Raw genomic sequence first — 50898 nt, 5'->3', positions numbered from 1 at the left:
ACAAAAAATTTGAATGAACCTAATTTCATATAATAAAATACAACAGAACAAGTGGGAATATGACATCATCAGCCTACCTAATGAATATTTATTAAGACATGCCTAGAACTATTTTACCTAAATAACGAAAATCTTTAAAATTCAACAACTTTGTTATTATTATTGGATTTTGATCAAATTTTCAGCTTTTTACTTTGTGAATTTTACTCTTTTTATTGAGATACAAATATCTTCAGCCTGGAGCACCCCTTTAACTCAACAAATCATCCACACAACAATCATGCCATTAATCTCGAGAGCAAGCACCAAATAAAGAAACTACAAACCAGAGTTCTTTACACAAATGTGTTCACACAAAAGTGAAATATATATTCATAATTCTTGACAACTTTCTTTCCTTCACATTCATCATCTGTACACTATGATTGCAGTTGAATAAGCAAGCAATAGCAGAGAGAATACAATACAGTAACTTGACTCATTCAAATTTTCTTTCAAAGATGAAATCTAGGGGAAGTTTTGGAGCTTCTTGTGGTTGTTGGCTAGAAGAGTGAGTGGAATATTAAATTGACAATGTACAAATGACCCCCATAAGTGCCAAAATCAATGTTGATACATTCTGGCCGCAAACAAACTCAGCGTCATATCACATTACAATGCATAATCAGAAACTAGAACATTAAAACAATGAAAAGGGGTATAAATACTATATTTCTATTGCTTGATAGGGCCTTAGATATTTCATTCCATCTTGGGAACAGACATCATTTCCATCACCAACTTTGCTTTATGAATTGAAATTGAAGACATTATAGTACACTGTGATTTATAATAATAATTATAGCTGGATTTTTGCCCGAGGATACAAAGTCATAGGCGGCGGAAGCGGGGGGGACGTGTCCCCCCCTAAATTTGAGGAGGGGGGGACGGTCCCCCCCTAAATTTGTAGTTGATGACCTTTTTTTTTTTGCTTGTCAATTTAGTTTCCTACGCGTCCCCCCTAAATTTTTAGGTTGAGAACCTTTTTTTTTTGCTTTTCAAATTTTTTTTTGGGTTGTCCCCTCCTTAAATTTTTGGCTTCCGCCGCCAATGTACAAAGTGCTGCTATCATTACCCCAGCTTTAGCTCAAGCTACCATCACCGGCGCTCAGTGCATTTCAAGGAAATAATCCTGCTGGGTACCCATTCATCTCACCTGGGTCGAGTGCAGCACATTGTGGATAAATTTCTTGCTAAAGGAAAACATGCCATGGCTAGGATTTGAACACACGACCCTCTGTTTGAAAGGTGAGAGTCAGAACCACTAGACCACCGTACACCCACAATTGTCTCATCAACAACAGATGTACTGAATTCCTACTTGTTTATATGACCAATTTCACTTTCAAAGCACTGTTTGCGGAAGATTTCAATGACTTTGATGAGTAAGTTTTAGGGAAAGAAGAGATTCCAAATGAACTGAAAAAATTGAATACAGTACTTCTTAGCAGTTGAAAACTCCAGAGAATTTTCACACTGGCTATTATTACACTTGAATATTCTAAAGAATACTCTCCAAAGCTATGCTGTCTTATTGAAGATTCTAATAACCAACAAAAATAAAAGGATCTGATGGTTCTACCTTGTGATGAATTTCACTATTAACAACAGAGAATTGTCTGTAAAATACATGTTTGATTCAGATTAACTACCAATACCAGATCGACCTCAACTGTGCACGTTAAAAGGCACTGTGATCAATCTGAAAGATAAATTTGATCTGAATAGATTGCAATACTTTACAAGGTGCGCTGTCTTATCTCAAAATTCTCAAAAAAGTGCATCTATATGTAGTATCAGTAAGTAGTTTTGTATCCCTGACAAAGACAAGAGGTTTTCATCAAAAATTTGGATAGTAATTGGAAATAAACTTTGTTGGAACTGCAATGCAGTTTACCTCTTTCTCTTTTTGTCTCATCTGTATCCAACACGTGGAATGTAACATCGTCAGTATCAATACAGATAGTCATGACACATGTATTTTTTTTAAATCATGGGGCATTTCAAAAATTTGGAAGCAGCAGTGATGTGCAAACAGCATTGATTAGATATAATCTCACTGCAGACTACCCATGTAGCACACATTCCAGAGCATGATCAATACTGCGCTCCTTTATACACAATTTACAAATATAAATTAAAGCTCAACTTCAAATCTGGCATACTCTTTGTGAAACACAACCTGAATGCTGTATTTGATATTATTTTTTGTAAATTAATAGGAGGGATCGCAGATATAAAACAGACTCTAAAGCAGCAACCAAAACATTTTTGAAATAATGGTTAGTTGAGCAATTCATACTATATGTACATGTACATAGATGTACATATAGATGACTTCTGCGCATAATGTTAAATTAACCATTATACAATTCTTATTGTGACAACATACTAAATAAAAAAAAATCAGATATATCCGTCCAAAATTATACTGCTACTTTTACACTGAATAAGGTTGAAATTTTATGATGTTTGAAGAGAAACAGAACACGGATGGTAAATCTAACAGGGTTAAACTTTGACTTGGTACTGGCATCATTGTAATATCAAAACCTTCGGTAATGGAACTCTAAAATCTCATTTAGATATGGTACAAAAGAACTCAGAAATGTATGTATGTATGTGTTCAGAAATGAAGAGACAAATTACTCTGAACTTGAAATACATGCTTCAACTCAAATATTGCCATCAGTTGCACATACCAACTCAAGATACTGAAATGATTTCATTAAAGATGACATGAGTCATTTTACAATAACATGAATATTCTCTCCTAAATACTGGTGCAAGCATTGTAAAGAATTTGGCCAGAGTTTCTTTAGCTAAATAACAGACAAATAAAATCTTCAGTCATTGTGACCTCTTTGCTACCTCATACTCCACTGACATTGTACAATACAAATTACTGAAGTTTGTTGCATCTTGTTTGAATAATATTTAAAGAGAAACACCCCCTTAATGTAGCATTATCCCCATTGCATCATGATACAAAGTAATTTGATAATAATAATAATAGGCATTTATATAGCGCCATCTATCTAGAAATATTCTATTCCGAGGCGCGTTGTTATTATTATTATCACCCCAGCTTTAGCTCGAGCTGCCTCTCAACGCTCATGCATTCAAGGAATTAATCCTGCCGGGTACCCATTCACCTCACCTGGGTCGAGTGCAGCACAATGTGGATAAATTTCTTGCTGAAGGAAATTCCACCATGGCTGGGATTTGAACCCACGAACCTCTGTTTCAAAGTCAGAAGACTTATCCACTGGGCCACAACGCTCCACAAAATTTCACAAACATGGACGCCATCTCGCATGACTGGCAAGTCACCCAGATCAGTATATCAAGCAAATACATGAACAAATGTGCAGAGGTCTTTAAAATGTCTTATGAATGCATATTTGTACTCTGCACAATGAAATCTTGAATCACTTGATAAGTTCAAATGTATACATGTCTTTAGACAAAATAAAACAGTACAAAATGAAACAATAGCATGCAGGCTTGCAATACGACATGTTTGAAGAGAAATGGGTTTTTATACACAGTATACATAAATATAATTTGCCGTTCCCTCTCCCCTGTTTGCTACAGTTAACCAATCAACAATGAGTATGTACATTCAGCTATACAGTCAGTCCTATTTTGCTCCAAAGACTCCGCCCACTTCATCATCTTCCCGTACTCCCATGCTCTGTGAAGATTGTAAAATAAAGATTGATAAATGGATGAATACATACAATGATTTTCAGAGGTAGAGAATGTACAATACGTGGATCCCAATGAAACGATCAATTAATAATACAGCATATTATGGATGTGACTAGGCATTTAGTTTGCTTAAAGGTAAAGTCCACCCTAGAAAATTGTTAATATGAGTCGATAGAGAAAATAAGATATGCATGAAACTGAAAATTTCATCCAAATCAGATGTTAAATAAGTTTCGCTTATTTTTCACAAAACAGTTATATGCACAATTCAGTGATAGGCAAATGAGAGAGTCGATGTCTTTCACTCACTATTTCTTTTGTTTTTTTAGTGTTTGAATTATACAATATTTCAATTTTTACAGATTTGACAATAAGGACCAACTTGACTTGACAATAAAACTGTTGAAATGATAATTCCACATGTTCATGAAGGAATCAAATTTGTTTCACATGACAATAAGGAGTATTTTTTTTTTCTCATTTCATATAATAAAATACAAAAGAAATAGTGAGTGACGTAATTAGTCTGCTCATTTGCATACTGACAAGGATATGCATATAACTTTTGTGAAATTAAGCGAAGCTATGTCATAAAAATACTTTAAATCCAATTTTGATGAAATTTTCAGTGTTATGCTTCTTGTATTTTTCTCCTTTCATTCAAATCAACTTTCTGTTGTGGTAGACTTGTCCTTTAATTTAATTTTTGACCAGTAACAAGCATCCATGGGTAAAGTTTTATGACTACACATCATTTAGAGATCAGGGTGATCATACAATAAAAGCAAGTATCTACATCATTATCTTATGAAACAAAGATTACACATCGGTAACTTCAAAATAGTCCAACAGGACATACATCTGCAAGCCTACAAGTATCGTGACTGATTACTTTTATACCTCTCATCAAATATCTCTGAAATCTGACCCCCCCAAAAAAAAAAATTGCAACCCTACATTTTTTGAGAAATTAAGATAGTAAAACCTTTGCACAGTGGTTAATATGTTATTTAAGGTTCAAATTAACTGAAAGAATAGTCATATAACAGTTTTGGATGATTGTGAGCCTTTATTTTGGAGAAATTAAGGCCAAATTAGTTTCAAATCATAGCCAATCTTACGAAGGCTCTGACGTCAGTACTAGTACATATTAAATTCACTTTATTTCTAATAAGGATAGCATAGTCACAGATTTGTACATAGGTAGTGGTACGATGATTTAGAACATTACACAGTAAGATATACCATGTCTCAATATTAGCATCAAATTGACGTGTTATTCCAAAATCGGGTCGCAGACCAATCGTAAGGTGTGCGGTGGACTTAAATTACTAGAGGTTTACATGTATCTTACCTTCTGTACATATTGTGGATTAACAGCTATCTCTTGATCCATACTCTTTAACTTCTCATCTAGACTGATACAATGCTGCATCTGATTTGGCAAAAAAGTAGTCAAACGTTGAAACAAAGGAGGAGAGGTTGGTACTAAGTTTTTCATGAATTAATCTAAATTTCATTAGTTCATAACTACAGTAGAAAACTTCAGCCACAATTAGATTGACAGAGTTTTCCAGGAAGAAAGAGATAAGATTAAATGGATTATGAATGTGCATTGCTTTGGCAGTGCATATATGTCAATATTTAAAACAAACTTTTAAATGTGCTTCCTTGCAAGTAAAAAAAATAGTGACAAAGTGATTACCAGTAGTAAAGAGCAATTTCAGCTTAATCATTTCTGTATCCCTATTTATGATTTATGAAATGTTAGCATAGAGATACAGAGCTGAAATTGCTCAATATGGTTACCACAATAGTTCTAAAATTATGAAACTATTGCCAGATAAATTTATTTGCATTTTATTTCCCATTGTTCATGTTACAGAGTATCATTGTATAACATATTTAGAAAAGTAAAGACACTGGTATCTCTTATACCTTGGTCACATTTGCTCTACGGCGGCCGTACGGCGAGTCGAAAACAGCCGTTTTATTCATTTTTATTCAAACCACCTATATTTAGCTGGTACAAAAATGTTAAAACGGCTGTTTTTGACTCGCCGTACGGCCGCCGTAGAACAAATGTGACCATGGTATAATGTATAATTGTGACAGGAAAACTTTAACTAAAACATAACAAGCAATTTACACTGAATAATTCCATTTTAATGAAACTACTATGAGAAGTATACTAACCTGTTGCTCAACATGTCTAAGTACTGCAGGATTATCATATTTCTCTGGGTTGTCATGGAAATGAACCATTCCATTCTGTTTGCTGATTGTCGCATGGATCTCACCATCCTCAATCTGAAATACAGTTACAGAAAATTTGTATTAGAACTTCTATCTGTACATCTACCTCAAACACCTAAATTTACCAGCAACAACCTCAATACTGATTTAAAAAAAAAAAAACAATTCCGGAGAAAATGTAGTTTAATTTATCTTTCCTTTGAAAACTCATTATAAATGTAATCTGTTAACTTTGTAATGTACATTAATCTGTTGCAACAATAGAGACACATATATACATGAAGTCTACAGTCCACCGCACTGCACAAAGATCCCATTTCAACAAAATCAGAGTGTGCGCCATTCTACAACGTGCTCCAACTGTGACCTGATTTGTTGCAGTAGGACCGCAGACCAAATCTCAGACATTTGACATCTTTCTGTGATTTTTCTGCAATTTGCTAATTTTAGCCAATCAGATTTTCCCTAGATAATGATATCATGGCCAATTTGATGCGCTGCTGCAGCACAGAAAACATCCAATCCAATCCAATCCTAAGGTCATTTGATATAGTGCCTTTTCCTTTTGGTTACAAAGCGCTGCGCACACACTACTCCAACATACATGCAAAGGAAGAAGCGCAATGAGATGCAGCATGCTGCAGAGCTGTTACAATATGTGGGCAGGCCTGCGATTGACAACTTGTTGGATCTTACTCTTAGTGCAATCGTGTCGCATAGTACGTGCTGGGCTCAAAAGCTGTTTTTTGTATACAATCTTCAACAAAGCTCTTACAATTCTAGATTCCAGCTTCCAATTTTTTTAGAAGCACACATAATATTCACAGGATATAAAATACATTATAATCTGTATATTAAGAATCTTGCTATAGGATTGGTAGAAAGTCAGTCATGTGATATAGGGTAGTTTCCCCATCAATCATTGCTCGCTGTGATAGACCATTTGTTTTTCTCCGATTTTTTCAGTCCGTAGGGTCACATCGCAAGATGAATTAGTTAAGTATGCCAGAAATGAAGAGGTCTTTGCCACTCTATTTTTTTGGGTCCATCTTTCTCCATGACCTGCAGTGACGATCACGCAAGATCTTGATGCGTGCTCGCAGTGTACATACCATATGTGCAAGCAGTAAAACTTTGCACAAACTAAAAGTGCTTTGCCCCTCAATTATTTTGTTGTGAAATTCCTTTGTGAGGTCACAATAAATCTTGCTGGAGCAGTCAACATATGTGCTAACATTCACAACAAGCATAATCCTCTAGATGGATTTTTTTTCACAGGAAACCTTAATTGAAAAAAAAAATCTTCTTACAGAGACATAGTGATATAAGTTTCATTGTTTATTAATAGTGATTGCCGATGTGGAATATAAAGCATATCACCTCTTGAATTCAGGTGACAAGGCAAACTATCACTTTCTTGGCAAGCTGAATGTATTCACTATCTTTTTCTCAGCTTCGCTTTGGAAAGATAGCTACATCCAGCTAGCCTTGTGATACTTTACCCATCACCTTCACCAACAGTGATGATTTGCTTACTATTTAGGTAAAATTCATGTTATTACCATATTTCTGACATACTGTTCAGCCTCTTGTGATGTGTGTAGGTGAACTCTCCTGGCAATGTCACTCAGAGATAATGTGAGGAAGGTCTGTGGAGAAACATCAGCATAACTATCACCTTTGGAAAAACTTTATCATAACATGTATTTATCATTTGGTACAGTCTAGAAGTCACACTGACAGATAATGACGTCTTTTCCACTTGTGCAAATTCATAGTTTGCCATTTTGTAGCTGAATCCTCTCCCTAAGCATAGCAGGTTTGCAGCTGTTTTGTAGCCAGTTTTAAAGAAACGGCTCATTTTGTCCAATTGGAATTCTACGCATTAAGCATCTGGCTTAAGTACAAAACTGCTAGGAGATGTTGAAAATTTTGTCCATTTTACATGGCTTTGCTCACTGTTCTTAATTCTTCAAATCTACTACACTAGTATACTGCCCTCTTTTGGTGTGGTATGAAAAGCAAGAACAGTGCCAATAAAGCCTTGAATAACAAATGATATTGACAATGAACTTCATATCCAGTAAAAAATTTCAAGTAAATAGAAGGCCTGTCAATGGATGATGTCATAACATGTCACCCTTGATGGAAAATTGATTCATTCACATGAGGCCAGGAATTGTATCTAATCACATGACATGCTTTGAACCTATCAATCACACACATATTTAGTATATGACAAATATGTTTGATAGACAAAGATGACCTTCATAATCTGCTAATCAAATGTTAATGTACCCCCATAAAGATGAATTTGCTTACTTTTGTGAGTCTCTGGATGTTCTTTCGATAAAGCGATGACACAACCTGTTTGCCAAGTCCCATATTCTGATCCTTTCAAAGGAAAGATAACGAAGCATGTTGACATAATATTTATGATGGAACAAACATCATAAGCATTTAAATTGCTCTGCAGTCACTATAAAAATGCTTGAATCAATACATAAATTTATCAAAGATTGTGTATTTATGATTGGTAGTATTTAATAAAACTGTGGTGAATGAGAAGCCCTATTTGACCTGTAAAGTGGGAGTGGATTTTGTTAGTTTTCTAGAAATTGATAATCTTTAGACCCACATTCATAATAAAACAGTAAAAACATAAAGTTGAAAAAAACAAAGATTGTGAGGGGAAGGCCCTTGCTCATCGCAAGCGCACAATCAACAACTGAGATACCAGGGAAGTAGGCCAAGTACACCCCCCGGGCTACACAATTTACAAAAAAAACAACAAGTGGAATGCCTCTGGCCGTCTCACCTGCATCACGCGGTTCAATATAGCAGCAGTGCTGGCTTTGAAAACTACTCTAACTTGCACAAGATGTTCAGTGATACATGGTTACTCTTATGTCCACTTTTTATGAACTAGACCAATAAACTTACAGAGATATGATGGTTATTCAACAAAAAAAACCCAACATGGCCAAAGTTCATTGACCTTACATGACCTTTGACCTTGATCATGTGACTTGAAACTCGCACAGGATGTTCAGTGATACTTGATTACTCTTATGTCCACTTTTTATGAACTAGACCAATAAACTTACAGAGATATGATGGTTATTCAACAAAAAAACCCAACATGGCCAAAGTTCATTGACCTTACATGACCTTTGACCTTAATCATGAGACCTGAAACTTGCACAAAATGTTCAGTGATGCTTGATTACTATTATGTCCATGTTTCATGAATCAGATCCATAAACTGTCAAAGTTATGATGGGAATTCAACAGATACCCCAAATTTGGCCAAAGTTCATTGACCCTAAATGACCTTTGACCTTGGTCATGTAAAATAAAACTCACGCAGGATGTTCAGTGATAATTGATTAACCTTATGTCCAAGTTTCATGAACTAGGTCCATATATTTTCTAAATTATGATGACATTTCAAAAACTTAACCTCAGGTTAAGATTTCGATGTTGATTCCTCCAACATGGTCTAAGTTCATTGACCCTAAATGACCTTTGACCTTGGTCATGTGACATGAAACTCTAAAAAGGATGTTCAGTAATACTTGATTAACCTTATGGCCAAGTTTCATGAACTAGGTCCATATACTTTCTAAGTTATGATGTCATTTCAAAAACTTAACCTCAGGTTAAGATTTGATGTTGACGCCGCCGCCGTCAGAAAAGCGGCGCCTATAGTCTCACTCTGCTATGCAGGTGAGACAAAAACCCGGGCTAGGTAGGATTAAGTTGCTGACAGTTTGATGAAGCTTAAAAAAAATCAATATTACTCTGACATTTCAAGAAGACCTCCTTATTCTCTAAGAGAGTGAGGAAAAGAAAAGGAAAAAGGATGGGACTTACACAAGACAGATGAAATTGTAAGGGAACTATTACTTACTCTATTTAGCTGATCAGAATGTTTTTCTAGAACACTACTAACATCTGATGGGTTGTTTGTAGCGTAGGAATTGGCAATCTCTTGGTAAAGCTGGCTAAGTGGCTAATTACAGTAAATAAAAATGAAATACAAATATAATAGATACAGAAAGCTCTTAAAGCAACACTATATTTATAAGGATATAACTAAATTGGTGGTAATACTACAAAGCAAGATAATACACAAGGGTGGCCTGTATTATAAATGAGAAGAACAAAAAATAAATGTTACAATTAGCGAAGTCAGCAACTCACTGTCCCATCCCTTCCTCACCATCTGGCGCAGCGATTTCTAGAACTTGGTATTCCATTCAATATTTGGATTTTATAAAATAGGTGTATTATTTCAAGCATCATGATTGGCCAATACGCATCACATGACATCCAACTTTTTTGTGCATGCACGGCAGTGCAAAAGGTGTGCGACAAAAATTGACATTGCACGCTCAAGCAGACCACTGAGACCAGTGCAGTAGAAGTCCCGGGAGAACTCCAACAAAACTGTACCGTAACTTTTTAAGAATTTGTTTCTGTGTTGCTATTTTATAAAACAAATAATGCACTTGCTCTGTCGTGCATAAAAGTAAATGTAGAGAAAGCTCGGTTTCTTCAGATGGTGCACACGCTGTCAGCGGCTCGTGCACAGTGCGGAACCTATCTAAAGAAATCTTGCGTGCTCTGCATTTCCACTAACGCACTCGGCTGCATGCATTTTTGTATAAAGCTAAGCCTAACTTTTACTGGCTAGAAGTTCATGTTTTTTTTAAATTACTTCAGAAAACCGAAATCTAAGCAAAATATTTCACTCAGAAGCATTTTCACATCACTATGCCACGAAAAATATATATATGGTCACCAAATGTGAAACATAATAATTCTACACTAAAGAAGTTGCAACAAAAAACCAATTCTGCCAATCGCAACTCCAAACTATAAGTCTCCTCCATAAAAGTATTGAGTTAAAAATCAAATAAATTTGTATAAAGTAATCCACAAAGATCTGGGAAGAAGTGTCTTGGATTGGATATGAAACAATTCTCTAAGTCAACAGTGTAAACAAAGAGAGAGAGAGACATTACATGTATATAAAGACAAAACAAAGAGAAAATGGGTGTACTTTTTGAATTTTGAGAAATGAAAAATGCAGTAGTTCTTGCTAGAAGGCATGGTAGAGGATAAACCGGAAAGGGGTTGGTGAAGAACTTGGTTTGATGATATCGAGGATTTGACTGGTCTCACAGAGGAATTAGATCAAGGAATTGAAACAGGAAATGGAGGTGAATAGCTGCAAACCCATTTCAAAGGAACCTCACTTTATAATGAAGCCTAAAGTGCAAACAAATGTCAAGTTACTCAAGTAAAAAAGTAATTTTCATAAAGCATGCAAGCAATGTTTGTTTTAAGACATTATGGTCACAAATGAATAGGCAAGTTTGATAACATGTGCACTTTCAAATTGCAAATATTTATTTTACATGTACAAACACTATAAAAACAATATTAGAATGCAAAGGTCAGAAAAAATCATCCAATGAAAGGTGTGGAAGTAAACAGAGTCTGTGCAACTCATAAAGTCACATTAGCATATTTAGACTGATCCATTCAGGGAAGGGGGGGGGGGTTTACAACTATGCACTATAAGCAGCATACACCAGCTTGTAATATTTTACCTCCAATATGAAGATAATTTTACCTATACAGTACATGTATGTACAGCAGGGGTGTGACAACGCAAATCCCTCAACCAACCACATGATTCATATGTATGGATACATACTAGTACCCTTTTAGATTTGTCTTTATAGACAAAACAATGCACACTCTCATCTTTAATTTACTTTGCTAATGTAGATATTAACATTGTACCTCCTTATTGGAAAGATTGTTTGGATGACCAGGCAACAAATTTTGGACAACAGGTATGTTGTATTATTTTCAGTAACAATACTATCATGCATACACCATTTTTAGAGTGATTTCTTCACCAAAGAAAATTATGGTTCAAGACAATGTCTGGATTATTTCTTTTTAACCTCTTGTGAAATTTGTATTCACCTGTGTAGCTCCAAAATTTTGTCTGATAGCAAGTAAAATAATTTTCAATATTTCCATCTTATCCCGTTGCTTTGATGAATTCTTTTCAACATTCTTATAATGTTTTTATCAAAACCAACAGGAATCAGGCTGTACTTATCTAATGTTTAACTTTGCAACTGGAAATACAGCATGAAGAATACTCATGGTTTATATTATAAGAAAATATACAAATTTTTCCTCTTTGAAAACCAAATTATTATTTTCGGTATTGAGAGTGAACCTTCCCTGGAGAATTATTGCTGGATTTGGTCACATATCTCATGTTCACATGCTACTTGCGGGTCAAACACACAGATCAGTGGATAAAGTTTCACTGACACCCGCAATTCTCTGCAAGCCAGATTATGCAGTACTACGATTTGATATTGAAGTGAAAGTAAAGCCGGTGACTTTATCTGTTTCATTTATTTTTATTAAAACATTTCAGGAATATAACTAAAAAAGTCCATCTATCATCACGCATGCAGTTCACATGAACCGATGAGATTTACGTCATGAAATGCGTGCTTCAGGATATTCCAGTTGTGTTTGTGCAAACATCATGATCTGCGCATTATGATCTGCACATGTTTTATACTGTGTGCATTGATATCACAATGGATGAAAAGGTAATGAAAAAAATATATCAACTGATTTTTCACATGATCTGCATTCTAACTGCAGATCTGATGTGTTATTTTATAAAGCTAATTAGCAGGCAGAAAATACTACATGGGACAATGTTCTTTAAAATTAAATACCACTACAATTTCTGAATACTTTACTCTGAAGTGCTGCAAAGTATAACTACTATGACCTTGAAAACAAATAAATGGTAGAGTGGTTTGGAATTTTTTTCTCACATAGATAAAAAGTCACTGGCACATTTTTGGTGTTTTTAATAGCACACTTGCTCCAACAAAAGAGCTGATAGTTTGAAAACAAGCACATGGACCCCTATATTTTAATGTTTAATACAGTGACTTAAGTAAACCTTTTTCTACAAGCTTGCTAATTTTTGTGAAAATGACATGGATTATATAGATTGCAGCATTTATTGTACTTAACCCTATCTAGGCCGTGTCGCGCGATATTTTCGCCAAGCAATTTTTTTTACCGCGCTGCTCGCTGACTTTTTACTTTCAAGTCTTGTGCAACTTTTGAGACCAATTTTGCGTCGACCGGGTACGCGGTTCCGAAGTTAGGCAAAGTTATGTAAGTGCATGTCAGACCAAAAATTGCTCAAAAACGTGATTTCTTGTACAAAGTCAATGTAAATTGTGTTTTCAACCAAAAATCATAAATGTATGATTTTTTTAGTTTTGCTGGCCTAAATGTATGTATTTTATGCTGTTTATGATCTTGGAAGAATCCCCAATGAATTTCATTGAAAAAACAATGAAAAACAAAAGGTCAAAAAACAAAGAAATACATAAGAAATTGCAAAAAACAATACATAAGAAATTGATCTGATATCACAATTTTTTCATGTACACTTGCTAAGAACATCACAGAGTTTCTGTGCCAAAAATTAGAAAATTTGGAGCTTTATTTATGGAGTTAGAGGAAAAAGTATGATTTTGCATAAATTAGCATAATTACGTGATAAAGATTTGCATGAAAAAAATTAAGATACAGTTTTGTAGATTATATCCAAGACAACCTGTGTGCCAATTTTCGGCCCGATCACGCGGTCGACGGCCGAGATCTCGAGGGGGGGGCCTGGGAGGCCCCCCTTTGGCCATATGAACTCCCAAAATACCCCGGCCTAGATAGGGTTAAGAGATTTATAGAATATATATATTACAACTTTGTGAGACTATGTTTTTGTCCTCTTTCACCCCACTTGAAATCAAAGTGCTGCTAGCCTTAAAAGGGCAAACGAATGCCAAATTCTTTTGAATGCGAAATTCTCAAGAACTTCCAACTGAGTGAACTTAACAGCTCAATAGCAAAAAATCAACCACATGACCCCATGTTAATTTGTCATTAGGTGCTAAATCAGCTCTGTGCAAAATTTGGTGAAAGTGACATGGATATTGTTTTAACTGTGAAAACTCCTAAAGGTCAAGTCCACCTCAGAAAAATGTTGATTTGAATCAATAGAGAAAAATCAGACAAGCACAATGCTGAAAATTTCATCAAAATCGGATGTAAAATAAGAAAGTTATGACATTTCAAAGTTTCGCTTATTTTCAACAAAATAGTTATATGAACGAGCCAGTTACATCCAAATGAGAGGGTCGATGATGTCACTCACTCACTATTTCTTTTGTTTTTTATTGTTTGAATTATACAATATTTCAATTTTTACGAATTTGATGATAAGGACCTCCTTGCCTGAAGCACAAAATGTTAAAATAATGGAATTCCACGTGTTCAGGGAGGAATGAAACTTCATTTCACATGACAATGACGAGAAAATCTAAATATTTCATATTTCATATAATAAAATACAAAAGAAATAGTGAGTGAGTGATGTCATCAGTTCCCTCATTTGCATACCGACCGAGATGTGCATATAACTATTTTGTGAAATGAAGTGAAATTTTAAAATGTCATAACTTTCTTATTTTACATCCGATTTTGATGAAATTTTCAGTGTTATGCTTGTTGAATTTTTCTCTTTTTATTCAAATCAAGTTTTTGTTGGGGTGGACTTGTCCTTTTATAAACTGGAAGTTGCTCCGCCACTTGCTGGGGCAGACTCAAGTTTGTGTTAACACAGCTTGCGGGTCGGATTCTACTATTTTTGCACAGCAAACTTGCCTTGCAGGTTAGACCCGCGAGCCAGGGTAGCGTGTAAACATGGAAATAATGATCAGTTCATATGACTGTTCAACTTTTGTAAACTGTGTATGGATTTAACTAATGTAATGAGAAATTTGACAGAAGAAAATTCTTTGAATATTTTTCATAATCACACTTCCTCTTAATTTTTCCAAAATTAATGTTCAACAGGCACTAAAGGCATCTATGCAGTAGAAATTAAAGAGCAGAAGGACTTCCTGGTAAAAGTGTCTACCACACTTAGGCTTTTGTGCTTTGGATGCTGCAATAAAATTAATGTCAGCAATCTTTAGAGACTCTCGCAAGACTTTTTAATATTGTGGATGTACACAGTGAATGTGCTGACGACATCTAGATTTAAGATTTGGAACTGTGGAACTGTACTCTCAAACATAAACATCAACTTCTAACTTTTCACCAACACATACATTCATCTGAGAAACCTAAAATAGGATTTTGCATCAATGAACAATAAAAAGATAAATGGACCTATCTGACCTGACAAGCATCTCACAGAAGAATTAAGGTCAGTTATTTGACAAACAATAACCTTCCCTTGATACAAAAGATAGTCTCTTTATCCCAAAACTGTAATTAACTGTTATTTTTGCCTTACATGTATCAAAGAATTTATCAAAATGAGTTTCAGAATCATTTTCATTCTAACCATTCTTACTATGTTCAACAAGTGTGAATCTAAGGATGAATTCCTAAGAGCTATGGAAGGAGATACAGTACATCTCAATTACCCCTATCCATGTAACAGTACAAGAATTACGCTTCAGTATGGAATGAGAATGCCTTTCTACACTTTGGAAGATGCAGAGTCTATCACTTTGCCACCTGCACAGGCAAAGAGATTTACTTTCACTAATGAAAGAGAAGATGACCATTGTCTGCTAATTGTTAGAATCAGTGATGTTTCAAGGACAGATGCTGAAACATATGTATTCCTTGCATATATTGAGGTTGATGGACATGATATTTCATTTAAAATTATACGATTGGAAGTTGATTTTCTTCCTGGAAAGGCACTTTGTAAAATAAATTATGATATGATCAGGGAGAGGAGTTTGGCTAAACTACATTGTAGAGCCCCACTTGGGAGCATGGCAGGTCAAATCATCTGCTTTCAAAATGGAGAGAAAGTGCTTCGATATAAGGAACCTTATGAGAGCAATAACTATTTGAAACAGACCACATTTGCAGAAAAAACATATCCCATCTTCTGCTGCTCTTCTTCATTGGGGCAAACAAAGGATAAATGTGAATGCAATGATTTTCAATGGGACCTCACTAATGACAAAAACCTGACTTCAATCATAGACCCATGCAGTTCAACAACACCAGTACAAGAACATGATATAACTAGAAAAAGAACAACCTTTAGCTCTAGTGATATATCAGTATCCACACAAGGAATGGTTTCCCATAACAAATTCACTGCCATAGTAATCACATCCCGATTTCTGACACTTTTATTTTTTTTGCCTTTAATAGTAATTTTTGTAATTATGGTTGTAATCAGGAAACAAAATCCCTAAAGAAGATTTTCCGCGATCGCGGAAAACGGACGGAATTCACGGAAAAGGCCTTTTGAAACGGAAAGTGGCATTTCAAACGGAAATTCACGGAAAACGTATTTTCCCTCAAAATACACAGAATAGCAACAGAAATTACTCCAAAATAACAACAAAATGAGAGTATTAAATGGCCACAAAACCCCAGAAAACACGATCTCACTTCGCTACAATCATGACAATTCACACATCGTGACTGCTCTCGACATCATCACACTCGATAGTACCCCGCGCCCGTACCCGGCCTGCCCGGGTTGAGCTTCATATCGCTTCATATCGCTCAACTGCATGGTCGTGTGTTGCTGCCCTCTACGTTTGAAGATGTAACAGCACGATATCGTGGTCTTAAAATCCAAGATGGCGGATTGGCGAAAGCCGTTGTCAGATGATAACGATGTCCAAAAAACCCCAAAATTATCGATGAAATTAAATTTCACTGCAAAATAATGCTACTTATGTGAAAGGTGAGGATGTATGCATGCTAAATGTGATCGAAAAATTCTTAAATGCACCCGCATAGATCCGATTAGAACGGATTTTATTGTGTTGTTGGTCCAGTAGCAGATACAAATTTTGGCTAGTGCGAGTGTACGCACTGTGATTTTGCTATTCAATGTGTAAACTGAATTGTCACTTTTCCATGTGTACAAACAGCGTTCTCGCCAGTGTATAATACGCATGGTGCAAACACCATGCGTGCGGAAATGGAGACCAAGTGGAACCATGCGTAAAATTTCAGCGACATGCGTGGCGACATGCGTGGAAAAATTAAATGGAAATATTCAGAAAAAAATAATACACTCCATGAACTCACCTTAGTGATATCAACTTCATTTATCGGGTTGCGCCGAAGTCCCACCAACTTAAGACCACTTACAGGCCTACTACGGCTAGGAAAGTGGCAAGGCGCCCAGCTAGCTCGCGGCTGCTATTGCGGGCATATGACGGCACGGTACGGTCGTTCCGTTGCCTATTCCCCGTCTGCCCCGCACATCACATCGGCTATGCTCCATGACCTACCGGTAGCTGCGCTTACTGATATATAATGGGAGTGAAGCTTGGAATAAATGGATTGTATATACAAGGAACATGTACTTGTACTGTGTTTGTCATTTATCCCGCCCTTTATACACACAATGAACGAATAGCAAAGGAGTTGTACTGTGTTTGTCATTTTATCCCGCCCTCTCTGCACACAATGAACGAATAGCAAAGGAGTTTGAGAACTGTGCGTGACCGCTATGGTGCATGGATGTTAGGCCTGGGACGATTGTCATTTTTACCATTCAATTATTTCCTGAAAAAATAATCGAATGATTCGATTGTTCGTCGGGAATCAAATCTTTTAAGTCACAATAGTTGACCTACTTTATGGTGAAATCTCCATCAAAGTCACAAGTTTAGAATAAATGAAAGTAGGACCCTTTTCCCATTCTCCATGATATTTATATCAAAAGAAACTACATGAAATGAGATTAAAACTTTCAGTTTATTGTTCCAATGAAAATCCTTCCTAAATCCATGCTGGTACTCTGGTATTATGCATGCATCCCTCCAAGTGCCACACCCCTGCATATGAATGAATCAGCCCAGATCAGCGCAGAGTCCAAAGCCCAAAGATGTAAACAACTCATTCATGAACTATTCTTTGAGACTGACCCCAGGTGGAGCATTTCTTGAACAATTTCATCCCTTGCCCACACCATGTCCCCGCCCCACTTGTGGCACTGCCCACGATTCTACACATGTATTTCAAAAAAAATATTTTGCAAAATATTTAATTTGAAATACCTTTTAAAATTACGATTTTTTTATCATTTGAACCTACATGTATAACTGGGTCTATTTTTGGAGACTAGTCGAGAAAGTACTGGTGAAGACGGGCGCATGTTGGAATGTAGTTTTCATTGTGTGAGGGGGATAGAAAAAAGGTTGCATTATTGTTTTGAAACATGAAAGGAATTCTCCGGCTCCCACCCTTATCTTTCTCTCTCCCTCACACACACACAGATGGGGGAGGGGTCAATTTATTTCTGAAGTCATGACCTCTCCTGATAAGGGAACCACTGCCTTCTTCTTTGTTTCCCCAAAAGTTTCATTGGCTATCCGAAGGTCCAATCAGCTCAAGTGAGCTTGGTTGTGTGTTTTCTTATTGTTTTGTGCACGCAGACAATGAACTCATTTTGTGTATCGAGGGCAAGTTTGGGTGGGATTTAAAAAAATTCGGAGCGCTTTCATGTTGGTGTGTAACTGTGAATGTAATACAATCATTGATTATTTTTTAAAAATTATCTCGGTAACATAATTTTTAAACCTGTATGAAGTGTCATCATTGTTTTCTTGTCATTTTGTTATTATTACTTGGGTATTCGAGTTCTCCCAATGTCATAATCGGGATCTGCCGAACATTCGATTTGTGTAAATTTTGCTAATCGATTGGTGATTGGCGGCATGCCAATCGAACCATTCGATCAATGTTTACTCCCAGGCCTAGCATTTATGTGCATTTGTGTGGGTTTAAAAATACGCCACAATGGGGCTTCCTTGGCATTTCTATTTGATGAAAAGGCCGTCGCTTCCCCGCTCCCAGGGAGTGGCAGCACAAGTCCCCGACATGGGTGAATTTTTTTCTGGCGAGAACGCTGTGTACAAAGTGTATGGGGAAACGGAATTTCCGTTTTCTGACATGCTGCAACGGAATTTGAGATTTTCTGAAACGAAAAAGGCCATTTTTTGAAACGGAAAATCACTGTCCCTACATGTATATTGTGACATCAATGTGCTTACCCTACAATATGCCATAAGTCAGAGGAGCATAAAGAAACTGCAACCAAAGAAAATTGTGAACTTGAAATGGTTGGGATATTAGGGGTCTGGGGGGAGGGGTGGGGCTTTTTCCCATTTTCAGCCCCCTGCCCCCCCCTCAACAGTTTTCACGATGAAATCTGTAACACCATTATGGTCCCATGGGACTGTTTAGGATAACACTTTCTTGTCAATTATCTTGTACATGATTAAAGTACTTATGTTCACCTTGAAGATACACTACAGTGTTTAAATTCTTTGAGAAAGAAAGTCTCAAGATTTGCAGGAAGGTGAATTCAGCCATGAAAGGATTTGAAGAAATCTTTGCTCATTAGCATAGGGATCAACAGTCCGACTGTTACAAGATTTATTAATCGTGCTATGAATTCTTCAGAGTGTGCCTCTGGTATCAAAACAAACTACAAACATTAATCATATGCAAATATACATATTGTACGAAATTTATAAGGAAGTATTTGGACACTATCAGTAATTACCATCTCATCTATGTAGTAGGCCTAATTATTCCAAGAAATAACACCCCAAAAGAGAAATTTTAACAGTTAAAACAAGACATCCAAGAGTATCGCTAAGGCCAGCACATAATGTGCCCGCCTGTTACACAGAAAATGGAGTTTTTGGTCAAGCAAGAAAAGTTGAAGGTGGCGACTTCACCTTTGACCTTCTGACCTCAAAATCAATAGAATTGCTGGGATCTATGCTAGTATCATACACAACAAATTAAATGAGCCTTGGTTAGGTTCAACTAAAGTTACATGTATCACGTTAACAAGGACTTCAGAAGAGTAAGATGAAAACATGTCACTGTGATCTTGACTTTTGACCTCAAAATTAATGAGCTTCCTGAGATCCATGCTAGTATCATACACACCAAATTATATGAGCCTTGATTAAGTTAAACAGAAGTTATCGCATTTACAAGGACTTCAGAAGGGCATTGAAGATGAAAACATGTCAGTGTGACCTTGACCTAGGGCTTTTAAAATAAAAAATCAATAGGCTTCCTGGGATCCATGCTAGTATAATACACACCAAATTATATTAGCCTACATTAAAGTGATTGGTTAACATTGGTTTGACTTTTAAAAAATCTGAGCTAGATGGTCACACTTGTCACCTGTGTCTGTGATATGTTACAAAAATGAAGCCCAGAAAAATTGCATTTGAAAATAATTATTTAGTGCTTCAAAAATTGAAATATAAAGTGACCGGAAACACCATCTGACTTTCATCCCATACACTTATGTGTACTATTTAGGCGTCTATAAGACGCCTATTTACAAAATCGGGGTTTGCCTTGTAGTTTTAGCTTTTCATTCTCAATAATGGTTGTTTTCAGGGTTTATTAGTTCTAATACATGCACTTGTACACATGTTTCATCTTGGTTTGAGAATTTTTTAAATCGGCTGCTCACACAGTTAAACAATACCTTTAAATTAAACTGCGGTTACTGCATTTACAAGGACTGCAGAAGGGAAAGATGAAAGAAATGTCACTGCAACCTTGACCTTTGACCTAAAATCAATAGACTTCTTGGGATCCATGCTCACCAAATTATAGGAGCCTAGGTTTAACTGAAATTATTGCATTCACAAGGACTGCAGAAGGGTAAGATGAAAACATGTCAGTGTGACCTTGACCTCTGACTTTTTAAATTCAAAATCAATAAGCTTCCTGGGATCCATGCTAGTATCATATGCACCAAATTATATTAACCTAGATTAAGTTAAACTGAAGTTATCACGTTTACAAGGAATAGTTAACAGAGATCTGTTATCATCCTATCTCTTTTTATTTGCTGGTGAAATATTAGGAACTTTAGTTAGACATTCCAATATTATTGGTTTACATGAAGAAGGAAAATAAAGTAAACTACAACAACATGCTGACAACACAGTTTTTACACTTAACGGTTCACATGAAGATTTACTAGGTGCAATGGAAATATTAGGTCATTTTGAAAAAATGTCGGGCCTCAAGGTCAATATATCAAAAATTTATGCAATATGGACAGGGAAAAACAGATTTTGTAAAAAGCAACTTCTTCCTGAGCAAAAATTAAATTGGGCATCAGAGGGCTACTCTAGGTACTGGTACTTGGTAATAGATTTTTCTGTTTATCTAGTAGAAATGGTTCAACCATAAGGTATACTGAAAAAAATAAAGAAATAAAACATCAAATTGTCTCACGGTCTAAAAGAACTTTAACCATTCTAGGAAGAATTACTGTAGTAAAACCTTTGTTGGTATCAAAATTGAATTATTTATTGCTTTCACTTCCAGAACCAAGTCAGGCAATAATGAAAGATATAAATTGTTCATTTTATAAATGCATTTATATGGGGAAACAAACCTGATAAAATAAGCAGAAGGCAAATGTGTCAACTGTATGATATAAAGGCGGGGTTAAAATGATAGATATGTTCATACATGCTTTATCTCTGAAGAAGACGATTTTCGTATGATTCTCAAAACAGTTTTACCTTTCAAATGTTCAATGTTTTCTTAAATCAAACACATAACCTTTACTTGTTCATGGGTTCACATTATTACAGAAGATTGGCAGACACGAATTACAATCTATTTTGGGAAGAAATTTTACTTGCTTGGTCAGACTTGCTTGAATTGTTAATTGATAACATAGCCTGTCAACCTCTCTGGAATAACCCTCGGATAAAAATAAATAACAAACCAAACTATTTCAGGTCTTGGGATTTACGAGGAATACATTTTGTTAATGAAATTCTTTAAAAAAGATGATACCTTCTTTCCATACTTTGAATTTCAACGTGCTTATCGAATACAAACCAATTTTCTACAGTATCACATTCTTTGTGACACAATTAGGTCTGGTTTTCCCGCAAATTCGCATACATGTATAATTACTAAATCTATTGAACCAATCATTCCTGAAGATTTGCACCTTGTTATGAAAACATGTGTAGGTTGCTCAAATATATATCGCTCTTTTCTTAACTTTAAAGTTGAAGAATGTAAGGCTCTTTTCAGCTGGAAAGGTCTGTTAGGTTTTCGAGATAACCTTTGGGTTCCTTTTTGTTTGATTACTCTTTCAGAAAACAATGGATATAAACTTAAGGTTGTTTCAAATTAACATTTTAAACAAAATATTGGAAATGAAAGATTCTCTGTTGAAATTTGGTAAAGTAACACATATGAAATGTACGGTACTTTTTGTATTGATAATGATGAAACAATTATGCATATACTTTGCCGTTGTACTCATTCTAATGTAATATGATCACAAATAGAATCATGGATATTTAAAAATACTCGAGAGGTGATCGTATTAACGAATGAAAACAAATTGATTGGATTTTGTGGAACAAATAATAATGCTCTTAACTGTGGCATGATGAACGTAAGAAAAGAGATATACTGAGCCAAATAGAGAAAAGAGTTAACTTCATTTACCATAATTATGCCAGCTAAAAGAGTTAACTTCATTTACCACAATTATGCCAGCTTTAACCCCATCCAGGCCGGGGGGGGGCCTCCCAGGCCCCCCGTTAACGATTCACGCAATATTTTCGCCTTGCAAATTTTTTTGACCTCGCTGCTCGCTGACTTTTTAATTTTATGTTTTGCACAACTTTTGAGACCAGTTTTGTGTCACCCAGGTACGTGGTTCAAAAATTATGCAACATTATGTAAGTGCACGTCAGGCCAAAAGTTGATCAAAAACATGATTTCCTGTACAAAGTCAATGCAAATTGTGTTTTCAACCAAAGATCATAATTGTATGATCATTTTTAGATTTGCTGGTCTAATTGTATTCATTTTATGGTGTTTATGGAATCAGAAGAGTCCCCACAAATTTCATTGAAAAAACAATGAAAAACAAAAGGTAAAAAAACAAAGATATACATAAGAAATTGAAAAAAAAACCAATAAAATACATAAGACATTGATCTGACATCACAATTTTTTTCATGTACACTAGCTAGGAACACCAAAAAGATTTTTTAAACCAAAAGTTGGAACATTCTGAGCTTTAATTAGGGAGTAAGAGGGGAAAGTATGATTTCGCATACAAATTATGCATAAATTAGCATAATTGCTTAATAGCAATTTGCATGAAATAAATTAGTTACTATAAAGTTTTGTAGATTATGTTCAAGGCAACCTGCTTGCCAATATTCGGCACGATCGCACCGCCAACGGCCGAGATCTCAAGACCCCCCCCCCGCCATATGAACTCCCAAAATACCCCGGCCTAGATAGGATTAAAACTTTATTATGAAATGGAAAAATATATTTATGAAACAAATTTCAGAGCAAATATGTTCAGAAAGAAATGGTTTCGTTTCAGAAACTTTTTCAAACAAGCTGGCAATCTGTCACATTAACAAACATAATTATTACCAGTGCTTATTTCTTAGATATGTATGTATCAGATCTCTTATTTTTCTCGCCAAATTTGCTTTGGTTGTGACAACTCATTGATTGTATAATAAGTCAGTTTGACTATATGTCTATGTATTAGGAATTATGTATATACCATACATGTATATATTCACTGTTTGTCTGAAAAAATTGTAAATGTTTATACAGTGTAACTATGGTTTTAGAAAATAAAGAACCCTGTGGAAGGGGGGAAAAAAGGTTAAGGGACGGACAGACACCGAGCGTGATACCATAATACGTCCCATCTAGGACGGCGTATAAAAACATTATTTGATAATTATACAGGGGATGGAAATAGTCATATTGGCTTTGAAAGGTAATATCTTACTAACAATAAAAGAAATGTATATTATAATGGGGTGCTAGTTGAGAGCACCAGTGTAAATTCAAGCAGCGAACCTATTGTTGAAGGAGATGAAATGGGAGATCCCGAATTGAATAGTGTGATGTCATACTTTTGGGCTCCATAATTCAGTGATTCTATTCATGTCAATAAGAAAACACACACAAAGTGTGTACTACAATGTCACAAAAAAGTATCTGAATATACTTTGAAATATTTTTAATGCAATATACATTTTTTTATATTATGTCCAAGCTTCAGGTATTTTCTTCCTTTTTTGTAAATATGGTCTGTGATATATCATCCAGTGATATTATATAAGAGCTATTTTCTGTTGGTTTTTTTTGTAAATATATTCTTTGACAATTGAGTGATATAACTGTATGTGGAGGCTATTTTCTTATTTCTTGTTAATATGTTCTGTGATATATTATACAGGGATATTATGTGGAGGCTGTTTCTTTTCTTTCTAATCCATGTAAATATGTTCTTTCATATATCACTTAGTGATATTATATGTGGAGGCTAATTTGTTCTTTCTTGTAAATATGTTCTGTGACAAATATAGAGTGATATTATCAGTGTGCTGCTTACTGTTTTTTAAACCAATTACCCCCTGCTCATGAATGAAATTTGCAATAAAATGTATGGTCTGATGTTATTCCATGAGGATGAAAGCTTTACATACTGTATATGGAACATGAGCAATATCATGCACATTTATACATATTTATGAAATATCAATTTTGCTTTTATTATAAATTAAACATACATTCAAGAAAATGAACTTAAATACAATGCCTGTTTCATTTTGTTGTTTGATACCACATTCAAAAGTAAGATATGTTCTTTAATAAAAAAAAAACAACACATTCTTTGGTTAATTCAGCAATATAATGGATAACACCTGAATGAAAAACTGAACACTAGTGTTTGAATAATCTTACTTGAAATTCAGGACACTACCATTCTATCAAAACTCAATGATTATTCATTTGCTTTGATTTATTTCTCATGATTATTATTCTTATTATGTGGGGCATTGTGGTCTAGTGGTTACAATTCTTTTCTTTCAATCAGAGTGACATGGGTTCGATTCCCAGCCGTGGTGTGTTTTCCTTCAGCAAGAAATTTACCCAACTTGTGCTGCACTCAACCCAGGAGAGATGAATGGGTTTTATGAATTTACTCCTTGAATGCTTAAGCGCCTATACAGCGGCTCAGCAACAGCCGGGGTATCAAGTATCAAGTGCAGTAGAGTATATGCAATTATAGGAGCTGCATTATACAAATGGAACATATTATTATCACTATTATTTATTTCTCACAAAAAAAACTTTATATACCAACCTTGATGAATCTGTTGACTACTTGAGATGTGTACTTGGGTAGGTTAGGAACCTTGCCATGTTGAATTAGACAGACTAGGATGAACTTCTTGTATGCTTCTAACATGATGTGACTCACAGCCATAGAGGGAGTTGTGATTGCCTGCAAACGTATCAGATGTGTGATTGGTTATTACTTGGAATAGAAATTAAGAGTAGATTAAAAGTGAAGGTGGGGGCGGATATGGAAGTGAGTAAAGGTAAACATAGGGAGGAAGAGAGTGAGAGTAAAGAAGCAAGGGAAAGAGGGAGATGAGAGAGTGAGAAAAAAACATTGTGTGTTGGTGTGTATGTAAGGCAGAGAGTGGAGGTAGAAATTTCATGATGAATAGGAATCAATCTCATAACACTTGTATAAAGTAATATTGACAAAATATGCCCCCCTCCCTGAACAGTTGAATTTAAGGACGGCACTGTAAGCCACAACTCCCTTCCAAACTCTAATCATTATGTGGGGAAAACTATATTTTTCCATTTATTTACTGTTGAATTAACTACTCAATGGTCATAAAAAGTAACTCCCAACTATCAGAGGCCATCCTGGTCAAAAATTAATGTCAACAAAAACATAACAAGTGGAATGCCTCTGGCCGTCTCAACTGCATCACACGCTTCAACATAGCAGCAGTGCTGACTTTGAAAACTACTATAACTCACACAAGATGTTCAGTGATACTTAGTTACTCTTATCTCCACGTTTTATGAATTAGACCAATACACTTACAGAGATAGGATGGTAATTCAACAAATACCCCCAATGCAGCCAAAGTTCATTGATCTCACATGACCTTTGACCTTGATCATGTGACCTGAAACTTGCACAGGATATTGTGATACTTGATTACTCATATGTCCAAGTTTCAAAAGTAAGATCAATAAACTTGCAAAGTTATGATGGTAATTCAACAGATACCCCCATTATGGCCAAAGTTCATTGACCTTTGACCTTGGTCATGTGACCTAAAATGCACACAGGATGTTCAGTGATACTTGATTACTCTTATGTCCAAGTTTTATGAACTAGACCAACATACTTCCAAAGTTATGATGGTAATTCAACAAATACCCCCAATTCGGCCAAAGTTCATTGACCCTAAATGACCTTTGACCTTGACTATGTGACCTGAAACTTGCACAGGATATTCAGTGATACTTGATTACTATTATGTCCAAGTTTCATGAATCAGATCAAAAAACTTTTAAAGTTTTGATTGTAATTCAACAGATACCCCCAAATCGGCCAAAGTTCATTGACCCTGAATGACCTTTGACCTTGGTCATGTGACGTGAAACTCACGCAGGATGTTTGGTGATACTTGATTAACCTTATGGCCAAGTTTCATGAACTAGGTCCATATACTTTCTAAGTTATGATGTCATATCAAAAACTTAACCTTAGGTTAAGATTTTGATGTTGATTCCCCCAACATGGTCTAAGTTCATTGACCCTAAATGACCTTTGACCTTGGTCATGTGACATGAAACTCTACTAAGATGTTCAGTAATACTTGATTAACCTTATGGCCAAGTTTCATGAACTAGGCCCATATACTTTCTAAGTTATGATGTCATTTCAAAAACTTAACCTTAGGTTAAGATTTTATGTTGACGCCTCCGCCGCCGTCGGAAAAGCGGCGCCTATAATCTCACTCTGCTACGCAGGTGAGACAAAAATGACCAATGACCACTTCCCATACTTTCAGCTAAGCTCCTGTAGACACTTGAAATTATAAATAACCTGATATGTAAAAATATGAATAATACAAATTTATATATTTTGGGGAAATACGAAAGATAAAATAATTTTAACTCATCCTATAGAATGTATTTACCGGTAGGCAAATGTTTAATACATATCAAAACAATGTTTCAATTGATATAATATTCTTTCTCACCACTTCAAAGAAGTATCCAGCTCTGTCCCAGTTCTTGAGTGCTGTGTAGATCATACCACCATAGTAATAGTAGCACAAGAAATGTGTTGAGTCAAAGTGGCCTCCCTAGAAACCAGAAAGACAGGAAAACATGTATTCTAATCAATTCCTTGGAAGAGACCAACTGTTACTCTGAAGAGGAGAAGTTACACTTTTTTTAAACATACAGTATGGTGACATATTTTTTTAAAGAAAACAATTGTCCAACATGGGAAATACATCAAAATCACTAAAAATACTAGCAAATTCATATTCAAATAAGAGCCTACAATGGTCAATATTGAGATGCTTCCCTCCAACTTAAAAGTGACTTGGAAGTCAGCAAAGTTTCAGTACACTGGTTTGGCAATAAGCAAATCCAATGATTCTGATTGTACAGGAATATTATCCTGTGAACCGAGATGGCATCACATGCACTGCTTTGTACTCAACCAGGTGTCCCATTGTAAACACTATTATCATATATAAAGATAAAGAGACAAAAAGAAAGTCCAAAACTCTTGTACCTGTAATAGATTATCATCATAACTTACCTCTTTGCTAATTTCTGTTATGTCTGAGTCAAGAACTGGTAATGCAGGCTTCATACATTTGGCTTTTAGACAGAGCTATAAACAGACAAACAAGATTTGGATAAGAATTCTGGTAATGCATCAAAGATATCGAAAAGAAAAAACTTCTGAACATGAAACAAAATATAACTGAGCAAATCAAAGACTTAAATACAAGTAATTCACAAATCTTACATCTCAGTTTATATAAAGAAAATATATGACTGGTTGTCAAGGCCCTTGAAGTTTATAAACCTAGAAGACTTACCTGACAGAGGTCTGCATGTATTGACGTCAGCTGACCAGGATGTATCTGGATCCTTGAGATGGCACTACGTAAGATGGTGATACCACGGATAGCTTGGTTTCTCTGGATTAAACCCTTGGTAAGATGGTGTGCAAGAGATGCATCTAAAAGAGAGAGAACAAATACATGAAACATTACTCCATTCTCAAAATTAGCCAATCCTTGAGATGGCAGTACATAAGATGGTGATACCCTGAATGTTGGAATACAAAATCCTTACAATCAGCAATTCAATGGAAGTTAAAAATCAACCAATTTGTGACTATATAATTTCTAAACATATCTTGTTTTATGTAACTCATTCAGTGCCTATAACTGGGAGACAAATTCTAATAAGTAACACTCTACAAAATAGAAAGATATTGGTGCCATTTAAATGAAGACAAAAAGCAAAAGAAAAATTATCATGGATTTTGATAATTTCTTACAGAAATAAAACTATGTCTGTATCAAGAGAAAGATGGATAGACTATTAGATTGACCCAGTTGTTTGGACCATTAGCCATTGAGAGACTATAGAAAAACACATGGTTCTACTTGATTTCAAGATGTTGGGTGGTGCAGAAAGCCTGTGGGATTTCTAGAATCTAATTGTGAATGTGTGAAAAGATTGAAGTCATTCTTTCTCTTTGTAAACTCGGTGGCTAGAATTGGGCAAATGGCTATACAAATCCAAAACTAAAAGCAGTTAAAGTCTAATTTTGATACAACAATTTTCATGTGAAGATTGAAGTCATTCTATTTTTTGCAAACTCGGTGGCTAGAATTGGGTAAATGGTGATAAAAATCCAAAATTAAAAGAAGTTAGTCTAATTTTGATGATTTTTTTTTCATGTAAATTATACTTACAACTTTCTGTCGTGAACCTGACTTGCTCCCCATTACATGTTGAAAAGAAAAGTTGGGTCTGTGAGAAGAGCGTCTCAAACTCAGTCGCTGATGGAGATGAGGCTGCTTGAAATTTAACATTACTGTGATGGAAAAAATATGAATAAAAAAACATCAGTCTTTAATGCATGATTAGGAAAATTCAGACCTTCATTTTTGAGGAGCTCGATCGCGCTGGCGCTCCTAAAAAAAATAAGGAGAGCAAAAAATCACGCTCCTAAAAAAAAAAAAGTTGAAAACTATTAGAAAAATGAAGATTATTCACCTCTTTCCAGACTCTGATTTGAATTTGAAATCTGTAAATAATGTAGTCCCATATGTAGATTTTCATGGGAACACCATGGAAGTCTACATGTGGGACTAAAACATATATTTTTTTAGCAGGAGCACGATATTGATCATTGATGTTTTGTAAACGTATTGACCCAGGCCTAGTTTCACCACAGATTAATTAATAGCTACACAGCTACTGCATATACCATGTTATGAAAAATCTGAAATTTATCATACATGTATTGTATTGAATTGATTTGAGCTCCTCAAAGAGAGCGATTCTGAGGAGCTCAATTGAGCTCCTCAAAACGATAAGGAGAACGATTTATTGAGCTCCACCAAATTATAAACGTGAAGGTTTGAAAATTGTGTGTCTATTTAACTTTATGACTATAAAGAGAAGTTATAAGCAAATATGTGACCTGCCACCCCAAACCAACAATAAGTTATCCAAAATGGATATTGAGATTTTTATTGAGCTTGAAAATTCATATCCCAAGCTTTAAAATGATATATGATATGTTAAAATTGACCAACAAAACCCATTACAAGTACTTGATTGAATGTAGAGGAAATTAAGCAAGAGCTGAAAAAATAAGGAGAAAACAAGGTTTGAAGTTTGGGGATCACTCAAGCATGAGATGTGCATACTGTGTAATCTCAGTAAATCTTCCAAGCAGTCTGAAAAAGTGGTGTCCATGAAACTCTTGTATCTTTTCTTTTATTCAACTTCATGGTTTCAATATTTCACAGAATGAAGAAGAATTGCTCTTTCAGATAAGCTATTTTTTTAATTTTAGGATCTTGGAGACTAAATAGTAAATTACTATTTTGGCTATTGACAGAGAACTTATTGGTGGTTTTGGGTTGGTAGATCACATATGGACAAACCTGTTACAGTGACCACCTGTATAAAAAGACCACAAGTTTGGTTTCTCTTGAATAGCTTTACCAATTAACCAACTTATTACAAAACATGTTCATAAAGGCCGTTTGCTCATAAGGTTTGTTCTCCATTTCTCCCTTGGGTGTTCATATATGAGGTTTCATTGATAATACTGGGTGTTTTTACGATGGTTTAAGTCAAAATGAAACGTCTATGATCAAACCGAAATATCCAGAATCCCTTTCTTCAATGAGAATTATTTTTGACTAATCAACAAATTATGACAATGAAATTGAGTTTTTATTTCATTTCTTTAAAAAAAATTTAATCGAAATGAAACATGTAGATGTATTTGCAAATTATTTAAAGAGAGAGAACCTTCTCCTAGCACTATTTCAAAATACTACTGGAAAAAGGCTTGGTCAGCCTAAAGGATCAAGACGATTTTTTAACTAAGTCAATAGAACGTAAGACTGGAGACATTTTTGTTTTCATCCCCTGCCTGCAAAAAGTATGAGGGTCAATCAGAGTTTATTTAAGTCTAATAAAGAAAGTGATTGGATGGGCTTGTCCATGCATCTTGGACAGAAATTTCTCATTTTGGGGAGTTGACTTGTTTATGCACTTTATTATAAACATAAAAAAGAGTTAGCGTGTTATGCCATGTTTGAACATGGCTATGCGGAGCTTTGGCTCGCCATAACTCAGCAAGCTGAACAGTGTACAGTGTTACTTACAGGATGGCCAAGACTCCTATAGAATGAAGCTGTGGATCCAAGGTCTCTAACACTGTATCCAGGTAAGCTGCATTCTTCCTCAATAACTCCAAACATTTGGTCACCTCCTCACAAAGCTGAGCATAATTACCTGTCACAAAATAAGACAAAATTATGAGGGAATAAGAAATGTAGATGAAAGCTGAGTGAAGAGATGTGTGGACATAATTTAAGTTAGAAATGGCAAGAATTAGACCCCCAAAATCAGTTGGTTTTGTCAGTGTATACTCCGCTGAGATTTTGTCTGGTTTCCTAGCATGCGATTGACTGAAGTATATATAGTAAATTAAGAGGCTTTTGTTAAGAGGAAATTATACTTTGTTAACAAAGTATAATTTCCTCCTACAAAAGCCTCTTAATTTACTATCTATTGTCCAAGGCAGACGGCATTTGACGGACGGCATATTAATGAGTCAGAAAGAGGGTATTTGAATTCCAGTTCATCGTGGCTTAGCCGTGAACCAGCATAGCCTGGTGGTTGAGTCGCTGCCCGGAAAGCAGTAGATGGCAGGTTCGAATCCCACTGGTTCCAATTTTTTCTGACTTATGATCTTATGATTTTCATTACAGATCGAGCATACTGATCGTATGATTTTCATTACAGATCGAGGATACTGATCTTAAAACAAATAGAAATGCCAAAAATTTGTTAACACATGACTGAAGTATCCGATATGCACCGCAGCGGTTGTGGCATACATTGATAAACAAATTGTTCACACAATTGTATGTTCTACATGTAGCTGCATTAAAAACACGACAATAAAGTGAACCCTGTCCGGTTGGAATAAAGATCTTATATTTTACATTACATAGGCCTCTATCAAGAAACTTGCAAGATGATTATATTCATAAGTAGGCCTGGGACTCTGTTTCTCACCGATACCAGCGGAATATTAAAGGAAGATACTGACTCTTTCTTTTGAGCAATTCCGGATGCCACTCTAGCACTCAGGGGAAGTGATGAGCGGAGCCTGTTAGATATGCGCTCGCCATTCACTGTAATACAAAAAAAAATCTACTTCTAGCTGATCTGTCCACACGATAACTCGTGCGCAACTGAAGAAGCGCCTATTTTTATTGTTTTTGTCGCTGGTGGGTCACTGACAGATGTAAAGACTTCTCTCTTGAATTTCATGGAGCTGGTTTCATGAAACACCTTGATCCAAGATCGGGCATGACAGCCGTCCTGGCACTGGGCTGCATATGGCCGCTCGTTGTCTGTCATCACTTGTTCACTACTACCATCCTGCCTGTGGAGAATCTACAGGTAGGACTATGGCATGCCAATGCTGTATTGAGCACACATTTTAAAAAATCATTAAAATATCACTTATGTGACCAAAATTACTTTTTTCCATACAGTAATTTATTTTTCAGTAGTAACTTGGGTAAGTTGGGAATAATTATTGTATTCACCAGAGTGCTCAAAAACTTGAATTTTGGGCATATTTTTGTGTACACCCTCTATTGGTGGAAAGTAATATGGCAAGAAAATTTTCATTTGTATGACGAATAGGTGTAATGGAAAATGTCAGTGTAAAAAATCAAGCATTAGTCCCAAAGAAAGAGAGAAAATAAGCCAAACTGTGCCACCCTTATTTTGCCACAAATAGATATATAACTGAGAACAAGGTTATATCCACTTGTTCACTGCTACCATCTGGCCTGTGGAGAATCTACAGGTAGGACTATGGTATGCCAATGCTGTATTGAGCACACGCTTTAAAAAATCATTAAAATATCACTTTTGTGACTAAAATTACTAATTTTCATACAGTTTTAATTTATTTATCATTAGTAATGTGGGAATAATTTTTGTATTCACCAGAGCGCTCAAAAACTTGAATTTTGGGCATATTTTTGTGTATGCCCTCTATTGGTGGAAAGTAATATGGCAAGAAAATTTTCATTTTTTTATCTCTATTTTTAATCAAGAAAAAATTATATAAAGAATCAAATTTAAATAAGAGTAGGCACGGCCGTAGTCACTAGATGGCGCTGTCGCGGAAGTGCTCAAAATTTGTACGTAAGTTACGTCCGCTGGTCAATGAGTGAAATCCCATAGCGATGCGATATCGTCAAAATTAAGCCCCTGTTAATGCGGATGAATATGATATTTTCTCTTTGTGATTGTCCTCCCGTGCGATGAAAAATATGTCATCGTAATGCATAGGACTTTCGCGAGCTACCGAAGTCATTTTCGTGCCCCAAATTCCATGAAATCTTCCAAAAATAACCATGAAAGTGTCGGTAAGTCAAAAGTGTCGTGAGTTGCTCTCAATTCTTACCTTATTTAGTTGTATTTCTTGCAAAATGGGTCTCGAAGTGTTCTGGATTTTCCGTTGATTGTGAAACTTGAATTGATTTCCTTTCTGTGTCTTGCAGTTAAATTGCAGCGCGGGGAATCGCAAGGGCTGTGGAAGCCCTTCTCAGTGAGGTTTACAAGCTGAGCTGCCCTTGAATTTGGTCGAATTTCGAGCCATTTTAATCGCGCGCACGGGATGATTAATTAACATAACAATTAGCAGATTAGAGATCAAGATTACGTCACGTACGTGCGTACGTGTGATACACAGAAATGAAATAGAACTTGAATCACACGGAATCACAGTCAAGAAATGCTTTGTTTTCTTTGTTTGCTAAATGATTTCCTGAATTTAAAATCATGAATAAACACCAGAGTAATGACATGAAGGAGATAATCATGGTCATATGAGGAATAACTAAATATTTTCTGAAAACGAGTGGATATGATGGGGCAATAATGTGCATGCACTGGAAAATGAACATTCACCTCACTGTCAGTGCCGTGGTGTCAGTCACTCAGACACAGTGCTTTACTGCCTTTTACTGGCATTTTCTTTGCACTGCCGCCGCCACTGGTTTTTCTTTTGCCAACTAGATTAAAACTCATTTATATATTAATATGTTTATTGCAATTTTTGAATAAATGGTAATACAAAGTGGAAAAAAATGAAGATAAAAATAATTTGGACTAAAATATGCCATCACCCCCCCCCCCCCTCTAAAAAATACACACTATCTTGAATGACTCGTTTATTTAATTTGCATTGAAAAAATAAATAATTGTATTTATGCACTTTTTTATTTCTCATTCTTTCTGCCAGAATATCAGATGCCATCATGAATAACCTCACCTCCAGATTGAACTCCTAAACATCTTGACAATGACTATCTACTGAGATATCTTGCCTTCTTGAGATTGGAAGTTTTAAGTTCAAGTCAGAGTGACCTAAGGCCCTACTAACAAGAAGAATCCAGATTTACATAAAAACAAATCCCACGAAAGATACAAACTGATTTTACTCTTCATGTGTAGTGTGTATGTGAGACTCTGTGTTTGTGTTTATTTTGAGGAGGACCTCCTGTCTCTGTTTTTATTATTTTATTGACTGAATGAATGATCAATACCTAAAAGTGAGAACTGATTTTTGAGGAGAGTACATTAGTGTATGGTTTTGAGTGAATTTGATTTGAGTAACTGTTTTTCTTTATTTTTTTTCTCATAATTATTATTTTTGCCTTTTATTTTCTATTTTCAGTTATATATTGTCAGTTACATTAAGTTGAACTTCCAAATTTGATCAAAGTGTTCAATTCTTGGGATAGAATTTTATCAGGTAATAAAACTGAGTTTGATAAATCTAAAAAAGGACACTGAAAAAATATGAACACTTGGAGATGCTCACTAAGAGGAAAAAACATGAAAGGAAATGGAACTTAAGTGGATGTTATAGCATGCCTTTCGCAGATCTCCAAGCACCAGGAATCATAGGCGGCGGAAGTGGGGGGGGGGGGGGAGTATCCCCCTAAATTTGAGGTGGGGAGGGGACGATTCCATCCCCCTCAATTTTTTGTTGATAACCTTATTTTTTAATTTTTTTTGGCTTGTCAATTTTCAATTTTGTTTCCTGTGTCCCCCCAAGATATTATTTGGTCACTATCTTTTTTTTTCGGGGGGGGGGGTCAAAAGATTTTGGCGGTTCCCCCCTAAAATTTTTGGCTTCCCCCACCAATGCCAGGAATGTTGATGTTCAACTGAGAGTTGCTGAAGTGGAATCTCCGTTTGTCTGTGAACTTGTTATAGAGAATGATTATTCCAGGACAAGTTAGATGATATTACCCAGCCCATAGCATACATCCCAACAATGGAATGGAGGCAATATACCCCTGTAATACATGAAGTATCATATCTTTAGGTTGGTTTGGAAAGTAAGTCCTCTAGTCAATATTAATGTCTGCCCAACAAAATGGTACTATCTGGCAATTTGGTGGTTCAATCACAAGCAGAAAAAGTTTAGTAAATTGACACTAGTAAGACAAACAAATATAATACAGCCAAACTGTCTGACCCCTTACTTGACTACTGACTTAACTAATTATTGAAAAATGACAAGGGATGCTTAGGCCCTTTGTAACCATTTCATTGGGCAGACTGAAGCAGATGACTAGAATTCATACATTCATGAAGATGAAGGAACATCAAAATGATTATTACAATTTAGCAAATATGAATTTATAACACTGTCATGGTTATAAAAAATAATGAATTTCTATCAAGTAAAATGACAATACAATGTAAGACATAACTGCAATAAAGTAATTTCATTTCCAAAAGATATCTTCCGTAATTTAATAACCAAATTTCTCAAGATAATATTTCTTCTGCACAAAGTGTATGAAATGCTCAGTGTAAATCATGCTGTTTATAAATCTCTAGGAATTTTTTTTTTCAAAATGAAAATACATGTAAACTTAATCAAAACCAGGGGTGGTGGATCCAGGATTTATCCTGGGGGGGGGGGGCATTCTTTGATGAAAATTGCGTATTTTCATTACATCTTGACTGTAGCTCTCAAAGGGGGGGGGGGGGGTTGAGCTAGATGTGCCCTCCCCCAGATCCACCAGTGATAAAAATCAACATTTATGAAAGATTGCATACCTTATATTCTGAATTGGTAAATTCAATGCATATGTCTACAAAATGAAACTGACATGTTTGGATAAATTGCTTATTTTTGTTTCAAGAAAGAATTCATCAATAACAGCTTAGAGTTATTGAGAAAACATGAAGAAAAAATAATATTCTGATATGCAATAACTATATCTATTTTATATATGCTTTTTTTCCCAAAAATTTAATCCTTGACATGGGGGGGGGGCTGGTTTAGTAGTCAAATTCACCCCCCCCCCCCCGTTAAGTAAAATGCTTTATCAAAATAAGATTATGCTATCATTTATAAATTACTGCATTTTGGAGCCCATTAAAATTCAAAATGAATCATAGAGGGCAGTGCCACACCTTATTCACTGAAATTAAGGAGGGGCATGCACAGCTGAAAAACTATCAGCAGGGGCAATAATTTTCACTGCAATGTTAGATATCCTAAAAAAATCCTGAAAACACATAATTAAAATGAAATTAAACTCCCAGGAAGTGCCCCTGTATACTATTACAGCCCTTGACCTGTATATTCTCAAGGGGTTCAATAATTCCTTCTCTTCCCTTGTAGAGTCGGTTCGGGTGCGAATGTGTCTGAAAAAAAATAAGTAAAAAAAGGATTATTAGTAAAAATTGTAGATAGAACAGAACATATAATTTTTAAAAAATTTAGCAAGCAAAAACAAAGATTGATCTGGCATTGGAAAATAAAAGGAAATTAATTAACACCGCCCCCCCCCCCCCCGCTTCAACATTTTTTTGTTGTTTGCTTCTGCTTGCAACTTTATAAATTTACCCGATACACCTTTCAAAACTTTTGGCTCCATTATCATGATTATGCCACTGTTCAAGTATTATTTATTTGGAAACCAATGCTAAAACTATAAGGTGAAATGAAATTATATAAAGAAAAAAATATATATTTCACAAAGTATAAAATCATAATGATGTAGGTCATGTTGAAATTAGACCCTGGACTGGTCTCAAAATTAGATCAAGTGTAGTGTAGACCAAATGTAAATTAGACAAAGTGTAGACCAAATGGCAATTAGAATTTTTTTTAAACCAAATGGGTCAAGCCCATTTGGTATATGTATAAAGACTAAAATATATGTATATAAGTTAAAAAATATAATTAAGTAGCCTAGGTTGTGCTGAAATTAGACCAACTGGACATTTCACAAAATGAGAATTAGACCAAGTGTAGACCAAATGGGTTTAGCCCATTCGGCATTAGACTAAATGAGAAGTGGGCAAATTGCATGTGAACCAAATGAATATACATATTTACAATGTGGAACTGCATGATATAAAGCCAATTTTATGTACCAGTATTTGACAAAGTAAAAAAATATATAATTATGTAGGTAATATGCTGAAATTAGACCAACTGGACATTTCACTAAATGAGAATTAGACCAAGTGTAGACCAAATGGCAATTTAGTTGACCAAATGGGTTTAGCCCATTTGGCATTAGACCAAATGACAAGTGGGCAAACTGCATGTAGACCAAATGAAAATACACCAGAAAACACATTTCACAAGTTGGGACTGATATAGAGAGCCGTAGCAGACGACGGAGATGGGTACATGATCTGCGTCCGCAAAAAACGCGCACGCATCTATGTACTAACATGAAAAACAGCATATGGGACGATCTGACTAAAAATCGCACATGCGGGGCTATTTGAGAGTCACAGCAGAGGACGGCTAGCAGACGCCGACGGGCGCGCGCATTTAGCGAGCACATCGTGATCGTTTAAACTATCGATAGTAAGGACAGTGCATAAACAGGGACCCGCGATGTCTATGACTTTTTCGACCCATGTTGGTGCTATGAAATTGCTCTTTTTTGCAGTTTAAATGAATTTTACGTAAGTTTTAAGTGGTTTCACATGACAAATTAGATATTAAGAAATTTTTTGATATCATTCTTGGGGACAACAAACACATTTTGAAATTCTTGTTGTCCTGCCTAATAAGAGCCAGGCAGTATGAATTAACAGGTCTAATGAAAACTGTCAGTGTAAAAAAAATCAAGCATTTGCCCCAAAGAAAAAGAGAAAATAAGCCAAACATTGCCACCCTTATTTTGTCAAACATGGAGATATAACTGAGAACAAGGTTATATTATAACCTTGTTCATTGAATGAGTGGTTATATCATAATCTTGTTCACTGAATGAGTGTCCGTCAATCATTGTCAGAATTTCATTTTAATCCAACACCGATTTCAGTGTATGGGACAATGTCTAATAATTTCAATTAATTGTTGCGATCTTGTACGATTTCTGAGCTTCATTCCAGCTCAATTCGTTAAATATAGGGAAAAATGAACCACAGTTTCTTGATAAATTTAAAATCTTACCGTCTGTTGAGAGAGAAACTACGGAATTCACAAATCCTTCTAACTGTGATGCCATGATTGATAGGATGATGATTGCTGAAAACTATACTTTTTGTGGTTTAGCGCCCTCTCGCTCTCGCTAATAACTCAAACTAGCAAATATTAGTAATATAATCTCAATGACCACTGAACCGACTGAACCCGTCTCTTACTTATTATGCACTTCCTTTTTCTAACAATTTTCCCCCTCTAAATTTAAAATATGGAGAAAATAATTTCAACACACTAACAAATTAAAATGAGAAAAGGCTCTGTTTGGGCATTCCCATTTCATGCACCCCTTAACCCGGGGCCGGGGAAGAACAAGTTGTCTATTTTAAGAGCCAATCTGAAACGGGTTCATCCCTGCGATATAACTTTGTATTTTTTTTTCAATTTACATTCATTGTTAAGTTTAATGATTGTATATAATCATTTGATCGTGCGATGTATATTTTGTTTATATTCTATGTATTTTTTAATCGTAAAATAAAACCAAACAAAACCACCCCCTTACATGCTAGATCTCAATGATGAATTAACATTGACAAGCTAAGCATGTCGCTTATGAATAAGGAGATCAATGACATACAATCATCTTCTAAATTTGTCTTTTAATTGAATGAAAATAACCTTTGATGAGTGCTAGCGATATTTTTTTCGAAAAATAAAAGTTCTTGAGGACGCAAAAGCTGGTCAAGTGCTGTTCCACAAACTCCCACAGAATCATTTTTCACAATCCTCGCACACTACACAGTAAAAACGTTGTTTAAGATATTATACAACTCTGTTATTTGTTTAACCTTTTCAACAATAATGTTTAATTTATCAAAGATTAGATATTGAAAATTTAACCTTGTTGCTGAAGATTTAAACACTTGTTGAAACTGTTTAAACAGTTACTGTAAGGTTCATACAGTAAACAGCGTTGTATATTTTTTTAACTGTGAACGCTCTCTCGTATAGGGCTCGTATATATCAACGACAGCTTTAACTAATTATTTCCTACATTTATGTTATTCTCAACAATTTTCTATATTGTATACGTATTACTTGTTTTGTAATCTATGTTTCTGACCTGCCATTTGTTTGGAATCGGAATGATGGACCTGGTCTCTTTATGTATATATTTTTATTAGTGTCTTTGAACTTGAATAAAGTCATAATGAAACAAACATGTTTCACTCATGTGACTCCTGAAAAAGAGAAGAAACTAAGAATAAACTGTTAAAAAACGCAGTTTAAACTGTAAATCGCACAGTACTTGGGTTAGTAGTCAAAAGAATGTTTAAAATCTTAAACGACCATATTTAAGTTAAAAATACTTAATTTAAACTTTGTTGTCTAAGATTTTAAACACTCGTTTAAAGTATTTAAACAACTATTGTGCGATTCACATAGTAAACAGCGTTGTTAAAATCATGATATTTTAACACTGTATGGGGATGTGTCCCAGTATTATTCTCCGAGTTATTATTTTCCGGCGCTCGGTCCGATTGCTGATAAAAGAGGGAATTTTAGAAAACAGATAGGCATATTCGGCAAGTATACAGTGACTGAAAAAATGATAGCCAGTTTTATATAGCGCTTTTCCCATCATATTCGGCTCAAAGCGCTTTACGGCATATTATTACTCCGGTCATTGGATTCATTTCAATCCCGCACGAAAGTGCACAATTTCCACTCCCTGGGAAGCACTCCTTGCATTCATCCTGGCCAGCCTCAAAAGGCGCTGGCAAATTCAAACATACAATAACTTTCGCATCCTACCGGGTACCCAAAGGAGGAGAGCGGTAAAAGTAGATTAACGTATTGCCAAAGGACACTAGCGCCGGCTGGGATTCGAGCACATGACCCTCTGATTGAAATGCGAGAGTCAGAACCACTACACCTCTACAAAACTTTCTTTGCACTGGGCTGATGCGTGTTTTCCTGATAATATCAGCATATCTATTAAAAGAAATGTTACTTTTTTATCGATCGATAAACTCACTGACAAATTACTAACTGACGAGGTAAAAAGTGTTTATTTAAATTCAAAAATAATTTAATAGTTTAAATCTAGGCATGAAGAATACTCGAATCTATTTTTCAAACATTGTTCTCTGTATGATTCTCTATTTTTTTTCATTAAAATGGATTTTCCTTGATTCACATATTCATAATTCTGGGTGTCTAAGAATCTTTTCCAGGCTTTCCTTATTTCTCAATGTTCGAAAAGGCATTCTCCAACCTACACTGCCAAAAAAAAAAAAAACAACGGCCCTGTTGATTTAACACCAGCCTGGAATCTATAATCCACACCAGAGAAGTGTTAAACAACACTAGTTTGGTTTGGTCTAACACCAGGGTCTAACACCAGATAGGTGTTTATACAACACATAAAACAGCATCGGTTTGATTCCAAACTGGTGTTGTTTCAATACTTCTCTGGTGTGGATATAATTAATTCCGGGCTGGTGTTAAATCAACACCCGAGTTTTTGCAGTGTACGTTAGGTCCTACATTTCCCTCACCCCTCAAAAACGATGAAAGCATCGTAGCATCCAAAAATTACGGAATATGAATGCAGAGTAGAATTTCTGGCATGCACGTTAATTAAAACCCAAAATGACGAGCAAAGCCAAGGTTACCTATAATCAATTAATCTATCGGAACAAAATGACACAGCGCTTTTGGATGAAAAATGCCTCTCTCTCCTGTAGTCAAAATAATATGAAATTGATTTCTCGATTCAAAATTTTACATAGTTGCATTTTAAAAGCTCGGCTTAAAAATGGCAAATGAAATAAAAATGCTATTTTGAGCAGAGAGCTTGTCTTTAATATACTGCTTTGTGACTGTATAGTTTTCTGAAGTGAATGAGAATTTGACAGTTTTCTTTCAATAGAATCATTATATGAAAACGATATCGACAGGGTGCAGTTATAGGAGAAAATCCATCTAGTCGATTATATTTTAATATTAAAGAATGCTTTCCATTATTATTATTTCTTTCATATTTACAACAATTTCGATAGAATTATCATGGTAATTTGTAATGATTTAGGAGCAGCACTGTTGATTAATATTATGACCAGTGTGTAGCATGATGTCCCAGTCTATAAAAGCGGTATATAATTCATTCGCAACGGCATTATTCATCGGAAAATGTGTCATATCTTTGAGACTTAAACAATTTATGAAAAATCCTCTATCTTCATATTCTGACCAGAGACGCATCAACAATTACCATGATTAGTCCTCACTATTTTGCCTCTGTTTTGATTTGGAGCCTTCTTTGAGAGAATGAAAAGCTTCTTTCCCTTCATCCTTTTTTAAAAAATTATTTTACTTTTCTTTTTCCTTCTCATTTCCCCCATTTTTTGTTTTCTTTTCTGTTAATCTTTCTTTTTTTCTTCTTTTTTTCCCTTTTTCTATATCTCTTTTCTTTTCTTTTTTTCACTTTACTCTTTTTCTGTCTTCTTTTCTTATCTTTTTTTTCTGTTCTTTTTTCGTTCTTTTTTTTTCGCACCTATCGCACAGTATTCATTAGTGAGTGTTTACTGGAAACTCTAATCCCTGAATTTCGAGTGAACATTCTTTTTTTCATCCATTTATATTCATTTATATATTTTTAGTGATCTAAACCTATTAAATCGTAATGAAAAGGACGTTGATTATCAATCATCAACGATTTCCCTTTTTAATACCTTTGTTTTCGGGTCTACACGTGTGTCATTTCACTAAAAGGTCAAGATGAATAATAATAGTCGATCGAAAGTGGATTCATCAGTCGCCAGGATACAATTTCATGCATGGCTATTCTTAAAACGGACAATTTATTGGTTCCATTCAATGGCAGTTCATTGAATTTCTTGGTTGTAATTGGTTGAGTTAATAAGCGCTGTTGCTATGGTGTCCACCAGCAAGCGAATAACAATGTATTTGTGAATGACAAGATTCGTGAAATATACCCATGATTCATTAGTTAGGAATGGTGAAACAGAACATGTTCATCTTGTAGGCTCTCATTTTTTCGCAGACTCTGATGCAGAGAGTGATGGTACTGTATCGTCGAAATATCATCGACCTACTCGTTTTAATTATAATTGACTCTTCCCAACCAATTACTATCGACTCTCCAAATACCATCATAGGATTAGGTATGCATGGGAGCAATTTTCCTTTAGCCTTACTCTAAATTGGCGTAAATTATGATATAAGGGGGAGAGACCCACTCTATTTTGTTATAAATGTTCATAGTCATGGTTATGTGTTGTGGCGTCTGCAGAATTTTTTATTTACTTCTTTGTATAAGCGATTTCAGATCATTTCGACCAATGAGCTGAGACAAAAGTTGGACACAGAATATTGACAGAACGGAGCATTCTCAAAGGGCTTCTGCATTCCACAATTCCACACACAACCGGTGTGTTGGTACAGATGGTATAGAGCGTCCGTCTCACAACCGGGAGGTCGGGGGTTCAAACCCCAGCCGCGTCAGGTCAAAAGACGTTAAAAGATGGGAGTTGCTGCTACCCTGTTTGGCGTTCAACGATTAAACGGATAGAGCCTCGTCGATCTGGCGCTGCACAGCGGCTGCCGGGCCCAAGATCATCGGGCAAAGCAAATTTTCGTTTCATTTCATGTCTATAAAGATAAAACATGGATTTTCATTTTCTTTCTGAAACAGAACAAGCAAATGTCCTCTCTTATATAGGCATGAATAAAGAGCATAACTTGGATCAAAATTTTCATTTTATTTAGGCTAAACAAAGCCCTTCGGAAGACGAAAAGTGCGAATCACATGATCTGAGAGCAAGTAATGATAAAAATCGCAGTGGAAATAATTAAGAAACATTTTGATACAAAATTTCCCATAATCTTTTGAGATGGCAAGTGGTGGTGGTGATGGTGAGGTCAAGCTGATGCGATCCCTGATGGGAGGAGAGCTGGAAGATCAACCTGAAGAATCATCTAAGAAGGAGGAGGAAGGATGGAATAAAGTCAAAGTCAAGGTCTTGTCACCAAGGAAACCGTGTAAACCCGATTACTGGGGAAGTAAGTAGGCCTTAAGTTCCTTTTCTTTCGGTTTTCCTCCTTCTTTCCGTTCTTTCTTATATTATTTACTTATCCTTACTTTTCCTTTCTTCCGGGCCCTTATTTCTTTAGTTCCCTCCTTCATTGTTTAATTGTCTTAATTGTATTTTTCCCTTAACGTTTTTTTTAATTATTAATTCTGTTCTTACTCCTTCATTATTATTCTGATATAAGGCTTATCGTAATCCGACAATAGAATATCCCTTCTTTAATTCATTTTATCATACATGTCAGGTGAATTAAGATCTGAATAATTAGCCTATGAGAGCAGCTTTTAACTTGTAAATTTCAAAACAAAGTAATAGGTGAAAAGAATCATGAGAATTGGAGGTGGGTTCCCTTCCGAGCAAAAGAGCTCCAAATTCCGATGTGCATTCAATATCATTTGAAAGATTCTTGAGAGAGGGGGCAGGTTACCCGAACCTTATTGGTTTGTGAAAATACCAGTTAAATCAAACGGCAACGTCGTGAACGTAAATGCTTTAACATGTTTAAACGGTGACACGACTTTTGTTCCTACGACATTTGATCCGGGGACCGTTTCATCAACATTTTTGCCCGACAAGTTGTCAGATCTGACATGATTCTGATTGGCTGAGAGGTACTGTTACTATAGTAACTGTCGGATAAAATGAGACTTGTCGGATAAAACGTCCGACAAGTCCTTTCATGAAACGCTCCCCCGGTCTTAATGTCTCAGAGGGCATATGGTTAGAGTCGGGATTATAATAGCATTGTTTGTCCCGAATAATGTAAATAAGGTTTATCTAGTTTTGAAAGTTAGATTATTATTTTTGGCTAACTTGCAGATTTTCCATCAGAGCAAATGTCATGGAACCGTTTAAACGAAGTGAAGCTATAGATTAAGTAATGTACTTTTGGGAATAATGGTTTATGGTATTCAATATAATTATTATTTTATTCATTTGGGGATGAGGGATTTACATGTATAGGGTAAGGGGTAGCTGCGAAAGAGTGAAACGACCAAGCTGGATTTGGTGGAGGAAACATGAATACAAGGCCTTTTCACTAAACGAAAAACAATATTAAATATATAAGCATAGAACATGAAAGAAGAGGGGTGCTGCTGCATTGATCCGAAACTGTCCAAGACATACATGTATATTTAACAGTGAAGAAGACTCAGTGGCGTACAGGTGGGGGCTTGCCCCTTCCCCAAAGAGTTTCACGACCAAGAAGAAAAAGAGAAAATGAAAGAAAAGGGAGAAGAGTGAAATATAATATTATTTTCTGAAGGTTGTGTGCACAAAACAAGATGTTTTGTAATGAAAATCTAATTTTTTCCTCCCTCGCAACTTTTTATAATTTTTCACCGATGCGCCATATCTTGCGCCCTCAAAATTGTTGGCTCATTACGCCACTGCATATTTTAAGTGATGTGAAAATGTTTCCTATTATAACAAACCTCATCTCGTTATAGACAAAATAATCCATATTTTGACATTATACCACGAGCCAGTTCATTGCATTTAACCTAATTAGGTTTGAGATTTATTATCCCCCCTCTGCATGACATCAAATTGACGTAATCAATGTGGTCGATTGTTTCCATATATATATGAAACAGTGACGCTGTAATATTTTCATTTTATTATCATGATCAATCTAAAATCAAACAAAATAATGAAGGGACGAATTATTTTTTTTTCAATTCAATTTGCATTTATTTCATTCTCGATAAAAACAATTATAAAGCAAGGTATGAGAAACAATATATTTACAAGCAAGAGTAAAAATGAAAATGAAATGGGGAACTGCATAAATAAAGCCAAGTGGTCTTGTGTAAGCGCAGTTCCCAAAAACATTAATAACATGACATGGTTTATTCAAAAATTGCTTATTCAAACAGCAAAATGCATGTATTTCTCCCGATATGGAGATAAAACTGATAGGCTTAGTCAAAAATAAATTCAAAGTCATTGTACATCTACAGATATTGGAAAGTATGAGATCGATATGAAATTAATGAAAGCCCAACATTCAGTAATTCATTCAGTTACATTCAATCATTATAAAATAATCAACCATATAAAAAACTGCTTTTCCAATAAAGTGTCTTGTCCCCTTTCCGCAAATGTAAACTTACATAAACTTGACTAGACAGCACCATTACCACGGTTTGTTAAAAAACCCGATAAAAACATACATACATACATATATATGTATATATATATATATATAGTTAGAATGTGTTCATTATAGGCCTACACTTTATGATCGAAAGGGAAATATTACATATAGATATGATTGGGACATTGGCTTTAAATGTAATTTTGGAAGCACAGATCATGTACTTATTTTGACATCACTCTCTAACGGAGACTTGTTAATATTGATATATGCCTTGCGGTCATGGAAACGACAGTGACAATAACGCTGATCTACTAGTATTGTATTTTTTAATTTGCGTGATTAAAAAGGAGGGGCGAATCGAAGTGTGATAAAAGGTCAATGTCATTACGCGTGAACTCATTAATCATGTTCATAGTGATGGACTCTTCGTGGTCATGGTGATCACGAGGACGACGATGATAATAGAAATATATGATGATGATAATGATGATGATGATGATAATGATGATGATGATAATGATGATGACGATGATGATGATGATATCAATGATGATATTGACGTTAATGATGATGATTGTGATGCTGATAGTGATGACGATGATGGTGATTGTGATGGTGATGATGATGATGACGACGACGACAATGATGATGGTGGTTTGTGGTGGTGTCTGATAATAATGATGACCAATGACCATCATTTCGTAACAGTTTTAACATGTTTCTTGGATGTGAGTGGCAAGCTACTGTAAGCTATTTTGAAAATGGTCCTCTCTTTGCAATGATAAGTTTTATTATGGACTATGTCCATTGTCTTAAGTGTCTTTGATAGAAAGAAAAAGAAGACATGCGTTAATATCTTATCTTTGAATGAAAAGGAGAGAGAGCTGTGATTGGCTTTCCTCTCTATTAAGAATTGTAATGTTTGTGGTTGCTAACATATATAGATCATTTTGTACGAGTAGAGGTAGTATTACGGTTGACAACTAGCCTGAAAATTCGGTGTGGTTGATTAATGTATTATAATGTTTATAACAAAAGAGGGCGTTTCACAGTTGACACCACGAAAGTGTTTCATGAAAGCTGTTCGGTATATACCAAGTCAGAGTTCACCACATTTTGATTCCCATCAGCAATAGTTGAAATCCGCTCTCTGTAGATTAAATCTATCGTTGCTAACAAGCACCTTGATACATATTTTCTTATTAAATTAATTGGAGTACAAAAATTCCCTCATTTATTTTCTAGGAAAGCATTTCAATCGCATTATCTCCATGACCTATACAGTGATAACGATGATGATGACGACGATGACAATGACGTTGATGATTTTGATTTGATCCCCAAAATGATTATGCTTTTGTGACCTCAAGATGAAAAAGTTGCATCCAATTTGCAGCGTAATTTGTAAAAAAGTAAGATACACGATAGTTGGCTTTTTCTTCCAAAATAAATTATCACTAACTCACAGTGGCTGAGTGGCGTAACGAGCCAAAACTTTAGAAAAAGCCAGATATGGCTAAAAATTTCGACATTTTTATCATGAAAATCCATTTTCGATTGATTTTTACACAAAATTTAGAAAAAATATCATAATCATTTCCCCCTTGTCTCTTTCCTTTTCTTTCTTTTTCACTTTTTTCTGGGTCGTGAAAAAAAAATGATGGGGGAGGCAAAGGCCCAAGCCCACCATCTGTACGCCACTCCTAACCCACTTTATTTTGACATGATCTATATGGCATATACCAAAGTCTTCTAACCAACTTTTCGATGACTAAATGTTATTCTTTAAGAGTATCGTTTGAATAGAATAAGGTTGAGAGGAAACAAGGTGGTATTGATTCGAGTTGAATTGTCTGACCCCTTTTTATACAATAAATGAGATGGAGTGATCGATATTTTAGTTTTCAAATCGATATAGGGGAAGGGCCCTTGGCCTTCACAGTGATATTATTCTTTATGCATATTATGACAGTTTAATATGACTTATCAATGTTGGGGACTCCTAGCAATTCAAGTAAAAAAAAACCCCGACATTTATTTGGTCCGTGTAAGGAAGCTGGAAGGTAAAATAAGTAAAACACAACCAATATGTTTTCATTAGGGTTGACACAAATGTCATATGGACTTTCCCATCTCCCCCGTATGAAGTACATTCTATTTAATTTATTCAGATTACAGAAAATTTGGTCGCAACAGGTTAAGAGTTTGATTATCAATTTGTGGTTCTCGAGTTGTGGAGTAATGCTCGTCAAACTAGGGCTCCAGTCGGTCAATACCGAAGGTAGAGAGTGAGAGGGGGGGGGGGGGGAGAAAGGTAGTGTAAACGCGGGTATTGCGCCTCTTCATACTGATCAGTAGTCCCAACAAAACAAATCGGTCGAACTGCACTCCCGCGAAGAAAAGAATAATGGAAACGGGCTCGCATTGTTCTTCCGTGCGTGCTGCACGCACCGTAGATGAGTTTCGAATGCGCGTGCGTAAGGTCAACGGGGTTTGGCTGACCCTCCTCCGACTATTGATTTTCTGCCATGTAAATAAAAGTTTGCAAAGCGTCTGGTATCTAAGGGACCAAACCAAGGCTATACACACTGGTATACACTCTTGCGAAGATTTAGCAGCTCACTCGCACATGTAAACTTGTTTGCAGTGTTGTGGGTGTTCTGTTTTGCCGGTATACCACGGATGTATACCACCGACTCCTGATTAAATATTAGGTGATTGTGATGTCTGGAAGTTGTGACAAGTTTGCGGAACATTTGTCAGGATTGTTGTATGTGTGTTACACGATCTACCCTGGAAAAAAACAGTATAAAGTGGGTCTTTTTGTGATTCATACTTTGAAGTTGCAGAATACCGGTTGACGTTATATTATACAGGGAGTTAACTCCTTCGTTTGAGAAGGTTACATTATTGGATTTTACCGGTAAACGACGCACTGCGGTTTCTCATTCGATTCGGTGCTGGTCCAATATATTTTTTGAAGGCAGTACATTATCCTGTTGCAGTAATGACGGTGAAAATTATGTTCAGGTGATGCCGATGATAATCATGACTATGAGCCTTTGTAATGTATTTATGATGTAAACACATCGAGACGACTTAATTGGATAGTAACTCTAGACAAGGACTTATAACATTATGCCGGTCGCAAAAAACAAATCCAAAACGAAGAAGGGTGACGAGGGAAAGACCAAGGTGAAGAAAAAGGAAGAGCCAACTCCGACACCGAACCAAGAGAATATTAGTCCTTGTAAGTATAACGCAATACTGATGAGTATATGTTAAAAACAACATATACATATAATCATACACTTTACAATAAAATGTGCAAGAGTGCTGATTTTATAATTCGTGTTTCATTGAGTTTGTGGATCATTCTTTAGGCCCAAGCAAGGTCAATTGCTGGGTCATAATTGATCTATTACCAATGTCAGTAACCACAACCACAAGAATGTCATCGTACTCCTCATTACGTATTTTGATGACTGCAAGTAATGGTCGAAAGTTTTTGTTGCACTGACTATTACTTTATTAACTCCTCATTAAGTTTTACACGAATACCTTTGCCCTGGCCCTCTCATATTTCCCCCTTTCTCATCAACCTCACCGTCTTTTTCATAACTGTAGTCAGATCCCCGGTATCAAATAGCTACCAATATCATAATTGATGCATGAGTCTGATCATCGTCATCATCATCATCATCATCATCATCATCATCATCACCACCACCACTATCACCGCTACACCCACCATCACCACCACCACTACCACCACCATCATCATCATCATGACCATCATCGTCGTCATGATGATGATCATCATCTTCATCATCATCATCATCATCATCACCACCACCACCACCACCACAATCACCACTACATCCACCATCACCACCACCACCACCATCATCATCATGATCATCATCGCCATCATCATCATCATCATCATCATCAAAATCTAAAGTATTTCCAATCCATCACTTTTCACGTCCTTAATTGTTGCCATCATTCTCACATCTTTTATAATTATTTTTATAACATCAGGGGCCGTTTCACAAAGATGTTCGTAAGTTAAGAGCGACTTTGAGAACGACTGGTGAACCTTTCTTAGGTGCCAAACCATCGCCAGTGAATATTCCGTTTACCACTAGAAAGGATCACCAGTCGTTCTTAAAGTCGCTCTTAACTTACTAACAGCTTTATGAAACACCCACCAGAAATAACTTTAACATGATTGTAATCTTCCTCATCGTCATCATCTTTAGCCTGGATGTCTGAGAAACTGTTCTACTCTATGTCCGATTGCCTTCATTCTAATATCACTGTCTGTTTTGTGGCTGATGTCCCCAACCAGCGCCAAGTATCTCGATATTGATAAGCACAAGGTTGAATCTTGCTTAGTTAAATCGAATTCATAGCCCTTTGTCTGTAAAGCGTTGTTTTCTGTAATAGGTGCCATTTTTTACGCACTATCCCCGGGGCACTATCCAATTACTCTGTGACTGATGAAATCCCACTCCTATTGTCGCCAGCAGAACGATTGGGACAATAAAGTACATTCATCTTATACCTCTTTATATGCACCATAAAGTTAACGGATGGAGTTGAACAAGGGATCATAAAACAACGAAGTCATCCGTGATGGCGTGACGCCTCGTTATATGCTTGAAAATGAAACTTGATTTACCTCGCCAAGGAATCATGTCTTATCAAAGCTCTTATGTAGACCTATATCATGAAGGGTATAATTTTAACACGGGGTGGGTAGGTGCGGGGCTCTGTCCTCTATAGATGTCCGTGCATGTTCCTATAAATTTTATTAAACAATTTAGAAATATACTCTTAAGTTTTGGTATCGTAATTTACGTGGAAACATAATATACTTGCAGACGTGTGACAATGGACTATATTTTTTGTATAATTCCTTTGACTTATTTTTTGTTACGAATTGTGCATAGACTCTAGATTATAGCAGAAAAAATGTTATTCTAGTGGGTAAGTTATGATAATACAATTTCAAAATCATACAATGTAAAATAATGATGTGCTAATTTAGCACTTACAGTGCTTGTATAGTGACTGCACTACGAGGGCTGATTTTCTAGTTTTAAATTTGAAACTAGAAAATCAGCACTCGTAGTGCAGTCACTATGCAAGCACTGTAAGTGCTAAATTAGCACTTCATTTTTTACAGTGTACAGGGGCAGTTCAAGGCTAACGCGATTCAGTGATATTGTATTTAAATAGTTTGATTATCAGAGGCAAATACATCAGTTTTCAATATATCACTCCTGTAGTACGTGAGTAATCAGTTAAACATATCATAAAATTCGATAACATTCTTCCTTAATCAGTTTTCAATATAT

The 50898-nt window shown here is 35.6% G+C and overlaps 2 protein-coding genes across 4 annotated transcripts in view; one reads left to right on the top strand and one right to left on the bottom strand.

Moving 5' to 3' along the window:
• Positions 1-3257: 3257 nt before the first annotated feature.
• Positions 3258-38429, bottom strand: LOC121422924 (COP9 signalosome complex subunit 3-like). Of its 2 annotated transcripts, XM_041618164.1 has the most exons (13): positions 38339-38429; positions 30966-31095; positions 29031-29152; positions 28143-28285; positions 27857-27931; positions 27285-27389; positions 25352-25492; positions 9923-10024; positions 8332-8403; positions 7572-7658; positions 5950-6063; positions 5108-5188; positions 3258-3736 (listed from the first exon to the last, which is right to left on the bottom strand). In XM_041618164.1, the coding sequence occupies exons 1-13, from the start codon at positions 38391-38393 to the stop codon at positions 3683-3685; spliced, it is 1281 nt and encodes a 426-aa protein (XP_041474098.1). In that variant the 5' UTR covers positions 38394-38429; the 3' UTR covers positions 3258-3682. The 2 variants fall into 2 exon arrangements, with proteins under 2 accessions (XP_041474098.1, XP_041474099.1); XM_041618165.1 differs by lacking the exons at positions 8332-8403; positions 9923-10024.
• A 4787-nt stretch (positions 38430-43216) lies between these two features.
• Positions 43217-50898, top strand: part of LOC121422285 — an 18698-nt gene continuing 11016 nt past the window's right edge. Inside the window, exon 1 of one of the 2 annotated variants that reach the window (XM_041617218.1) lies at positions 43217-43399. In XM_041617218.1, coding sequence (XP_041473152.1) covers positions 43231-43399 — 169 coding nt within the window. In that variant the 5' untranslated portion in view covers positions 43217-43230. Of the gene's footprint in view, positions 43400-48077; positions 48783-50898 lie in introns of those variants that run through there. The other variant, XM_041617219.1, reaches the window with a different exon arrangement.

The sequence above is a fragment of the Lytechinus variegatus genome, chromosome 10, assembly GCF_018143015.1.
Source record: "Lytechinus variegatus isolate NC3 chromosome 10, Lvar_3.0, whole genome shotgun sequence".
In the NCBI taxonomy this organism is placed as follows: Eukaryota; Metazoa; Echinodermata; class Echinoidea; order Temnopleuroida; family Toxopneustidae; genus Lytechinus; species Lytechinus variegatus.
The sequence above is the reverse complement of the archived record's forward strand: the minus strand, read 5'-3'. Positions and strand labels throughout refer to the sequence as shown.

What these genes read in the sequence shown, in the direction of transcription:
- LOC121422924 (XM_041618164.1), bottom strand. Translation starts at nt 38,393, where the DNA reads ATGGCATCACAGTTAGAAGGATTTGTGAATTCCGTAGTTTCTCTCTCA. An exon ending in ATTCTGATCAGCTAAATAGA is followed by an intron (nt 8,404 to 9,922) that starts GTAAGTAATAGT and finishes TTCCTTTGAAAG; the next exon opens with GATCAGAATATGGGACTTGG. An exon ending in AACAGTATGTCAGAAATATG is followed by an intron (nt 6,064 to 7,571) that starts GTAATAACATGA and finishes ACTGTATTTCAG; the next exon opens with ATTGAGGATGGTGAGATCCA.